Source organism: Nicotiana tabacum, chromosome 6 (genome assembly GCF_000715075.1).
Source record: "Nicotiana tabacum cultivar K326 chromosome 6, ASM71507v2, whole genome shotgun sequence".
Taxonomy (NCBI): domain Eukaryota; kingdom Viridiplantae; phylum Streptophyta; class Magnoliopsida; order Solanales; family Solanaceae; genus Nicotiana; species Nicotiana tabacum.
The window spans coordinates 9960902-10032990 of NC_134085.1; the positions used below are offsets into that span (position 1 = coordinate 9960902).

General features: G+C 38.3%; 3 protein-coding genes across 4 annotated transcripts; all 3 read left to right on the forward strand.

Moving 5' to 3' along the window:
• The first annotated feature begins 17788 nt into the window (after positions 1-17788).
• On the forward strand, positions 17789-20642 carry LOC107760319 (large ribosomal subunit protein eL8z). Its single transcript, XM_016578357.2, has 6 exons — positions 17789-17909; positions 17993-18239; positions 19680-19849; positions 19936-20064; positions 20161-20253; positions 20336-20642. Exons 1-6 carry the CDS (start codon positions 17907-17909, stop codon positions 20465-20467), a joined length of 774 nt encoding a protein of 257 aa, XP_016433843.1. The 5' UTR covers positions 17789-17906; the 3' UTR covers positions 20468-20642.
• A 3202-nt stretch (positions 20643-23844) lies between these two features.
• On the forward strand, positions 23845-39720 carry LOC107760330 (uncharacterized). 2 transcript variants are annotated; one of them, XM_016578373.2, is made up of 4 exons: positions 23845-24291; positions 37355-37980; positions 38211-38726; positions 39349-39720. In XM_016578373.2, the coding sequence occupies exons 1-4, from the start codon at positions 24048-24050 to the stop codon at positions 39505-39507; spliced, it is 1545 nt and encodes a 514-aa protein (XP_016433859.1). In that variant the 5' UTR covers positions 23845-24047; the 3' UTR covers positions 39508-39720. The 2 variants fall into 2 exon arrangements, with proteins under 2 accessions (XP_016433859.1, XP_016433852.1); XM_016578366.2 differs by having other exon boundaries at positions 23882-24291; positions 37346-37980.
• Positions 39721-42289: 2569 nt separating this feature from the next.
• Positions 42290-46273, forward strand: LOC107760310 (GDSL esterase/lipase At1g71691-like). Its single transcript, XM_016578346.2, has 5 exons — positions 42290-42703; positions 43721-43854; positions 44011-44250; positions 44768-45017; positions 45875-46273. The coding sequence occupies exons 1-5, from the start codon at positions 42409-42411 to the stop codon at positions 46093-46095; spliced, it is 1140 nt and encodes a 379-aa protein (XP_016433832.1). The 5' UTR covers positions 42290-42408; the 3' UTR covers positions 46096-46273.
• Positions 46274-72089: the final 25816 nt, after the last annotated feature.

Below are 72089 nucleotides of genomic sequence, written 5' to 3' on the forward strand. Positions count from 1 at the left end.
TAATTAATGGATATTGGTTGAGTTCTTTAAGAGCATATATGTTGCTTATAATTCAACGGATTCGCAGATACGGATCTAGAATTTTTAGTTCATAAACACACTACTAAAAACAAGAGAGAAAAAATATATTAAGCGGGAATTGATCCATATTCCTCTTGGTAAATAATTCACTCATTAACCAAATGCACCATTCAATGTTCTTGGAGCATGGGTACCAACAATTAATATTATACCAATTTTACAAAAATATGTACATAAAATATCTAATTTTGAGGGGAGACCATGGCTTCACTTGTTCCAGAATCTCCCCTATAAATCCGCTCCTAGCTTACTCTTTATTTGTTGCAAAAACTAAAAATTATACTTAGGTTTTACCATGGAAAATCAAACACCGGCTTGATTCCTTCATAGAACTCGAAAATATAAAAATAGTTTATGTCCATTTTATGTCTCCAAGTCTTCCATGAGGCGGTTCTGAGAATAGATATGGAAGTATTGCAAGATGTATATTTATCTTGCTTCTTGAGAGAAATTAAAATTAATAAATTCGTGTGATATTTTTTTAAATTTAGAGATGATACATATGTCTTCTAACTCTAAGTATAGTTGAAGGCTATATTTAGTATAATAAAAATAACCATGTTGTATGTAACAATGGGATATGGGATAGATATAAGTTGGTACTATATAAGTTGTATATAGTTGTATGTAACGAATATAAGTTGGTACTATATTTTTAGGCTTAATCTCTTTGCTCTATCAATTTTCATTGATTTGTTTTCTTTTCTTTCACAGATATACTTTTACCAAGATAAATACAATAAGTTCAAAAACAAAGGGCTTCAAAATTATAATTGGCTGAAAGTCATATTTCCTGACATGTGGTATCAGAGCTTATAAATATAATTCATGTTATAATTCTATAAAAGTATTTGTTTGCGTATTTGAAAGATTTAATCTGAATTTTTTCTTTCTTAATCCTATAGATTTTTAGTACTTTATTGAAAATGAAACCAATATATTACCTTCACCATTGATTTGACTAATAACACAAGTCCTTTTTAATTTAAAGTTTTAAACAATCCATTGAATTTTACTTTTTACTTATACTTTTACCAATAATTTTGACAGTAAGGATATTAAAATTTCTACTACTAAACGTATATTGGTTGAAGAAAATATTTTTATTTATATTTAGGATTAGATATTCTTTTAATTTATTTTTGTGGCTTTACTTGCGCTTTCTGATACTTATTTTGAGAATTTTTTGGAATTTGGATCAGAATCTACATTACATTAGAATTAGTCAAAACATGATAGTTGAGTTTTTTGGGAACATATATGTTGCTTATTATTCATCTACGTCACAGAGATAGATTTGGGATTTTCATGACACAAGTGCACCACTACAAAAAAGAAGGAACAAATATATTAAGTGAGAATTGATCATATTGCTCATGATAAATAATTCAATCTTTAGCCAAGTGCATCATTCCACCTTCTTGTATCATGGGTGACAAAAGTTAATGTTATACAAATTTTAGAAGATATAGTACATAAAATATCTAGTTTTGAGAAAAGACCATGGGTTCGCTTGCTCGATAATATCCCTTATAAATTCGCCCATGGCTTGCTCTTTAGTTGCTGCAAAAACTGAAATTATACTTATGCTTTATCCGTAAAAAATCAAACACCGGTTTTATGCCCTTCAAAGAACTCAAAAATAAAGAATGATTCAAGTCATTCCCAAGAGGGGTAGTTTCAAGTACCTTGGATCGGTTATTCAGGGGATCGGGGAGATTGACGAGGATGTCACACACCGTATAGGGGTGGGGTGGATGAAGTGGAGGTTAGCGTCGGGAGTCTTGTGTGACAAAAAATGCCACTGCTACTAAAAGGTAAGTTTTATAGAGCAGTGGTTAGGCCTGCCATGTTATATGGAACTGAATGTTGGTCGGTAAAGAACTCACACATCCAGAAGATGAAAGTAGCAGAGATGAGGATGTTGAGGTGGATGTGCGGGCATACTAGGATGGATAAGATTAGGAATGAAGATATTCGAGAGAAGGTGGGCGTGGCCCCTATGGAGGACAAGATGCGGGAAGTAAGACTCAGATGGTTCGGGCACATTCAGAGGAGGAGCACTGATGCACCGGTGAGGAGGTGTGAGCGACTGGCTGTAGTGGGCACGCGGAGAGGTAGAGGGCGACCTAAGAAGTATTGGGGAGAGGTGATCAGACAGGACATGGCGCGACTTAGGATTACTGAGGACATGGCCCTTGACAGGGAATTATGGAGGTCGAGCATTAAGGTTGTAGGTTAGGGGAAACTTGTGAATATTTCTACAGCACAATAGAGTGAGACTAGCCAGTTAGGAGTTAGACTAAGAATGTAATTGGTCGTCTATTGATGCAGGGCTTTACCTGCTAGTTTTATTATACCAACCATCTATTTCGTATTTCGTATTCTGTATTTCATATCTCTTATATTGCTGTTATTTTATTATGCATTTTTATGGTACTAATATATCGGCTCCTGTTGCTTTTTTTGAGCCGAGGGTCTCCTGGAAACAGCCTCTCTACCCTTCGGGGTAGGGGTAAGGTCTGCGTACATATTACCCTCCCCAGACTCCACTTGTGGGATTATACTGGGTCGTTGTTGTTGTTGTTGTTGTTATGTCCACTTTATGTAGCCAAGTCTTCCATGGGGCAATTCCGAAAATAGATTGAGATGAACATTTATCTTGCTTTCAAAGATAAATTAAAATTAGCAAATTGATGTGGTATTTTTTAAAAATATAGAGATGGTACATATGTTTTCACAATTCTCAGGACAGTTGAAGGTTATATTTGATATAATGAAAATAACCATGTCATATGCAATGATGGGATATAGAATAGAGCAACAAATGTAAGTTGGTGCTATATTTTTGGGCTTAATCTCTTTACTCTATCTATTTTTGTCACGACCCCATTTTTCCTCTGTAAGGTGTCGCAACGACACCTAGGTAAGCCTAATAATTATACCAAATGACTGAATATAAAGCTGAAACTCAAATCTCAGTATCTAAAATAAGTAGAACTGCAATTTAGAATTATTACAACTCCCAAAACCTGGTAGAAATAAGCTACAAGCTCTAAGAGAAATGCTAAATATCCATATACATCAGAGTCTAATGAAGATAAGGAAAAACAACATTATAAAGGTAGAGGGGGACTCTGAGGTCTGCGGATGCTGGAAGATATACCTTGAAATCTCCACGTACTCATTGCTCACTGAAATCGGGGCTGGTAGGAGGTACATGGATCTGCATAAAAAGATATGCAGAAGAGTAGTATGAGTACACCATAACGGTACCTAGTAAGTTCTAAACCTAACCTCGGTAGAGTAGTGACGAGGTCAGGTCAGAGCTCTACTGGAATAAAAAGGAAACAAGGTAGAATGTACAATAATATAATGAAAAGACTGAGAATTTAATAATAAAAAATTACAGAAAAGGTAACAACGCAACAAATAGAGGTAAACAACAAGGGTGCTCCCGAGGTACTGCCTCGTAGTCCCAAAAGTAAATATATAACAGGGGAGCTCCCGAGGTACCGCCTCGTAGTCCCAAAAGTAAATATATAACAGGGGAACTCTCGAGGTACCGCCTCGTAGTCCTAAAAGTAAATATACAACTCGTAACCAATGGAACAACGAATTTACAGCAAGAAATCCTATAGTTAAAGACTAAATATAAAATCAAGGAAGTAGGAATTTAGCTAAGCATGTTGCACAAATTGCAGGTAAGAATTTAGACACATAGACATGCGATATTAGGCTAGACATGATGACTACACATGCCAAGGCAACTCAGTTGAGGAATTAAAAGAAGACTACTCAGCAAGAATCAAAATTTTCAACATATACCCTGAGTACGCACTCGTCGCCTTGCGTACAAGGCCTCCACGTATTTCAACTACCATAACAGTATCAAAACCTAAGGGGAATTCCCATACACAAGGTTACACAAGTCACTTACCTCAAACCAAGCTCAATCAGTCAATAAGAATGCCTTTCACTCGACTTTCCGAATCCGAACGGCCCAAATCTGGTCAAAAGCAATTACATACTATTAATATAACTATAAGAAACTAGTCTAATTAATGAAATCAAGACTTTAACAAGAAATTAGAAAATCTCCCCAAAAAGTTGACTCGGGCCTATGTATTGGAATCGGGTAAAAGTCATAAATCCGAACACCCGTTTAACTACGAGTTTACCCATACCAAAATTACTCAAATCCGATATCAAAATCTTAATCAAACCTCAAAATTCGACCTAAGAACTTTTTCTCAATTTTCTCCAATTTTCCACCCAATCACTAATTTAATGATGAAACCAAAGTCATAAACATGGAAATTAATCAAAACTAGGTAAGAATCACTTATTTCAAATACCCATGTGAAAATCTATCTAAAAATTGCCTAATTCCGAGCTCTCTAGTCCAAATGGTAAAAAATGACATAAACCCTCGATTTTGGAATTTTAAGTTCTACCCAGGTGCTTCCTTCTTCGAGAACACCAAAAGAGCCTCGCATTCGCGAAGCACAAACTCGACTATCCAGAATAAACCTCTTTCGCGAACGCGATGTCTTAAAAAGCTTGACTTGTGTCCCTCTGACTACGTACATGAAGCATTATGGCCTAGTGCCCAAGCCAGCTTAACCCTTCTACGTGAACGCGAGATCTCCCTCACGATCGCAATGCATACCTACCCCAAACATTCACAAACGTGTTGCCCCCTTCACGAACGCGAAGAACAACTCCTCGCCTTACATGCAGGTATACTTCGAGAACGTGAGACCTCTTTCGTGAATGCATAAGAGGAAACCAGTAACAGCAAACCAACAGTCTTCAACTATAATACCAAGTCAAAAATTGATTAGTTAGCCATTTGAAACTCGCCCAAGGCCCCCGGGACCTCAACCAGAAGGTACCATTAAGTCTCAAAATAGCATACGAACTTAGTCGAGCTCTTAAATCACATCATAAAACATCACAAACACGAATCGCACCTCAATTAAAGCATATTGAAACTAAGAAATTCTAACTTCTACAGACGATGCGGAAACCTATCAAATCATGTCCAATTGACCCCAAATTTTGCACATCAGTCACATTTGACATTATGGACCTACTTCAACTTTCAGAATCGGAATTCAACCCCGATATCAAAAATTCCACTCCCGGTCAAACTTTCTAAAAATCCTCAAATTCCCAACTTTTGCCAAATGATGCCGAAATGACCTACGGACCTCCAAATCAACATCCGGACGCGCTCCTAAGACCAAAATTACTATAATGACCCGACCGGTCATTTTGAGATTTTGCACTTTGCTCGCTAGTTATCAGGCATGAATAGCCCCGTGTAATGTATTATGACTTATGTAAATCGTTGGTTTTGGTTTTCAGGGCGATCGGAATGAATTTGGAAGAGCAGGTCTCAATTTGAAGCTTAAAATTTGAAAGATTTGACCAAGTTTTGACTTGTTAGTAGATGACCTCGGATTGGAATTTTTATGATTTGGTTAGCTCCGTTATGTGATTTGGTAATTAGGAGCATGATCGGAATGCATTTTGGAAGTTCATGGAAGGTTTAGGCTTGAAATTGAGATTTTGGCGTTTTCCAATTGATAGGTGAGATTTTGATATAGGGGTCGGAATGGAATTCTGAAAGTTGCAGTAGTTCTGTTGGGGCATTTGGGATGTGTGTGCAAAATTTCAGGTCATTCGGACGTGGCTGGTATACTTTTTGATCGAAAGCGTAATTCAAAAGATTTTGGAAGCTTCGGCTTGAATCCAATGTGTTTTGGGTGATTCGATGTTGTTTGAGGTGTTTTGAAGATTGGTACAAGTTTGAATGGTGGTAAGTGACTTGTTTGTACTTTTGGTTGAGGTCCCAGAGGCCTCGGGATGATTTCGGACGGTAACCAAAAAGTTTAGAATTTGAGTTGTGCTGCAGATTTTTGCTATTCCTTTCATTTTCGCACCTGCGGATTGGGGACTGCAGGCGCCGGGACCGCAGGTGCAAGGACCACAGAAGCAGTTATGTGGAGCAGGTGCATAGAAGGTGTCGCAGGTGCGGTGTGGTCCCCGCATCTGCGATGACCGCAAAAGCGGAAATGCCTTTTAATGAAATTCCGCAGAAGCGGAGGATTTTGCACAGATGCGGCCCCGTAGATGCGTGATGGGGACCGCAGATGTGGAAGTGCTGGGCAGAGTGTATATAAAGGCTCCTTCGCGAATTTTTGGTTATTCTTCACCATTTTTGACCTGGATTTGAGCTTTGGGCAGTGATTTTCAAGAGGAATCAAGGATCTTCAATGGGGTAAGTTACTTGGGCTTTGTATCTTGTGTTTATGGTGATTATTTCATTATTTAATTATGAAATTAGTGGGAAAATAAGAGAAAGAGTTGGGAAATTAGGGCTTGAAATTGGAGAGTTAAATTGGGGATTTGAGGGGCCATTTGAGGTCCGATTTTGATGATCTTAATGTGTATAGACTCGTGAGAGGATGAGGATTCTATTGATGTAATTTTTATTGGATTCCGAGATGTGGGTTTGGGGGGCGGGTTTGAGTAATTTCGGGACTTTTGATGTAAATTGAATATTTTCAAGTGGGCTTTATTCCCTTAGCATATTTTAATGATTATGTACTAATTTTGGTTAGATTTGGAGCATTTAGAGGCCGATTTGAGAGGAAGGGGCATCGCATGCTAGAGTTTGGACCGGATAGAGGTAAGTAATGATTGTAAATGCTGTCCTGAGGGTTTGAAACCCCAGACTTCACATCGTTGCGCTACTTTGAGGTGACACACATGTTAAACGATGAGCGTGGAGTCGTGCACCATTGGGGATTGCGACTTGGTCCGTCTCGTATGACTGTTAAGTCGCATATTTGATTTGAAATCTTATGATATTCCATATTTTAGAGATTTATATTATATTTTGGGTTGTATGCCATGCTTGGGGCCTTGTGCCGACCTGTTGAAACCCTTAGGTGCATGTTCACTATTTATCCTCACTCTATTTGTTTTGAAAGCATATCCTTAGTCATGTTTTACCTGTTTATTGTTTAAATGTGGTTTTATCACTTTACTTCTTAAAAATGTGAAAACTATTTGGGCTGAGTTCCCTGTTTTACTGATGGTCGTGAGGTTGATGATTGAGATAGACCGAGGGTCTGATTGTGAGATTGATAACCGAGATAGACCGAGGGTTTGATTGTGAGGTTAATGACTGAGATAGGCCGAGGGCCTGATTGTGAGAATTATATATTTATGGATCGGGTTGCACGCCGCAGTGATATAGCGCTTGGGCTGTAGGAGCCCCTCCGGAGTCTGCACACCCCTAGTGAGAGCAGTCGACTATATATATGGATCGGGCTACACGCCACAACGATATATGAATCGGGATGCACGCTGTAGCGGTTACTATATGGTACCTATTGAGTGTGAGTGCTGATTGGTAAGAGTTGAGTCATGAGTGACTGAAAGGCTTGCCCGAGGGGCTATAAATATATATGTACATGAGTGATGCTTTGCCTGAGGGGCCAGTTTATGAACTTACTATTTTTTTCCACTCCTCTTTAAAGTGAGTTTCTATTGAACATGTTGATTTAATTACTACTTTCGCTCATCATTAGACCGAGCCTCTATTGAAAATGTTGGACAAATGTTTTAAATAACTTCCATTTAAATTGATGTTTTAAGTCATGAAATGGTTGTAAATTTCTATTATGACGAGGGGATGTATACGAACTATGTTGTGCCTGAGGGGCCGATTATGATTTTCATCACTTTCACTATATATATATTTCATTAAACCTCTATGGGAAAGGTTAGAAAGATATTTTCCAAAGTATTTTACTGAAAATGGAAGTTTAACGATGTGATTTGATGTGTATCCTGTTGTTTTTGGAAACATGCGGTACCCTCTGTGGTGCCATGATGTGGTATACGTGATTTCTTGCTGCTCAAACTTTATTTACTTTTATTACTTACTGGGTTGGAGTACTCACATTACTCACTGCACCTCATGTGCAGATTCAGGTATTTCGGAACCCGGTAGAGGGTGTTGATTGCTTAGAGGCAGAGTCATTGGAGTTAGCAAGGTGGTTGCACGGCGTTCGCAGCACTACATTCCTTCCTCTTATTTTCTTTACTTTATTTAGTACATTTTTAGACTCTTGTTGTATTTAGACCTTAGTAGATGCTCATGACTAGTGATACCCTGATGTCGGGCTTGTATGTTATTTCTGCACTGTTCCTTTAGACTTATATTATGAAACATTTGTTTAATTAAAGGCTTAAAAATGACTCTTAATGATTAAAGGGTTAATATGGGTATTGTGTCGGCTGGTCGTATCTTCACGAGAGGCGTCATCACGACCATGTCTGAGTTTAGGGTCGTGACAATCACCATACGGGAAACATCGATTTTTAATCTTATTATGACTTGGTCTTTCGGAAGAGCAATTAATTCAATCAGAATATCTATTGAAACCGATGGAACTTCATTCTGAAGTCATCTTCACATAGAACAACTACGGTCAAATCTTACAACTCAAACTTCAAACTTAGGGACTCTATGTCTCATTCCACTCTGAAACTCTCCCGAACCCACCACCAAGCACCCAGAAAAATCAAGTAAGCATAAAATGAAACATATGGAGCAATAAACAGGGGATCAGGGCTCATACTCTCAAAACGATTGGCCAGGTCGTTACAATTTTCGTTGATTTGTTTTCTTTTCTTTTACAGTTTCACTTTTAGAAAGATAAATACAATAAGTTCAAAAGCAAAAGGCTTCAAAACTATGATTTGCTCAAAGTCATATTTCCTGACATGTGGTATCGGAGCTTACAAATATAACTCATGTTATAATTCTATAAAAATATTTGTTTGCGTATTCGACAGATTTAGATATTCTTTTAATTTATTTTTATGGCTTTATTTTCTTTCTGATGCTTATTTTGTGAATTTTATGGTATTTAGATAAGAATCTACATTACATTACAATTAGTTAAAGGATGTTGGTTGAGTTCTTTAGAAGCATATATGTTACTTATAATTTAACTATTTTGCAGAATCGGATCTAGGCTTTTCTTATATTACTAAAAAAGGAAAAAAAATAAATTAATTAAGAATTGATCCATATTCCTATTGGTAAATAACTCAACCATTAACCAAGTGCACCATTCAATCTTCTTGGAGAATGAGTGTCAATGGTTAATAGTATACCAATTTTAGAAAAAATGTACATAAAATATCTAGTTTGGAGAAGATACCATGGGTTCACTTGCTTTATAATCTCCCCTATAAATCTGTCCTTGGCTTGCTCTTTATTTGCTACAAAAATTGAAAATTATACTTAAGCTTTATCTGTGAAAAATCAAACACCGACTTGATGCCTTCACAAAACTTGAAAACAAAAAAAATAATTTTTGTTCATTCTATGTCGCCAAGTCTTCCATTGAGCAATTCTGAGAATAGATTGGGAAGCATTGCAGGATGAACATTTATCTTGCTCTAAAGAGAAATTGAAATTAGTAAATTCGTATGGTATTTTTTTAAATTTAGAGATGATACCCATGGTTTCAGAAATATCAGGACAGTTAAAGGCTATATTTGGTCTAATTAAAATAACCATGTCATATGTGGCGATGAATATATGACAGAGTAGCGAATATAAGTTGGTACTGTATTTTTGGGCTTAAAGTCTTTTTTTAAATCAATTTTCGTTGATTTATTTTCTTTTCTTTCATAATTTCACATTTACAAAGATAAATGCAATTAGTTAAAAAACAAAGAGGTTCCAAAATATGATTTGCTGAAAGTCATATTTCGTAACATGTGATATCAGAGCTTATAAATAACTCATATTATAATTCTATAAATATATTTGTTTGCGTATTTAAAAGATTTAGTCTGAATTTTTTCTTTCTAAATAATATAGATTTTTAATACTTTATTGCAAATAAAACCAATATATTCCTTTCATTGGTGATGTAAACTAATGAGACAAGCCCTAATTAAAGTTGTAAACAACCTTTTGCATTTATTTTTTTATTTGTACTTTTACCAGTTTTTTTTGTAATAAAGATGGTAAAATTACTACCACTATACATATATTGCTTGAATAGAATATTTTATTAGTATTTAGGTTAGATATTCTTTTAATTTTTTTGTGTGGCTTTACTTGCTTTCTAATACTTATTTTGAGAATTTTCTGGTATTTGGATCAGAATATACATTACATTAGAATTAGTTAAAGGATGTTGGTTGAGTTCTTTGAGAGCAATATGTTGCTTATAATTCAATTGCTTCGAAGAGACGAATCAAGAGGTTTAGTACATGGGTAAACTACTAAAATAAAGGAGGAAAAATGTATTAAAGGGGAAATGATCCCTATTTCTCTTGATAAATAACTCAACCTTTAATCAAGTGCACCATTCAACCTTTTTAGAGCATGGATGTCAACAGTTAATATTATACCAATTTTAGAAAATATATATACATAAATCTAATTTTGAGGAGAGACCATTTGTTCTCAATGTATTTTTCTCTCTTGTAGTACTCTTTTTTAGATATATGGCATAACTATAGTTGTTAATGAAATACATAGTATAACTACAATAGATAATTAATTTAAAGTACAGTTACTGTCGGTAAATACCTCTTAGATGTTATCTACACCATGCATAAATGAGTCAGGGCAAAGCGATCGGACCAGACGAGATTCCGGTTGAATTTTGGAGGTATGTGGGTAAAGCAAGCTTGGAGTGGCTGACTGTGATGACTCGGCCAGTCGTCTCATGAGCTACCACTCCATTATCCCTATTTCTGCTTCTTTATGCTTTGTTATCCGTGTTATGTGGTATCGGGTTGGTCGGATCGAATTCGGAATGATTTTGGTAAGGTTTGAGACACTTAGTCTCTTTTGAGGAAACTTGAGTTGGAAAAGTCAGTCGAACATTGAATTCTGTGTTAGAGGGCTTAGATTGTGAGTTTCGGTGGTTCGGTTAGCTTGGGAATGTGATTTGGAACTTAGGAGTGTGATCGGAATGGGTTTTGGAAGTCCAGAGTATATTTAGGTTTGATTTGGCGAAGTTGATATTTTGGCGATTTCCGGTTGGTAGGCAAGATTTTGATATTGGGGTCGGAATGGAATTCTGAGAGTTGCAGTAGTTCCGTTGTGTCATTTGGAATGTGTGTGCAAAATTTCAGGTCATTCGGACGTGGTTTAGTTGAGTTTTTGATCAAAAGCGAAATTCGGAAGATTTTAGAAAGTTTGGCTTGAATCCGATGTGTTTTGGGTGATTTGATGTTGTTTGAGGTGTTTTGATGATTGAAACAAGTTCGAATAAGGTATTAGGATATGTTTGTGCTTTTGGTTGAGGTCCCGGGTGCCTCGTGATGATTTCAGATGGTTGACGGGAAGTTTGGATTGTTGTTGCAGCTGCTGAATTGCTGCTTCTGGTATTTTCGCACCTGCGGATTGGGGACTGCAGGTGCGGCGTCGCACATGCGGTAGATCAATCGCAGAAGCGAAAAAGGGTCAGGTGAGCAAAGACCGCAAAAGCGGTAAGGTGACCGCATCTGCGATATTGCAGATGCGGAAGTGTGGTCGCAGATGCGATTTAGGCTGGATAAGTGATTTCCGCAGAAACGGAGGATTTAACCGCAAATGCGGTACCGCAGAAACGGAGGAAAAGTTATTTCATTTCGCGAATTTGAGCTATTTCACCATTTTTTTTACCTCGGCTTGAGAGCTTTTTGAGCGATTTGAGAGAGGGATTTCAAGAGAACTTCATTGAGGAAAGGAATTTGGACCTAAAACTCGTTCCTATGCTATTATTTGATGGATTAGAGCTAGAAATTATGGAAATCAAAAGTTAAAATTGGGAAAACTAGGGCTTGGAAAGTTAGGCCTTTAATTGTGGATTTGAAGGACCATATGGCGTCGGATTTGAAAACGTTTGATATGTATGAACTCGTGGGGAGATAAGGAATATATTGAGGTAAAAATTATTGAATTCCGAGATGGGCCCGGGGGTCGGGTTTTGGTAATTTCGGGATTTGTGTTGTATTTTGGATTATTTTCGCTTGGGCTTCGTTCTCTTAGCATATTTTGATGTTCTCATTCTGATTTTGGATAGATTCGATGCGAGTGGAGGCCGATTCGAGGGGCAAACGCGTCGCGAGTTAGAGATTTGACCGGTTCGAGGTGAGTAATGATTGTAAATAATGTTCTAAGGGTTTGAAATCCCGGATTGCACATCGTAGTGCTATATTGAGGTGAGGCACATGCTTGATGACGAGCGTGGGGTCGTGCACTATTGGGGATTGTGACTTGGTTCGTCCCGACTGATGATTTTACCGCGTATTTGACTGAAATCTATTTGTCATCATCATTATTTGGGCTGAATGTCATATTTGGGCCTTGTGCCAACTATTTGAACCTTTCCGGGATTTGTATTGATATTTCTTCACTGTTTTAACTTTATACTTGAACTCAATCATGTTATTTTCCATTGTTTTTATACTCAGCCATGTTTACTCTAATTTAAGACTTAAATGATATTTTTAAACGATGTTTGGGCTGAGAAACACTGTTTTACTATTGCTTGAGGGGCTTGTGAGGATTTTTGACTGAGTAAGGCCGAGGGCCTATGTTGTGAGGAAACACTGATACTGATTTGAGGCCAAGGGCCTGAGATATATATGTCATGAGGTGGCTTGATTGATATGAGGCTGAGGCCCTAGTTTGATGCCACGAGATGGTTTGTTATTGTGCTTGGGTCGTAAGGGGCCCTCCGGGAGTCTGCACACCCCCAGTGAGTGCAGGTACCCATTGTGATGTGATATTAAGCTCGAGGGGCTGGTATTGTTCTATGTGATTGCCCGAGGGACTAGTACTATTCTGAGATGTTGCTTGAGGGGCGGATTTGTTGATATTGTGCCCAAGGGGTGAACCTTTATGTGTTTATTTTTCATAATTACTTGTCAATTACCTGCTTAATTGTTGAAAAAGGCTTTTCAGGAAGTAAATTTTGATACAAAGGATTTTGCCTATATTTCACTGAATCACTGATTTTTAAATGGTTTTACTGCTTTATTATAGAATGTTTTGTGCTTTACGTGATTTGTTGCTTTCAGTCTTTATTTACATTTGTTACCCACTGAGTTGGAGTACTCATTTTACTCCCTGCACCCCTGTGTACAGATTCAAGCATTGTTGATCCTGCCAATGCGAGTTGAAAGCTCCCGGCAGACATTCAGAGTTCACGAGGTAGCTGCTTGACGTCCACAAACCCGTGTTTCTCCCTCTTTATCATTTCTATCTCTTATTAGACATTCGTAATAGATCGTAGACTTTTTAGACTTGTATTAGGTTTTATAGATGCTCATGACTTGTGACACCCCCGTTAGGGCTGTATTGGGTTGTACTTCCGCATTTTTATCGATATTATCTGCTACTTCGTATTATTAATCATGTCTTAGACTGTTTTACTATTGTTTTAACTGTTAAACATCGAATTGAGAATAGTTGGCTGGCCTTATCTTTACGAGAGGTGTCATCGCAACCGGGTCCGGGTTAGGGCCGTGACACTGACTGAGCTGTTTAATGTTATTTTCAAGACAAAGAGGATGCTATATGAAATAGAGGTGGAGTACGATGATTCCGTTGTACAAAAACAAATGGGACATCTAGAATTATAACAACTATAGGGGTATAAAGTTAATAAGCCATACCATGAAAGTTTGGGAAAGGGTGGTGGAAGGGAGGGTAAGTAGGGCAGTGTCTATATCAGAAAACCAGTTCGGTTTCATGCCTGTTCGCTCTACTACAGAAGCTATCCATCTTATTAGGAGGTTGGTGGAACAGTACAGAGATAGGAAGAACGATCTGCACATGGTGTTCATTGATCTTGAGAAGGCGTATGACAAGATCCCTAGGGACGTTCTTTGGAGATGCCTGGAGGTAAAGGGTGTGTCAGTAGCTTATATTAGGGCGATAAAGGATTTATATGATGGATCTAAGACCCGGGTTAGGACTATAAGAGGTGATTCAGAGCCCTTTCCAGTAGTTATGGGGTTACACCAAGGATCTGCGCTCAACTCATTCTTATTTCCCCTAGTAATGGACGCATTGACACACCATATTCAAGGGGAGGTGCCATGGTGTATGTTGTTCGCTGATAATATAGTTCTGATTAATGAGACGAGAGGCGGTATTAATGAAAAACTGGAGGTATAGAGGCAGGTCCTGGAGTCTAAAGGTTTCAAGTTGAGTAGGACCAAGACGGAATATTTGGAGTGCAAATTCAGCGACGTGTCGGGGAAGCGGACGGAGAGGTGATGCTTGACTCGGAAGTCATCCCTAAGAGAGAGAGTTTCAGGTACTATGGTCTATTATCCAAGGAGATGAGGAGGTCGACAGAGATGTCACGCATCGTATCGGGGTGGGATGGGTGAAATGGAGGTTAGCGTATGGAGTCCTGTGTGACAAGAAGGTTCCACTAAAACTTAAAGATAAATTCTATAGAGCGGTGATTAGACCGGCCATGTTGTATGGGGCAGAGTGTTGGCCAGTCAAGAATTCTTATATCCAGAAGATGAAAGTAGCCGAAATGATGATGTTGAGATGGATGTGCGGGCACACTAGGCTGGATAAGATTAGGAATGAAGATATTCGGAAGAAGGTGGGTGTGGCTCCCATGGAGGACAAGATGCGGGAAATGAGACTTAGATGGTTAGTCCATGTGCGGAGGAGGAGCCCAGATGCCCCCGTTAGGAGGTGTGAACGGTTGGCTTTGACAGGTACAAAGAGAGGTAGAGTGCGGCCTAAGAAATATTGGGGCGAGGTGATAAGGCAAGACATGTCGCAACTTCAGATTTCCGAGGACATGGCCCTAGATAGGGAGGCATGGAGGTCGAGCATTAGGGTTGTAGGTTAGGGGATGGTTGAGTGTTTTTCTTCGTTGTTCTAGCTAATCTGACAGTGTTTTATGTAGGACTGTTATTGGTTATTGTTCCATTACACTTTCTATTTTTTGTTTATTATTATTATTATTTTTTTTACTTTTATTTTATATATTTTTCCAATTTTTATTATTTCCATAGTTATTGCCCTTCCTACTTATTTGTTGTCACTTACGGTGCTGATCTTATTTGTATGTTTTCTGTTGTTGTTACAGATCTTTTGTTTTTTAGCCGAGGGTCTCCCGGAAACAGCCTCTCTACCCTCATGGGTAGGGGTAAGGTTTGCGTACACTCTACCCTCCCCAGACCCCACTAGTGGAATTATTACTGGGTTGTTGTTGTTGTACTATCAATGAGACAAAGGGCTTCATCCTTAATAAAAGGGAAATTTTTGTTCCTATACCATAGGGGAAACTATATTACCAAATATGTTCATAATTTGCATATTACCCGCCATGCTAATAGTATTTCTACAAAATATAGACAATTCATTAAATAAGAAATCATTGTAGCTGTAGGCTTCCTTATTTAGGCGCACTAATATTGTGGAATTAAATATTCTTCCAGATATTTTACAATGCAAATCATGCATTAATATTTCTTTTCTCTGTATATTTTCATACGTTGTTTGTTTGGATTGGAATTTTCATACGTTGTTTGATTGGAATTTGTTTTTACAGAGAAAGGAATTTTCATACGTTGTTTGTTTGGATTGGATGTTGTTGCAAAGAATTGGGAATTCTCTCTACTCCTCTCTCAATCTCTCAATCTCAAATTTCAGTAATATAAAGCAAAGGAAAGAGAGCAACAATTCAACCATTGACAGCCATTAAAAAGCTTTAAAGCTTTGAATTCGAATTTGGGTTTTCAAAAATCATTATTTGTTTGGATTGAGTGTTGTTGAAAGTAATTGGGAATATGGTTTGGAGTTTATATCTCAATTTTAAGGGGTTTTGGTGAAGATTAGACTTTGTTTTGGCTGAATTTCAGATTGAAACTCGAAGAAGAAGAAGACATGATATACATTATATAGCATAAATTGTAGAAAAATTGTAGACTGTTGTTTATTTATTTTTCTTTTATTCATTTAACTATTGTATGAAAGTTGAACAACATTGTATAAAAATTATATTTAAGTGGTATTATATTGTAGTTGTGTATACATGGAGACGAAAAAGGAAAACAAAAACTTAGGATCATATCCGCTATGTATAACTGTTCGCGATTTCAATATGGAATTGAGTATCACCAATGAGAACACAGTTGTAGGTTAAATTCTGGTTTTATATCAATGTCCTACAATTTATCTACAAAATAAACTACATGTCAGAGTAAAATGTATATATCAGTATGGATTTTCACAATATCTACAAAATTTCTACATTTATTCTACAATAAAACAACATATCATTTGAAAAATTAATATGAAATACAGAATTTCAATATTTCTACAAATTATCTACAAAATTTCTACAACTGTTCATAACAGAATTTATTTTTATTTTCATGCAGGTTCGTTTGGAACACTAAAGTTACTTGATATGCCAACATCTCCCGTTATAGAGGATTATGAAAGTATAATAATAACAGATAGTATACCAAGTTTTATTGAAGTAGGACAAGTATACCAAGACAAGTAAATTTCATACAACTAATTACACATAGTAAAAACAATTTTCATACAATTAATTATATATTATACAACTTATCTACAATTTTCTACAGCTTTCACACATTATTTCCACCCAGTTAAATACAACTACAATAAGATACAACTTAAATACAAATTTTATACAATATGTCTTTTGTATATTTTGTAGCTGATTTATACATAGTAAAAACAAATTTCATAAAACTAATTATATATTATACAACTTATATATAAATTATCTACAATTTGCGTACATTATTTCTACTCAGTTATATACAACTAAAATATAATACCACTTAAATACAATTTTTATACAATGTTGTTCAGCTTTCATACAACAGTTAAATGAATAAAATAAACAACAGTCTACAAGTTTTCTACAATTTTTCTACATTTTTTTGCAATATAATGTATGTTATGTCTTCTTCTTCGAGTTTCAATCTGAAATTCAGCCAAAACCAAGTCTAATCTTCACCAAAACCCCTCAAAATTGAGATATAAACTCCAAACCATATTCTCAATTATTTTCAACAACACCCAATCCAAACAAATAATGATTTTCGAAAATCCAAATTCGAATTCAAAGCTTCAAAGCTTTTTAATGGCTGTCAATGGTGGAATTGCTGCTCTCTTTTTTATATTACTGAAATTTTGGATTGAGAGATAAAGAGTGACGTAGAGAGAATTCTCAATTCTTTGCAACAACATCCAATCCAAACAAACAAATGTCTTTTGAAAACCCAAATTCGAATTCAAAACTTCAAAGCTTTTTAATGGTTGTCAGTGGTGGAGGGGTTACAAATTTTCGCTGGTTTTAGAAGAGAAAATTGTGGGTGATTGAAGAGGAATCGTGGGGTGTGATTTGATACGTGAGTGATGTGGTGGGATTTGGAGAGAGAAACTTGGGGGAGTGGGAATATACGATTGAGTAAAATTAGGAGACTAATTAATACTATTAAAATCCTAAAATAGTACATAAATAGTAATTAGATATATAGAAGGTAATTATATTAAAAGTTAAGCATGAAGGGTAATATAGTTTACGTAGGAATGGAAAAATTACTTAATAAAATGTGGGCTTGGGGCCCAAATTATTCTACAGCCCAATAACATTCCTTGTTTCATGGCCCAATCAGCCCAGACCTTAAACCCTATATACTCCATTGTTCCCTAATGTTGTAGCTCTTCTCATCCTCCTCCGCTCGCCTCGCCGTCTGAAAGGAAAATGGTAAACCCAAATCCATTGTTACGTTCTTCTCAGTGATTTGCTGCTTGAATATTTCAATATATAATTTTTTTTGTTGGTTGTAGGCTCCAAAGAAGGGCGTAGCAGTAGCAGCAAAGAAGAAGCCAGTTGCGAAAGTGGTTAACCCATTGTTCGAGAAGCGGCCGAAGCAGTTCGGAATCGGTGGTGCATTGCCGCCGAAGAAGGACCTAACCCGGTTCGTGAAATGGCCTCAGGTGGTCAGGATTCAAAGGAAAAGGAGGATCCTTAAGCAGAGGTTGAAGGTTCCCCCTGCTCTCAATCAGTTCTCTAAAACCCTCGACAAAAATCTCGGTGAGTGGAACCACTAATTTCTTCTGGTTTTATAACCCTAATTTGTGATGGTAATTTGTTTTTTCTGTGTTGTGGAAATGGTCTTTTGATTAGCAAAGTGTTTAGCTGAATCATGAAGTAGATTAATATAATGAAGTAAGATGTTTCTGGCGGAAAATAACAATGTTCCCTTGTGGTTGGTTGATGAGTCTGAAAATATATTCTGGTAAACATTTGCTCCGTTGCAATTTGTGCTGGATGTTTGACTAGGCACATAGTTTAAAAAAGATAGTCTTGTGAAACTTGTAATCTAAAATAAGCTATAGATATTTATGTCGCTATAGATCATGTTAAGAAAAAAATAGAAAGTTTAGTTAGATTGTGTTTCTACATATAGAAATGTGTCATTCTTTTTGGATAGACTAAAAAGGAAATACTGTCACATGAATTGGGACTGAGGGAGTATTAAAGATTGATCATAATTTCAACAAGTCGAAAGTGTTTTGCATTGAAAATGTGATGAATTTTTTTGTGTTGTATGTATAACTCAATTCGTAAAATAACAATGCAATTAATAAAGAAATCAGTGAACTTATCCCCATCTTCTTCATGGTTAAGAAATGTCAAATGTCTGGCTATTTCAACTATAGGTTAATTACAGTGGGATGAAGTGACTATCTACTTAAATTATGTTGATTATTGGGTGTATGCTCCTAGCTTCTGAGGCCGTTCCTCAATTTTGTCAGTGTACTGAATTGGGAGATGGTGAAAAACATGAACTTTTGTCAGGCGGATAATGTTGAGAACTTGAAAAGGCCAATTGTTTGCATTTTCCACTGTCTTTTGAATAGACACATGGATCTGTTTTTATCCGTAAAAAATGCTTATTCCGAGTTCCCTCCTGTTATTTGGGATTCAATAACTTTTTTATTCTCCCAAAAAGCAGTATTCTGTTTTCTTTATTTTTGAAGTCACGACATTGGCATAAAGTAGTATCACTATTACTCATTGTTGTACCTGATCAATAATGTATCTGAGTTTTTCTATCTTGAAAAGTACGATACTTTTGGACCAGCTGGATTGTTACTTTATGTTTTTTGGGACATTGAGACCAGATTCTTGACAGTTTAGATGTAGTCGAAGTAGGATACCTCACTGGCATTTTATTCTTTCTTTAGGCAAGTTGATTGATATGTAATGTTCCCGTGGTTCCTAGCTCCTACATTGCAAGCTTCACTACTTATCTTTCCACTTCTTTTGCAGTCTGGTTACTAGTATTTAAGCTTATTATCCTCGATCTTAATTTTAGGAGCCGAATTTGAGCTATCCTTTTTAATAAGGCCCCACTTTTGTTCTATTGTACTTGGTCCAAGCTTTGGTGATAAAAAAAAATACTTGGTGCAAGCAGTTTCATGGCAACTGAGCTGAACTTTTGCTTTTGCTCTTATTTTGAGTATGCAGCTACAAACCTATTCAAGATGCTTCTGAAGTACAGGCCCGAGGACAAGGCTGCAAAGAAGGAGCGCCTTGTCAAAAGAGCTCAAGCCGAGGCAGAAGGCAAAACTCCTGAAACCAAGAAACCTATTATTGTAAAGTATGGTCTTAAGCACATCACCTACCTTATCGAGCAGGTTTGTTTTAGTCTAACAAATCCTTTAATCCTTTTTGGAGTTTAATTTTTCATAAAAATGACTTTTTGCTATTAATGGCCTTGCAGAATAAAGCACAGTTAGTGGTGATTGCACATGATGTTGACCCAATAGAATTGGTCGTCTGGCTCCCAGCATTGTGCAGAAAGATGGAAATTCCATATTGTATTGTGAAGGGAAAAGCACGTTTAGGATCGGTAAGCAACTTCTGGTTTACATTCTATAAAGAAAGAGCGTAATCAAGTCTACTTTCTTTAAAAGATTAGATACTGATCATTCTGTTTGATTTCCAGATTGTGCATAAGAAAACTGCGTCAGCGTTATGCTTGACAACTGTGAAGAATGAAGACAAGATGGAGTTCAGTAGAATTTTGGAGGCAATTAAGGTATTTTAAAGCGTGTTTAGCTGGTGATCTTTACACTTTTATTTTCTTTCGATTTGATCTGATGCTCATTTTACTTTTTCAGGCCAACTTCAACGATAAGTACGAGGAGAACAGAAAGAAATGGGGTGGTGGTGTCATGGGCTCCAAATCACAAGCCAGAACCAAGGCTAAAGAGAGAGTTCTTGCCAAGGAAGCTGCTCAGAGAATGAACTAGAGTTTTCTGGTTCGAAGTTAGATATCTTACTTGCCAGAACCAAGTCTTTTATCTTTGCCTTCTTCCGCAGATTATATCTTTATGCAAGAAACTTTGAAACCATATCATTTTTTGGACTAGATGCCTCATTTGAGTTGGTTATGTATGAGCAGTGAAATGTCAAGTCTTTCATTAACTATGCTTGTTTTCTCTTATGATGCTATTTCCTTTGTTCTCCTTGTTCAGCTCAAGCATCTTCTTCTCTTGTTAGCATTATGAAAAAAAATGTTCCATTTTGATTGGTCAAAATGATATTGTTAATATCTAGGTGGAAAGTAAACATAGCAATTACTCCCCACGTATAATGATGTGAGAATCTAGATAGATTTTTCTTTTGGTTTGCCATGGTTTTCTTGTTGGCAAATTGTGGTCTTTCTTTATACTATATAAACTCTTATAGTGCTGTTTCTGATTCATTTGCTGCGATTTTATTGTCAGGTTTGTTATTACATAATAAATGTATATAAATATGTTTAGATAACTTATAAACTACTTGTTCTCTTTCTCTAGAAACTGTTAAGAAAGAGGTTGAAACAAGATGAAAAAAGCTAGTCGATCCATCCTTTCGAAATGAAATGCCGATAGGAGCTAGAAATTGCATGAAGAACACTGCAACTTCGTATCAATCAAAGTGACAACAAAAAGAATTTCATGGCTCTCATCAGCTCGTGTCGTGAGGTGTTGTGTTAAGTTTTATAATGAAGTAAAATAACATTGCTCGTGTCGTGAGGTGTTGTGTTAAGTTTTATAATGAAGTAAAATAACATTGACGTCAAGTCATCATGCCCCTTATGTCTTGGATGACACGCGTGCTACAATGATCGCGATAATGGATTGCATAACCGAGTTCAGGTCCCTTAAACTCACCACCTCCTTCCGATGGATCAATCAAATAGATTGTTTGTGCACCCTACAATTTAATTTGTTTCATTTTATAGTTTACTTTACTAATTTTTAGTTCTCAATCAAGTTGTAGGATACTATAACTAGCAATTTTTCCAAATAAAACAGGAGCAAGTCTGCAGTAGGAATTATAGGTGCCAAATTGCCTTATTACTTTTAAGGAAGCGACCAAATTTCGTTATCCTGGATTTTCTGCATAGTTTTCACTCTTATGTTGAAGAAAGCAAGGACCAAGAGGTAAATATTATTTTAGTTTTAGGGGTATGACGAAGACAAAAAAAATGTAGACCTGCACCAACATACCATAACTTTAAAAATAAAATTTATTAAGAAATTATGAAAAGCGAAACATAACATAACTGTGGTATGAATATCATTTTCTCCTCACTTAACCCATCAACATCGTTGGATAAGATATCGTCATTGTTTGGGAAAAGCAACAAAAAATGTCTAATTTGTCTATATGCTAGTCGAAATTAAATAGCTTTGTCTTTGGTTTAAACTTTTGTCTAATTTAACCCCATCATTATGCTCTCGTCTTTGCTCTTGACCCCTAACAGAACCTAACCTTTAAAATAATTTTAAACATTAGTCAAAAGTCATGAATAATATATGGACTTTTTTCTCGAGTGAATTTGAGCCTTTTCCAAAAAAAAAAAGGAACAGTAGGATATATTTGCCTAAATAATCTATCATATAGGTAGTACCTATGTACTTACAACATTAGGTAAAACTGATTTTTCATTAATGAGATTGACAGTAGATAGACAATTCGACAGTCTAATTCCTCGATATTTTGCAAAAGATAAAATTCCACTTTTGTTCTTTGAGTTATTTTAATTTTATAATTACCATATATCGATAATCTTTACCATAGAAACATCCTGCCTTAAGTAGCCCAAAATTAGTGTAAAATGTCCAATATCTAATGTTCTCCATCTGCTAATTCGTAAAAATGTCAAATAATAAAAAATAGGTAAATATCAATTTTCAATTTTCTCCCAGCTAAATAATTTTGTTGTTGCATTGTGTATGTATTTATACATTCCAAGAAAATAAGCAAAACCTATTGTAAATCAAGAAAGGTGAAATGCAATACAGATAAATTAGGCATATTTTTAGTAGAAATGTTCAAGTGATCTTTTGAAAGCTCAAACCATTACCTGTTTCATCATTTAATTACTAATATGTTACGTTAAACTTAAATTTATATTGTTACACTTTATATTTGACGATAATATAATTCTAAAATTAGTTAAAATATAACATATTTCCTACCAAGGGCATATCTAGCTTTATACTAATATTTATCTGAATCCAATACTTTTGATGCGTACCATAATATATGTATAAAAATTCATCAGAATTGTAATAAATAGCTGATATAACTTTAAAATTATAATGGGTTCGAAGCTAAAAAAAAATTAAAGATTAAATCCATATACTTTAAATCCTGAATCCGCATATGTTTACTACATGAAAGAACTAAGTGGGCGTTTGGACATAAGAATTGTAAAATTCCAAAACATGGTGAAAATTTTTGTCAAGTGAAAATGGTATTTGAAATTTAGCTAGCGTTTGGCCATAGATTCCCAAATTTATTTTGAAAAATCTGATTTGGGTGAAGTTTGGTTTGAAGATGAAAATGTGTTTGGACATTAGTTTTCAAAACATATTTCACTTTTTTTTTTTGAAAAAACATGAAATATGACTTATACCACAAGTTCTAAAAACTATCACAAATACCCAACAGTACCTTCATTATCATTCTCACAAACCATAGTCCTAAACATGAATAAGTTTGGTACAATTCTTTTTTTAATGAACTACATAATACACTATCAGATGACCGAAAAAACGAAGCAACATTATTACAAAATAATAAATGGTGGGCTATTTTATAAAATACAAAAGTTTGGGGCAATTTTAAAAAAAATTAATAGTAATATTTTGGGCCAGAGCTGGTTTTGAGATTTGGGTTTTGGGAATATGACAAAATATGGATAAAATCTATGGCCAAACATGTATTTGCCAAAAAAATCCCAAATATATTTTGGCAAAATCTATGGCCAAATGGGTTCTTAGAGTTGTGTTTGGACATTAACATAATTTTGGATTGTTTTTAAAGTTTTGTGAGTGAAAATTTTGAAAAATAGCTTTTTTGAATTTTTCAAATTTGCGAAAATTTCTAAAATGCATCTTCTTAGTGAAAATTGAAAAATTTATGAACAAACCCTGATTTCGAAAAAAAAACTTTTTGTAAAAAATGAAAAAATTTCTTATGTCCAAACGGCTCTAAATATACACATTTGAAAGTTGAAGATAAAATATATTGAATCATATATCACAAATATTAAAATCAGAATTTATCAATAAATTAAAGTGTACGGAGTATGTGATAATTAAAGTCGTGAGGGGCATAACGTAAAATAGCTTAACAATACATAGTTTTCCTCTAAATTGGAATTTTCTATCGAACTCTTAGCTTGGACGGCAAAATCAGTAGTGACTCAAAAGGGAAGTCTATTTTGTTCGTCGATCATCAATCACTGAAAATGAGAATGAAAATGAAAATGAAACAACACTTAGCATAATAAATTCATAGTTCTTGCTGTTTTTGATCTGACAATACAATCTCATGGGTTTTTTCTATTCAACTTTACTTTTTACTCTGCTCCTTCATATTTGTGATGCAGCAGCGTCCTTAACAATCCAAGATTCCTATGTTTCTGCAATTGGTGACCCTGGTATGAGAAACCCAAATGCCAGATTTGCATTGGAAGCTTGGAATTTCTGCAATGAAGTTGGAAATGAAGCTCCCCTTATGGGTAGCCCCAGACTTGCTGACTGTGCTGATCTTCACTGTTCTCCTTCTCTCACAGGTTTACACTAGCTACTTATTTACTGTTATATCATTTTGTTGACCTGATAACTACAAATGTCATACTATCTAAAGTTTATAAGTTTTTAAATAGAGGGGTCGGGGGAAGGGCAACACCCTAGGCATGTGACTTAAATAGTCTACCCTAATGCAAGCATTAGTGACTGCTTTCAGGCTCGAACCCGTGACATATAGGTCACACGGGGACAACTTTACCGTTGCTCCAAGGTTACGATGTAGTTAATATAATTCTATAATTTTTTAAATAACTGTAGTGTGCACGGTGAAATCTGGGAGGCCGATTTCTCCTCGACAAAATGCCTCGAAGGGTGATCCCGGAAGCCCGGGATCTCGAGCCAGTCACTTCCCTCAAGATCGGCCGGTACCCTGCCAAGGATAATATCGACCGCAGCCCCGTCAAACGCATAAATCTTCCGAGGAAGGCACCCGGGCTCGATCAGGTCTATTCAAGCGGCTCGATATCAGCCCGCGCGTTCATCGTAAAGCTAGCGGGTTGTCCCATCCCATTTCTTTTATCACGCAACGTATCTTGTACTAAGTTTGGGCTTCCTCCTTTCTATAAAAGGGGAGTCGCTAACATCCTGTAAAGGCAGAGCTCCAACCATTCTACTCAAGTACAATAATATCTTCTCTCTCTTTCTCCTCTGTAACTCGCTTGCCCTCACTGGCTCGAGGCCATTTAGCTTTTATTGCCTTCTTTCTTGTTCTTTGTTTATCGCTTGGTATTGGCTATATAGAGCTTTTCTTGATCATAACTTAATTGTTATCCCATTCCCGATTGCCCCCGATAGCTCGAGCTCGACTTAGACATTGACCCCGAGGTCCCCATCGACCAGTCCTACATCCGGGCAACATGCCCCTCGGTTTGATTACTGCCTCGTTTTAAGCTTGCATCTCATCGTTAAACTTCACATTCTCAACATCAACTGCTCTAACAACTAGCTCGAGAATAGATCACGTATTTTTAGAATCCCATTTACAAATTTAATTGTTGTTACCATTTTCACAGTAAACATTTTGGCGCCCACCGTGGGGCTAAAAATAATAGTGATTATTTTCTTGCTGGTTTCAGTGCACAAACGCACATTATCTCTCACACTTTTTCTTGTCCAAGACCCTTTGATTTCAGGTCGAAATGTTTGGCTCGGTAAACAGAGTCGAGAACGACAACCTCGAAAACCACGGGAAAAATGGCGTGGCTGTCCCGGCCAGTGTTATTAAAAGCGCTCGCTTTAAGCGCTGAATCGACGCGAGGCGCTGGGCTATCGCTTTTCTGCCCCAAAAGCGACTCACATTTAAAAAGCACACGCTTTAACCGCTTAAGTGAGAAGCGCCTCGATTGAAAAAGCGCAAAAAAGTGTGCTTAAGCGATGTGAAGGCATCTACTAGGGTTTTTTTAAAATTTTTTGTCAAATAAACTATCTGTTAACAAATAAACATACGCTCTTCTGCTGCTCCAACTACCGCTTCTTCTCCAGTTCTCTGTAAGTTTCTTCTTCTCTCTTCTTCTTCTGTTCGGCTCCTTTTTTCTCTGTTTCTTCTGTTCTTCTTCTCTTCTTCTTCTTCTTCTTCTTCTCGACTCCTTTTTTCTCTTTTTCTTTCTATTTTTTTCACTTTCTATTGCTCTGTTCTACACATCTAATTTATGTCTGTTCTTCTGCCCTATTTTTCTCTTCTTCTTTCAATTTTTTTCACTTTTTTAAGTGCTGATTTTGTGTCCTAAAACGATGCTCTATTTTCTGGTTTATTGCTTTGTTTTTGTGCCCTAAAACTATGCTCTGTTTTCTGGTTTCTCTATTTTTGTGCCCTAAACTATGCTCTGTTTTCTGTTTTTGTGATTTTGTTTTGCATTTGCTTAATATGTTATGACTTTTAAGGATTATTCACTATCTAGTTTTAGTATCTATTATTTGCTTCTTGATTCAAGAATTGAAACATTTGCTTAATATGTTATTTTTAATGAGTTCTTAGCCATTTATCTATGCTTATTTTTTTTTATTTATTTATGTGTTAAATTGCACTTCACATGAAAAAAGCGCGCGCTTCGCTTCTCGCTTTGGTGAAGCGAGGCCTCGTCACTTTTTTGCGCTTAACGCTTTCCAAAACACTGGTCCCGGCTGCTGGAGCACCACCACAGAATCCCGATTCTAGCGGACGCGGATTCACAGGACACACAACAAGTCGACGAAACTTCTCACACCGACAGGAGCATACGGCACAACGACCAACAAGAAGCTCAAAAAACCCCGGCCCGAAAAGAACAGGAAGTTAGTCTTCATGTTATTTTTGAAATGTTGCAGGCACAACAACTGGCCATTGCCCAGTTGCGAAGCCATCCGAAGACTCTCAGCACAGCGGCACCAGAGACAGCTTCCCCCGCTGAGCAAGTACCCGAAAGGTCAAGCAATAACGGGTTAGTGGCTGACCCTGCCATAGTGAAGATGCTCGAGGACCTCACCAAAAGGATCGAATCAGGTGAGAAAATGATTGCAGCCGACGATAAAAAGGTCGAGACCTACAACTCTAGGGTAGATCAGATCCCGGGAGTACCCCCGATCCTGAAAGGTTTGGATTCGAAGAAGTTCATACAGAGGCCGTTCCCCGAGGAAGCGGCCCCAAAGCCCATTCCTAAAAAGTTCAGAATGCCGGAACTCCCTAAGTACAACGGTACCACCGACCCCAACAAACACGTTAATGCCTATACATGCGCAGTAAAAGGCAACGATATAAAGAATGACGAGATCGAGTCCGTATTGCTGAAAAAATTCGGAGAAACGCTTTCGGAGGGGGCCATGATGTGGTATCACAACTTGGCTCCCAACTCCATAGATTCATTCGCCATGTTAGCAGACTCCTTCGTAAAAGCACATGCTGGAGCCATCAAGGTAGCAACGAGGAAGTCTGATGTTTTCAAAATCAAGCAAAGAGAGAACGAGACGCTGCGGGAATTCATGTCCTGCTTCCAGATGGAACAGATGGAGCTACCGCCAGTCTCCGACAACTGGGCAGTTCAGGCCTTCACCCAAGGCCTGAACGAACGAAGCTCGGTGGCTTCAAAACAGCTGAAGCAGAACCTGATCGAATATCCGGCCGTGACCTGGTCGAACGTCCACAACCGATACCAGTCAAAGATCAGGGCCGAGGATGACCAACTGGGAGCCCCTTCGGGCTCAGTGTACCCAAACAGACTCCTGGTAAAAGAATCGAAACCAAACAAAGAAAGGTACCAGCCATACCTCGAAGACAAAAGGAACGCCCCAAGGCGCAACCTACCTGGCAATGATCGGAGGATAGATCGAGGACAGGACCCTCGAGGGCTTGTCAACAGAACCAGGTTTGATCGAAACATCGCACCAACAAACGCGCCCCATTTATCGGAATACAACTTCAGCGTCGATGTATCAGACATCGTGTTCGCTATCAGCAAAATCAGAGACGCCAAGTGGCCCAAACCGATACAATCAGACACTTTGCAGAGAAATTACAACTTAGTGTGCGATTTCCACAGCACGCACGGTCACATGACCGAGGATTACCACCAACTACGAGAAGAAGTGGCTCGACTGCTCAACAAAGGACACCTTCGGGAATTCCTCAGCGATCGGGCCAAAAATCAGTTCCGGAGGTAACCAAGAAAATCGAGGTAAACAAGCCGCAACACGTCATCCATATGATCATGGGGGGCGCCGATGCCCCGCAGGAACCCGTAATGAGAAGAAAAAAATATCCATCACCAGAGAAAAACGGACTCGGGGATATATCCCCGAAGACGCCCTCACGTTCAGCGAAGAGGACACCGAGGCCCTGTCTCAACCCCATAACGACGCCCTGGTAATCTCCTTTCTTGTGAATTCTTTTCAGATAAAACGTGTACTCGTGGATCCAGGTAGCTCGACCAATATTATCAGGTCGAGGGTGATAGAACAGCTCGGATTGCTCGAACAAATTGTGCCCGCCACTCGAGTCCTCAATGGATTCAACATGGCGAGCGAAACGACGAAAGGAGAAATCGTCCTTCCGGTTACCGTGGCCGGCACAACCCAAGACACCAAATTCCATGTCATCGAGGGAGATATGAGGTATAACTCCTTATTTGGGCGGTCATGGATACACTGTACGAGAGCAGTACCATCCGCCCTCCACCAGGTGATAAAATTCCCGACAAAGGACGAGATCAAAACCGTTTACGGGGAACAACATGCGGCAAGGGAAATGTTCGCTATACACGACGTGGTACCAACGCTCATGCCTCCGCCCCCAAATAAAACAACGGGCAAATCGGGTCTCGCCCCCGGTCGAGCTTGACAAAACAAAGTAGAGATCCATGCCGCATCTCCGCCCCCGGGCAGTTATAATGGACCGATCCCAAGGCATCACCAGCATATCTCATTTCAAGGTACGGTTATTCCCTTTTTTCTTTTACTTCGAATTTGGAATTAACCTTCGTGCAGGCACCCAATCGGAGCTGCCAGAACGCTAGTGCTATCGCAAGACCTCAAGGCTCCAAAGGCACACCCGTTGCACTCTTTTCCTTCGCCGAGTTTTTATCCCAGAAGAAGGGTTTTTACCGGCAATGTTTTTAACAAGGCAACGTATGCGAGCCGCCTAAGAGGGAACTCTGCAAAAATATTCAAGACTTTCCCTGCGGCTGACTTTTGAATAAGCGAGGGGCATTCCCCCCAGAAAGCTGCCCGCTCGTAGGAGTTTTGAAAAACGCCAAATGGGGTTCTTATAGGAAAACAATGTATCGGACCGAACGACCGATATCATCAGGCCCCGTCGGCAAAAGCATGTACTATTGTATCGAGCAATCAAAAAATACCTTTTTGTCAAAAAAGGGAGAGGGAACTCCTTCTTAGAGTAGGGTAACAAATTCTTTCACCAGAAACGTCCCGAAAACTCGGGAACGGACGCCAGCAGTTCAAACGCTCCGACGGCCTCCGGATCGAAGCTCTGAAATCACAAAAAAACTTCAGGCAAGGCAAATCTCCGAGCGATCGACTTCGACCCGATATAGGTCGACTCAACACAACAATATATATTACGACAATGGATCGAAAAATATCTTTCAGCATCTCATTCTCCAAACGAGGATATCGCAGTGTATTCCCGGCAGGAACCCCTTCACCGGATGCATCCCGAAACGCTCGGAGACTTAACGTCAACAATTTGGCACCCGCATGACCCCAGGGTCGGAACTCCGGGCTCACAAAGCCCTAACAAGGTAACTCCGAGCTCACAAATGACGGCCTTCGAGCCCAAGCAAACTCAATAACTCGGAGACTATCGCTAATCGCCATGCACTAGGAAACCCGAAACTGTAAGACCCCGAGCGAGCAGACTCGGTGTAACCAGATCTATTCTACAAAGCAACACAAACTGTAAGATCTCAATAGGCATGTCAAACTGTAAGACCTCAATAGGCATGACAAACTGTAAGACCTCAACAGGCATGACAAACTGTAAGACCCCAACATGCATGAAATTCAAAATCCCGAAGTTTAGGCTATACGTCGCATTTGTAAGAGTCCCGAAAAGGCATACCCTCGGTGTAGACGCCTAAACTATCACTCGGGATAAAAAATGGCTTCGTCAAAACACATATGACTACGGTCAAAACGGCTGATACAACCAAATTAACGCGACTCGGGATGCCCGACCGTCGCTAAATAAAATCGCAGGCCACTACTTCGAATATACTTCGGAAAGAACCGGTTAAAACAGGCTTCCCTCAACAGGCAAAAACGAGCTTCGACCATGTCAGCTCCAAATCACAAAGCTTCGACCTACTCAGCCTACGAGCTATGAACCTTCCGAGGTGCTCAAAACATCGCCGATAACGACTTGAAATCGAGGTTCTTCCAGAACCGACGACGGGTCAGGCAACACTATTTCAAAAGACCTTAACGAGCGGAAAACAAAACCTACAAAAAGCCCACGTGCAAAACAGCGTAAGAGCCATTGTCGCCAGCCAAACGAGCCTCCGGGCCGCACCCTAAAAGGTCTTTACAACCAAACAGCGTAAGAGTCATTGTCGCCAACTTGAAAATTGACAACTTGAGGATTAAAATGAGCTCGAATCGTAACCCGATTCGGAGACCGGATCCAAAATAGTTAACTATGCAAACATCCAGGCCACATATTAAAAGCTCTCAACGGCCAAAACAGTGTAAGAGGCACTATCGTCGGTCTGAAAATCGAAAGTACTTAAGGGTCAATTAAAGCTCGAGTCGCAACTCGACTCGGAGACTGGACCCGAAATAAGTAAACTGCAATATGCCTAAGGGCACGGCATAAATGCCACTGTCGCCAGCCGAGTGAGCCTCCGAGCCACGCGCCTGTAAGGTCACTTCGACCCGAAACACAAAAGGCCATTGTCGGCCATGCAGGCAGGAAAGAACTTAAGGGTCAATTAAAGCTCGAATCGCAACGCGACTCGGAGACTGGACCCAAAATAGCTGAAACAACGAAATACCCAAGGGCAAGAAACGAGAACAATCACTGTCTGCCCGAACGGGCACAAAAGATTGAAGGTCGGGCAAGCTCGAGTCAAGGCCTGACTCGGAGACTGAGCCTAAAACAGCTGGGCAAAACATAGAGGCCCCAACGCCTGCTTGCGTCAAGGGTCGCACTTAAAAGCCTCCGGGCCTGCCTGATCAGCTCCAGACCTACGAGGATCCCGCCAAAACACGGAAGCCAGCCCGCCTGGTCAAAAGCAATACGGGAAGAGATACAAAGAAGGTAAAACTTTAAAATTTCCCTCATTTTATATATGCATAAAAGGTGCGCTCTCCGTCTACAAGCATGCTCTATAAACAACAAATACAAAATGGCTCTACCCCAAAGGGTTACGGCCTACCAGCCCCAGCCTCGCTCTCTGAGGCATCGACAATAAGCAACCGAGCATCACGCTCGACCACCTTCGCTCAAGCAAATCCTTTTAGAAGGATGGAACCCTTGGCGCGGGTCTCTTCAAGCGCCTGTCCCAAAGATCTATGACGAACGTATCCCTCGAAGGCCCACTCCAACCCGGCTCGATTATCGGCGACGAGTCGCCACTCCTTCATCATCCTCGGTCCAGCTTAGTACTATACCAGTACGAACACCGGTTATTCTCAATCCGGACTTTTGAGGAATCAAGCTACAACTTCACAATCATGTCCACTCAGATCGAAGCTCAAGCCTGCATTTGATACTTTAGGCATTCCTAGCTCGATCGGCTCCGCCTCTAAGGTACTCCTAAGCCTTCGCTTTTTTTTTTTTGCAGCTAAAAAATAAGCAAAGCCTAAACTCAAAGGTCGAAAAGGCGAAACGCCTACCACAAGAAGGCTCCTGCCTCATCAAAAGACTTCTGTAATGCGAGCTCTGATATGTCCCGAACCGCCAGTACACCGACTCGACCCCTCCTTCCCCTCGCCAAGAAGCCTAAGAGGCCTATCCTCATCCAGGGCCCCCCGAAGTATAGCCCCTTGACGGAGCAACTCAAAGCCTGGGTCTGTCGGAGTCTTACGGAGGGAAAATTCGATAAGAAAGGAAAGACCTGAGATACGGAGGAATCATGCTGTAACTTACCACGAAGTGAAATCGGCAAACCTACTCGGCGACCGAGCACCCTCCTGGTGGCCCAACCCTTGTTGGCCCAAAGGAACCGCTGCTCCGGAACCAAGGACTCCAGGAACGCCAGGCTCGAATGATGCACTCTCCTCAGAAGCATAGGCCCGTCTCGCCCCGATAAAAGCTCCTTCATGATTATGAAGCGCACATCTCATTTATCGCCGTACGCGGCCTCTGCCGTTCCCCGAATAAACAACCGCTAAGGGCATGACCCACCGGCACCATGAAAACAACAAACCCCGAGGACCCCCGGGAAGCGGAAGCAGCCTCACGATTACATGCGAGAAGGGCGGGAATGATCCAACACCAACCAAAAGCACCAACCATCGGCACCGCCTCCGGTTTTGAGGTAATGCTCAACCCCGAAGACCTCCGTCATAGCAAGACAGTGCTCCAGCAGGCCAACAATGCCTTCACCAACACAAGAGTGGCGTACAGCTTCAAAAGACCTCCGCCAAAGAAGGCTAGTTTATGAAGAAATGGGCGTCTCTAACAAATACCCGTGTGAAACAGGTTCCGAATAATGACCAGGGTGGCCCGAAGCACGGCCAGGCCTCCATTCAGAGATCGCCTCCAGGAAGTCACCGGCGTCCCGAGACCGCGAGTCCTCAGGCAAGTCTCTTCTCGAAGGCTATTATGAGGCCCAAAGATATTATCCACGCTTTCACGCAGAGAAAGGGTCCCGACGGCCCGAGGTTATTGGCCTAATTCGTGTCCAGTTCGAGAAATCACGAAGGACCCCACGCGAAGCCGTTTCATCAACCAAAGGCCGGGAAGAATACTCGCGCCCAAGGCCAGTACCACAGGTGACAAAACAAGATCATGCATTCGAAGCTGCCAAAAATATAAAGAGATACAGCAAGTGTCGAAGGAAGGAATCAAGAAAATATTTTTGTATTTATACAAGTGTTCGCTTACAACGACCCTCGGGGGGTCCTTACATATGATTACATTACATATGATTACAAAAAGCCCACAGGGGATCCTTACGTAAAAATAAAGAAGTACAAATGATATGCATACAGCAAGAGCCTAGGGACTTAGCCTATTCATGCTGCGTCTCCGTCATCATCCTATCAGGCATGTGACCTCAAATACAATATCTTCCAAGTCCGATCCCCTCGGGGACTTCATCCTAATCCTCCCAGAATGGCATCTTCAAAAGGGAGGGTATGGAAAAGGAAGGCGGGGGAGAAGAGCAAAATGACGAAGTAGAAGCCGGAAGAACGCAAGAAGTGGTTGGGTGAAAAATTTGGCTAGTACGAACTCCGGTAGTACTGCCATTTTGAAGCCACTTCTTGAGACGTTGCCTCGGCCCGGAAGGCAATAGCCGGCAGAGACTGCCGATGCACCCTCCGGGAATCTAAAAGGGGTGTAACACGCCGAGCCGAGGGAGGAGGATGAGCAGCGATGTATAATCCGAGCCCCCTCTTGAGCAGCAGTGCATAATCCAAAGTATCCCCGGGGTCAGGAGGAAATCGGTCCTCTGCCTCATCATCCCGGGCCAACGGTGACTGCAACAACAACAACAACACCACAGCGGCACAACTTCACCCAACCAAAAGAGGATCGAGAGTTGGCCAAGGTGCACATGGCGTAATATTTTGAGACTACGGGCCTCAAACATGACGAGATGGCAAGCAGGAAAGGAAGAAAAAATGGGTATCAAAGTAAGTTTGAATAAAAAGCCAACCATGAAAAGCCCCATTTATAGGGAGGGCAAAGTAACCGACGACACCATTGCCGCCCTCGAAAAGCGTAACAGCAGGTGCAATTAATGTGTTCATAGAAGCTGAACCGATAGCAACGAAGATCGAAGAGTCGCGACATTTCGGGTGATCCTGGAGAAGCGGAAAGGCGAAGCGCCTCGACACCTGTAAAAAGAGGGCTGTGCCGTTAGCGCGACGTCGTTATGGGAGATCGAGAAGTGGGGTGTCAAAATCATTTCTTATCACTTCCCTCTAAGAAACGCGGAGACTATCTGTGCACGGTGAAATCTGGGAGGCCGATTTCTCCTCGACAAAATGCCTCGAAGGGTGATCCCGGAAGCCCGGGATCTCGAGCCAGTCACTTCCCTCAAGATCGGCCAGTACCCTGCCAAGGATAATGTCGACCAAAGCCCCGACAAATGCAGAAATCTTTAGAGGAATGCACCCGGGGTTAATCAGGTCTATTCAAGCGGCTCGATATCAGCCCGCGCGTGCATCGTAAAGCTAGCGGGTTGTCCCATCCCATTTCTTTTATCACGCAACGTATCATGTACTAAGTTTGGGCTTCCTCCTTTCTATAAAAGGGGAGTCGCTAACACCCTATAAAGGCAGAGCTCCAACCATTCTACTCAAGTGCAATAATATCTTCTCTCTCTTTCTCCTTTCTAACTTGCTTGCCCTCACTGGCTCGAGGCCATTTAGCTTTTATTGCCTTCTTAGTTGTTCTTTGTTTATCGCTTGGTATTAGCTATATAGAGCTTTTCTTGATCATAACTTAATTGTTATCACATTCCCGATTGCCCCCGATAGCTCGAGCTCGACTTAGACATTGACCCCGAGGTCCCCATCGACCAGTCCTACATCCGGGCAACAGGCCCCTAGGTTTGATTACTGCCTCGTTTTAAGCTTGCATCTCATCATTAAACTTCACATTCTCAGCATCAACTGCTCTAACAACTAGCTCGAGAATAGATCACGTATTTTTAGAATCCCATTTACAAATTTAATTGTTGTTACCATTTTCACGATAAACATGTAGTGTCTTAGTCAACTTACCACCTCAACTATTCATCAAGTACTTGCTACATCCTATATTGAGTAATTGTGTCCACTGTGAGTCTTTCTTAGGATTTTAACTCTAGTCTCCCGTCGCGTTTATCCACTCATTGACCGAATGACCGTTAAGTCTGGGTGCTTAAATATTGTAGTAGAGAATCTGGGTTAGACTCTCATGCCCACCCATCAACAAAGATTTCTTCATGTGCTTGGTCCAGTAAAAAGAATCAAAGTGTCGCTTCCTTGGCAATTTAAGTTTTTAGACGGGAGAGTTCACAAAATTTAATAATTTACTGATATCTCCGAGGTAAATATGAGAAATCAGAAACTCGGAAACATAGAAGAAAGCATGTATAGAGTTATCTGGTGCATGCTGCTAGTGGGAGGTAGGAGGTACCCAATACTCTGTGGAATTGGTCAACGTGCGCGCAAGCTAGCCCAGACACCTCCACTATACAAAAAAAGGGGGGGAGGGGGGAGGGGGGAGCATGTATCTATAGGTATGGAGTTGCATTTGGGAAAATAGTATAACTTGATATTTGATATTATTAGTAGTTATTTTTTTGTAGCTCCTAAGCACCCTTGAAAAAAAATGAGTTGATTGAAGCATCTTGATGTTGATTCATATGATAGTAGAAAAGTCCTAATCAATGTTTAGAAGATCTTGCTGTGTTGTCTTTGAAGTGGTGGAGAAACGTAATATATCATGCATAAGGCGTGTGAGTCTATAATTTATTGATTACCTGGTAAACCATGGGAATATGTTTGAAAGCAAAATCTTGAATTTGTAGTGTACTCTAAACGAAATGCATTCAGCATTTTTCATGAACTTGTATGAGGTTGATGTTGTATTACGTCATGAAGTTGGTCTTAATTTACTAGATTGGTAGCATGGCTGATACAGAAGTTGATATCTAAGTTGGTTTAATGGTAATTTCTGATGTTGTCAGACATATATCTGAATATAGTTGATGGAGTTGAGGGTTTTTGTAGTTAATACTTAGACACATAGTATTTCTTTAATATCAAGACTACCATTTGTATGGAAGAAAAACTGACTTTACTAAATCTTGACTGTTACTTGAATAGTTCGTTTGTTTACAAGGTTACACATTGCCTGCTGATAGCTATGACTATGCGTTTCTTCATCATTGTGTTTCAAGTACTGTGGAATTTCCAAACTTGTCAAAGGTACTACTTAGTTGGCTTATAGATAGGTGAATTTGTTGATCAGTCTAGCAGAAACTCGATCTGCTCTAGAGCCAGATGAAAAAGGACCAAGGAAATATCAACCTTTGGACCAGTAATTTGTAGCAAGACGGACCATTTATTCCTGGGAATCTCCGACTAAAATGTTCCCCTTCTTTGTTTTCGCACTGTTTATTCTGCATGAGCCATGAGGTCGAATCCAGTGCCAGAAATTATTGAGGAAAAGAACTAGCCAATATTTGATTTTTTCTCTTGTTGTGGCATCTTATAGTAAAACAAAGTCTGATGTTATTTTATCCAAACTTGAATGAGCATTGTACTGCAGCTTTAAGTTGTCATTCATCAGCGCTCAAGAAGCTTTCATAGTTGTCCATTCACTGTCCCAAGCTATTACTAGTTGTCATAGCTTCACTGTTGCCATCACTGTGGTTGAAAATAGGGATGACAATGGGGCGGGGCGAGGCGGGGCGGGGTGGGTTTGAACCTATGCGGTTGCGGGGCGGTTTTGGGCCTGTGCGGTTGCGGGGCGGGTTGACTTTTACAAAAAAAAATTGCGGTTGCGGGTTCAAATCCTGACACAAAATTAAGAAAGAGATGAATCTATTCTACACAAACCTATGGTTGTATTAATGTAAAATATCTCAATTACAATGTCTTCTTCTGTCTTCACTGCTGGTGATTAAATTACAGCTTTGCAAGTGATTGAATTCTGTCTTCACAAAATTCTTTGTAATTCATTTACATTAATTATTTTCTGTTTTTTTTTTTTTTTTGTGTTAAACTCCTAATAGCTCAAAAGCATATTTTTCAACAAGACACAACTGAAGCAACCAAAATGTCTTAGTCTTAAATGTTACCCAGATTTGAAATCCCAAAAGAAACATTCCATTTGAAAAATACCAAAGAAAAAGGAAAATAAATTAGTTTAATGAAAGTAAATATAATTAACTAAATTAAAAAGCTTGAGCAGAGAATTCAAAGTAAAAAAAAAATAAAAAAATAAAAAACGGAGCGGGGCGGGTGGATGTTGGTGCAGTTGTGGGGCGGGTGGATGCAAGTGAACATGCTATGCGGGGCGGGGCGGGTTGAAATTTTGTGGGTTAAAACCCCGCACCCGCCCCATTGCCACGTGAGTCTTGAAAAGAACTGAACCTGATTTAGTTTTCCTTATAAACTAACCATCATTGCTACTATGTTCGAGCTTAACAGTCTAATTTTTTTTTGAAGCATATATCCTTCTCTGTTCTTCCCTTTCTTTTCCTAAGGTAGTTCTTTTGTTATATACAATCTGATTCTCAAGGTGAAGAAAAAGCAGAAAGATTTGGAATGAATATTGTTTGATGAACTCATTTACATGAATCATTGACTTAATTGCCTTGTGTAAATGCTAGTATAGACCAACTTTATGATCCGCCCACTCTTACTGGGTTTGGTTTTTATGGTGAGGTGACCAAGATATTCCGGGCGGTCCACTTCTTCGGAAACGAAGCACTTGTAAAGTACACCATAAAGTGACAGAAGTAGACAATAGATTAGGAGTTGGAGATAGATTTCCAGATGGGAATTATAAAGCTTACACGGATCCTGATCTTTATGCTGCGGAAAAGGAGCGGTATCTTGGTTCACTTTGTGAAGGGCATGATTCCACTGAGCCATGGTATCATTGGATGATAATGCTCAAAAATGGAAATTTTGACAAGAACACGACTCTTTGTCCCGAAAATGGTCGGAAAGTTTCTAAGATAGTGACTGGTAGAAATTTTCCATGTTTTGGAGAGGGCTGCATGAATCAGCCACTTGTCTACCATAACTACTCAAGGATAGTCTACGGGAAGCATGCATCTTTGATTGGAGGTTTCTATGGAACATATGACCTTGACGCCAATTTAACTGCCGGTCTAGATGGAAAATCTTTTTTCTCTGTTTCATGGCAAAAGAATTTAAGCACAGGTAGTTGGATTGTCTCAAACAAATTGACGACATCATTCAAGTATCCATGGCTTATGTTGTATCTAAGAGCAGATGCAGCAGAAGGGTTTAATGGAGGATATCACTATAGTGGCCGTGGAATAATGAGAAAGGTTTGTGAGTACAGCTTTGTTCCCTATGGAAGTTCTTATTCTATAAATGTAGGATTTTAGTGATATGAAACTTGCGCACCAAGTGTATATAGTGAATTTGATCATCATCACGGGATGACTCTTAAAGACTGGGTATCAGTGTCGTGATGTGATTTTTTCTCACTTTCAGAAAGGATAAAGAGCTGTAAGTTCATATCTAAGCAAATTCTTTTTTTCTTTTTCCCTTGCAGCTTCCAGAGTCACCCAACTTCAAGGTAAAGTTGACACTTGAAGTTAGACAAGGAGGAGGCTCCAATAGCCAGTTTTATCTTCTCGACATTGGAAGCTGTTGGAAAAATAATGGAGATCCATGTGATGGAGATGTTTTAACAGATGTGACGAGATACAGTGAGATGATTATCAATCCAGCAACCTCGAGTTGGTGTCGTCCTGATAACCTTGTGTCCTGTCCACCCTACCACGTTAGCCCTAATGGGGAGATAATATACAGAAATGATACTTCTCGGTTCCCTTACTCTGCTTATCATCTCTATTGTGCTCCTGGAAATGCAAATTATTTAGAGAAACCATATGATATATGTGACCCGTACAGCAATCCACAAGCTCAAGAATTGGTGCAAATACTGCCACATCCTGAGTGGGCTGTGCACGGTTATCCTTCAAAAAAAGGAGAGGGCTGGATTGGGGATGCTAGGAGTTGGGAGCTTGATGTAGGAGCTTTATCTAATCGGTTATACTTTTACCAGGTAATCTTAATTCTTGCATAATCTGGTTTGTGGATTTTGCGGAAAGGGGTGTTCTTTTCCTTTTCTTTTCTTTGTGGTGTTGTTGCTGAGTCCAATGCTTTCACTTAGGTGCTCTGGAATCAATTGCTTGTGTTGCTCATTTTCCTATTATTTTGGGGCTCCAACAATTTCCTTCTTTGATTTTCTTTGTGGGAAACTAGGAATCTAAGATGCAAGCATAAAAGGTTTTCCATGATCAACACGGTTCTACTGTACCTTAATTTTTCAGAAACCTGTTAGCTTATTACTTCCTTTTTAGTATCTCAGTCTATGTAGTGTGAAAACTACAGGGGCGTGTGACAGATGTATTGCTTGATAACAAGAAAGTATGTTGATTCAGATTTAAAATTTATTTAAGATTTAGTATTTTTTTAATTTAGTACTTGTGAGCTAATTAGTCAACCCTGCCTCTAGTTTCGTGTTTGCTTACCTTTATGGGCAAGTCAGTTTTGCTTAAAATGGTCCGTGGAGTATATCTGTATACGTATAGATTAATGGCAGATATATCACTGGTGCAGTTTGTAGATAATCAATTTTAGATATACAGACAGGCGACTGATACCTTCTAATCTTACGTACACAGGATCCAGGAACCAAACCGGCAAAGCGTGTGTGGTCTTCACTTAATGTTGGTACAGAAATATATGTTAGCAGCCAAGGGGCTACTGCTGAATGGACTGTAAGTGATTTTGATGTATTGATTCCTGAGGGTGGTAAAGGCGGTGTTAGGGCAGTTCTGTAACTCCTGTTGTATGTTCCTTGTTCACTGAGATTAGTTTCACTTCTAACAATTCGTTTCTTTGCTTGTTTGTATATAGACACACATACATGTATTTCTTTTTTTGGCTTTCTTTATGTCCTATTACAGTAGCAGAAGTGTTAGCGCGAATAAGTATACCATTGTTGATTCCTTACAGCCTCTGGTGACTCATTAATATACGTTAGAGATTTTTAATACTTGTCTCATATATGACATGCAGAACAACCAGTGCTTTAATATATGTCGCTTTCTTTTCTTGTTTATATACTTGCAAGTTGCAACCATGGACTTTGAGAAGCATCAGCACGACAGCACTGCCTTTCTGAAAGACTTAAACAGGGGAAGATGCCGTGAATGTCATTATTCTCATACTCTGGTGTTGTTCTCATGTACTGAAGTAGTGAAGTTAGGTGCAACACAGCTGAGTTGCTTTGCCAATTTAGATGGTGCTTCAGTACATGCACCAAGGTGCTAATGCATGTAGCTCATTATAAAACTGTTCTGACCAAAAAATAGTTAAAACTGGAAAAGGAATGACGCATGTTCTTTAGAATAGTGGCTACACTAGGAATATAGAAGGTTAACTTAAGAACACCAGTAACCAAACCTGAATCGGAAATTTAAATTGATTATTCAACTATTTATACAATATTTACTTCATATATTTCACTTAACTGTAGTTTTGTCAGTTCATTTTTCCATATAATTGTTTTTGTGTTTATAGTTATTCCTCCTTGCATTACATGTAGTTATATTAATTCTTTTTTCATTTGCACCTTTCTTCATTTAAGTCCACTTGCGAGCTTGTGCTTAAAAAAGCGCACTTGGTGTTTTCCTAACAGTGATTTTTTCAAGTTTCAAGTCTACATTTTGATGGTCTAACAGGCACTATGTAATTTTGTTTCCTTGTTACTGTTTTCGTCTTCAATTTTCTTTTATTTTGTCAGTCAAGTATGACTCCTCTATTGAGAATTGGGATACCCAGATTTCTATGTTGTGGAACCATAACACATACTGGAAGACCAAGTTAGATACTGCAAGAATTCTGAGGTAATTTATCTTGAGATAAAGAACAATCAATATGAAGAGAAATTATATTAAGTTAATTCACCTAGTCATATATTTACCTTATATATTTAATTAAACGTTTAAATGAAGAAAAAAATGTTATTTTGTAAAACAAATAAAAGGTAAACCTATATTTTTTCTAAATGGGGAGATAGTTCAGGAAACAGAAATTTTTGTGCTCACAAGCTATCATCACTTATCAGCCAGAATTACTCGAGTATTTTGCCTATAGCAAGTTTAAAGTTCGAATAGTATACTCTTTGGTTAATGTATAAATGAATAATAAGTCATAAATTACTAAAATATTTCACATCACTTGACATTATAACGAGCATCAAGTTTATGCTAAACTCGGTCGGTGGTTCACTCATGATATTAAAATCTTGGATCCGTCTCTGATCTCTTTGTAGTTTTCATTTATGGGATCATACTGAGTATGTTATTATTGTTGTTGTAACTCCGATCGTGACTCTGCTCCCGACTAAATGCAGCAACGATTCCCATGGGGATAAACCAAAAGGAGTCGAGTCAAAAAAAGACCAGTAGAAGTAGCAATAAATACAAAGCAAGCTGCGCTCTCTCAACTGTCCCAACAGTACCAACCACACCAGAAATAATCTTTCTGCATGCATGCATGCATGCATATAGAGATAAAACAAACTGAAAATTAAACAAAAAGTCTGGCCATGCATTGCCTCCTTGGGAAATGTAATTTTTTCTGCCTAAAGACATCTTCATGCGCTTATTCAGCTGCCAATGGAGCTAATTAAATGAAAGGAAACAGCTGCTGCTGCCCAAAGGAACCAATGGTTTTGTTCTTTTTTGTGTGTGTGTGTAGAAACAGTGTAGTGACAGCTCTATAAGAATACATATATTACTATTTTCACTATAGCCGTTACTGTACAGTAGTAGCTCATTTACTCACCTAACTCTGTCTCAGTTTTTGTGGCGCTGACTTTTTTCGTCTTTAATTGTATTCGAGTTTCTAGGTTTTGAAAATTTTCAAGAATATGTTCAGAATTGGTATAATGAGAAAGTCAAATCTGAGGTCAAATTAGGGCAAAACAATATCGATTGTGGAAGTGACTTAAGTTTTTTTTAAAAAGGCTGATCGGTCCACGAAACATCATGTGTTCACATAGGGTTCAGGGAAGGGTGCACCTAAGGCGGTGTTATGTAGGCACTCTCCGTACCTTAATGCAAGTATTAGTGACTTCAGTATTATTTTGTACAATTTAATCTACAAATTATTCCTTCTAACAAAAGGTTTTTTCAAATTATTTCAAGTTGAAATACTCTTCAAATTGTTGAAACATTTCACCTTAGAAGACAGATAAAAAGGATGGGAATAATCAGCGGACTAATATATTTATGGCAAAAACGCGGCATATATGTCTTTGATTCTCAAAATTTCCAAATATATATATATATATATTTCTGTATGTTATATACAAAAAATATACAAATTTTATATACTTTTGAGGCTACCGAATGTAAAATAGTTTCGACCGGCAGGCTAAAAATGATTATCGTCCAAAAAGGATGGGAATGATCAGAAGAATAATATATTTATGGCAAAAACGCGGCCTATATGTCTTTGAATTTCAAAATTTCCAAAAAGAATTCCAGTATATTCACTTATTTAATTACTGCAAACAGCAGCTTACAGGTGAAAGCATTCACTCCTCTCCAACCACCGCTATCTTCCTTCTTTATATTAAACCCTCTCATAATTCCCTTCATTTCTCATCATAAACTTGTCAAGAAAAGGAAAAAAAACAAAAAGAATATAACACACCTACTAGTTTAGGAAAAATGGCTAATAATGAGCTTATAAGGATATTTTCTTGTACATTATTTGTGGTGTTTGTGTTGGTGAATAGTGCAATATGTCAAGAAGTGGATGATGCATTGGCACCAGAAGCTGGTGGTGGAAGAGGAAGGGCATTGGTTCCAGCCATGTTTATATTTGGAGATTCTTTAATAGACAATGGCAATAATAACAACTTGCCCTCTTTTGCAAAGGCCAACTATTTTCCTTATGGAATTGATTTTGATGGTGGCCCTACTGGTCGTTTCTCCAATGGTTACACTATGGTTGATGAAATTGGTAATTAAATTAAACTTGCATGCTTTTTTAACATTTAGGTTGTCTACATAACACCCTTTGGGGTGCGGCTCTTTCTTAGACTTTTCGTGAACGCATGATGCCTTGCACACCGGGCTGCCATTTTTTTAAAGCAGCAAATCATTTCTACTACGGCTGCCTTCTTTTTAGCAACAAATCATTATTTTCTACTCTTATTGCAGTGAATTTAATTTCATTTCTGCATACCTTCTTGATTCTTGTTTACGTATGTTAACTGTTAAGTATCCTACTCTTAATTACTGCAGGGAATTTTTACTGTTTATATATAGAGATGTTATTTTGCATGAGATGAGAATTATGCAGTGTGTTTTGGCTTGATTTCTAGTTATTCATTAAGGTAGTAAGTTTAGATCCACATGTGTGTTAAGCTAAAGATTAGAAGGGTTTATATTCAGCCAATTCAAATGATGATTTTATCGTGACAACAGGTTATATATTACTTAACTTGTTATTAATTTTCATTGTATTTTGTAATTAGAGGTGGACATAGAATTTTAATACGATGTGGGCATCACTATTCTTTATAGCAGTGCCCGCCTAAAGGTTTTTAGTGTTCGGAGTGCCAAGTTATTTATTATAGTTATAATTTTTAAGGTATAGATACTAAGATACATACATATATATGATTTTTACGGAAGCTTAACGGGTCCGGTGACCCCTCATATATTGTTACGAGTAGGTCGGCCTCTGATTGTAATTGAAAGAATCTTTCCATATAATACCCTTTTAACCTATATTTAACTTCATCAATATAGCCAAACAGAAGTTATTAGAATGGCTTGATAGATATACTGTACTCATTACTGCCTTGAGGGAATATAACTAAGTAATATAATAATAATAATAATAATAATAATAATAATAATAATAATAATAATAATAATAATGATCATGGGAATATAATTAAGTAATATAATAATAGTTGAGGAAGAAAATCACTCAGAAAATTATACTAATCTTTTGCATGTACATGCACAGCTGAATTGCTAGGACTACCACTCATTCCAGCATACACAGAAGCTTCAGCAGATACTTCAGGAGATAAAATGCCCTACGGAGTGAACTATGCTTCTGCTGCTGCTGGGATTCTTGATATTACTGGCAGAAACTTTGTAAGTTCTTAATTATTGCATTTCCTAATTAATATACTCATATTTATTTCGATACGATGACAATGCTGCAGTTGTTATTGATCAAGAAGGAAATCCGACAAGGAACTTAAATTAATAATTATTTGAGTTTTGTTAATTTTGGATATTATATTCCAGGTTGGGAGAATTCCATTCAATCAGCAAATCAAGAACTTTGAGAACACACTTGATCAAATCACAGATAATCTTGGTGCACCAGATGTAGCACAAGCATTAGCCAAATGCATGTTCTTTGTTGGAATGGGAAGCAATGACTACCTCAACAATTACCTAATGCCTAATTATGACACTAAGAATCGATATAATCCTCAGCAATATGCCAGTCTCTTGGTTCAACAATATAGCCAACAGCTTACTGTAAGATATATATTTCTTCCTCTCTTTATTTTTTATCCTTTAAGGGGAGCTTTGGAGACAACAATAAAGTTGTCTCCATTTGACCTATATAGGTTATGGGTACGAGCCATAGAAGCAGCTATTAGTACTTGTATTAGGGTAAGTTGTCTACATCACACCCCTCGGAAAATTGGTCAGTATGCGTGAATGCAGGGTGCTTCGTGTACCGGACTGGCCTGTCCTTTTTTTAAAATTCTTTTTGTCTTCATGAATACCTCGGTGCAATGATAAAATTGTCTTCATGTGACCAATAGGTCATGATTTCGAGCAACGAAAGCAGCCACTTATGTTTGCATTAGGGTAGACTGTCTAAATCATACACCTTGGGGTAATGACTCTTCCCCGAACTTTATGTGAATATGGGATGCTTTGTGCACCCGGCTGCCCTGCCTTTTTTTAATGCTTTTTTTTCTTCATGAATACCTTCTTTTACTATCTAATTAATGTTATTATATTATTTATTTATTTTAAATTGCAGAGATTGTATAATTTGGGAGCAAGAAAATTTGTGATTGGTGGAGTAGGACTAATGGGTTGTATTCCAAGTATTCTTGCACAGGGTAATGGTAATGTGTGCTCAGAGGAAGTGAATCAGCTTGTTTTGCCATTCAGTAACAATGTTAAGTCAATGCTTAGCAACTTAAATGCCAATCTTCCTGGTTCAAAATTCATCTACGTTGACATTAAGAATATGTTCCAAGATCTACTTGCCAATTACAGACGATATGGTAAGAAAATATTTTACAACTTTCTTATCTAATTATTTCTTCTTATGATATTTAACTCATGAGAAGCCCTTTGGAGTAACATGAATATTTTAAAAAATAAATAGAAAAATAACACTATATAACCTCTTTCAAAATAATAGTAAAAAAATATACTCTATATTTTTATTATATATATACATTCTGTATTTTATATACAAAAATTATACACTTTTTTCGGCTTTTTGGCGTGGAGTAGAAGTGATAATACCCCATTAAAATTTATATAACTTGCTTGTAATTGGACCGGAACGGTTTTTCTATTCGTTTGTTCTCAATGATCATCCATGCAAATGAAAATCTTAGCATATTCTTTTTTCAATTTTAGACAAGCTAATTTTTTATATATCATGTGGACCCATATTCTCTAATAAAATTTATTCTTATCAATTAATGAAGTTAAAAAATTTATACACGTGATGTATTGTCACGAAAGGGATAGAACAGACAAATAAGACATGCTCCCTTTATTTCAATTTGTTTGAATTTTTTTGGGAGTATGAGGGTCAAATTGACTATTTTTTAGTGTGAATTAAGACATAGATTTTAAGTTTTTTGAAATAAATTTTATATATATAGAAACTATATAATAAGTATAATAAGTCATAAAAGAGGTGAAAAGTAAATATATTTCTAAATTAAAAATGGACAAGGAAAGACACCTTCCCCTTTCCTTTTTTTCTTTCGTCTATTATTGCAACAGTTAATCATTTATTCTTTAATTTCATTTTTTGTGTTTTCTCTCATTTCTTTCCATGAACATAAAGATTTTTCAAAATATTAACAAAAATCTTCTCTTTTTTTTTCTAATGATGTTGCAGGATTTAGCGTGATTGACAGAGGGTGTTGTGGAATAGGAAGAAACAGAGGGCAAATAACATGTTTACCATTGCAAACACCATGTCCAAACAGAGATCAATACATATTTTGGGATGCATTTCACCCAACTGAAGCAGTGAATATTTTATTTGGAAGGAGAGCTTTTAGTGGTGGTCCTGATGTTGTTTATCCTATCAACATTCAGCAGCTTGCTGCTCTTTAATTTAAGCTTAATTTCCATATATTTTGTCTGTGTGTGTGTGTATTTTGCTATATTTAGTTGAGAAAATATTCTGACTGTGAAGAACTGGAAATTGCAGCAAAACCTGAGGCAGATTCTCTTGTACTAAACTACTAATGGGATGTGTTAGGATTGGAAAATATCTTTTTTTGTCTCTGCACATTTAAATGCTCAGTCTTTGCTGCCTATTACCAACAACACCCCCCAGGGCCTCAAATCACACAGGGCGGAGCCAGCATGTTATCTACGGGTTCGGCGGAATCCTTTGGTTCACACCTTGTATTTGGCTTACAAAGATTCATTGCATGTACAAATTATTAATTTAGAACTCAATAACTTAAAAAGATTAGAATCTCAAACCCATAAACTTCAAATCCTCACTTCGCCTCTAAACACACACAACCACCCGTGGCAGACCCAGAATTTTATACAAGCGGGTTCAATGTGAGATCGCGATGGTCAATTGTATAAGTGCACCAATAAACACCATTTGCGCAATGCTCTTTTTTTTTTCCATCACATGACTTCAAAATGAAGTCAAATATATTTTTTTTTAAAGTTCGAGAATTTTTTTTTTAACAGTCTATTTACTTTAAATGTTTGAAATTTATCTATATAAATTACCAAATTTATCTTAGAAAATTTAGCAATTTTAACCAAAAAGTGTTTAACCAACGTAAAAATCGTATTATAATTCTAAGAAATATAACTACAAAGTTACAAACAAAACACGGCAAACAAGCTTTTTAAACTAAACTAATTAATCCAAAATGATTAAAGAAAAAAGATATTGTACGCCAAAATAAAATTTTGAGTATAACACAAATTAGCAATTTTAATATAATCTAAACTAAATTAAATTAAAAGATTACAAGTAATTTCAATAAAGCACTCTCATTCTTGTAGCAATACTTATGAAAAAGAGAACCCAAATTCACTTTGTGAAAAGCTTTAAATTTTTTTGAACTAAAATGAAGTTTAATAAGAATAGCAAGGAATCATAAGAAGAAGTAGAAAAACAAGGACAAGAAAAAGAACAACAAAGCAACAATAAGCAAAATAATATACTCCTACGATTATAATAGAAGCGATGAATTGGACAATGAATTCAAATGTGTGTTCAACATATATGTTTAGGAGCAAAGCTAAAAAGAAATGATGCTTCAATCCAGCATTTTAGTGGGGGTTCGAAGTGGCAACCTAGACTTACTTAGAACCCGCTTGACCGTTGCTTTGCAACTTATGTTTGTGTCAAATGGGTTCAAGTCTTAGTATTTTGCCTTTTATGTGTTGTTTTGCTGAAATTCATAAGTAAAAATAATGAATTTTTTCGATTGAACCCCTTTCGTACAAGGTGGGTTCGCCTCTGACAATTACACTCCACCAGTTCCCACTGCTCACCTGAAGAAAATTAAAAATAACTCTACTAAGTATCTTAGAATATTCCAAAAAGAAAAAGTAAAAAAAAACTTCATTATGCAGTTCAGGACACGATTAATTAAGATGATGATAAGTGACAACACCACAAATATTTACCCCATTCGTCACTAGGACAACTTTCTCTGATTAATTGAGGATGTTCGAGAACGTAGCACACGTTTGTACATCCTTTATTACTAGTCTGCTAGTGAGAAGCATAGAGAAAATGAAGTTGATCATGTCAATCAGTATTTTGGTGTACCTTAAACTTAGTTACCCGAGCTAGGCGGGCAAAGTAACCCGATACATATTAACCGAGGAGTGCACAAACTGATTCAGACATCACCGTTATAACCGAGTATTCGAAACAATAACAAAGATTGCAAGCAAAACAATGTACAAAGTTTATTGTTAGCAACACTTGCATTCTATTTAGCAGCAGAGAGCTCTAACAACAATAGAAAACTCCAATAACTTCCGTCTATCAAAGATCACTGAACAACATCCCTTCGGAGGTTTCATATGGTAATATCTATTTGACTCGACCTCTTTTGCTTCACGAAAAGGACAAGAGGAATAAAACAAAATGGACTCACCATCAGGGGCGGAGCTAGAGTGTCGGGAACGGGTTCGGTCGAACCCAGTAGCTTTAGTTCGAATCTTGTATATGTCTGTTACACGATTGCAAGAGCTTAGCTAACTCGTGGATCATAGAGTTGATTCAGGAGTGATTCGAAAAACCAACTGTAAGACGAGTGCAGAGAAGAGAGGAAGAAGAAGAAGTGAGTGTTGAAGTTTGGCAAAATGCCAAAGTCCCACATTGGTTGGGAGTTAAGTTTGGAGGGGATTTTTCCCCTATAAAAGAAGGCCTAATGTTTAGGATTGAAACACACCTCTCATTTGCCTTCTCATCTGTTTAAGGCATTTGTATCTTCTCTCTTTAGTATTATTTCACTTGTATTTTTGGAGTGGAATAAAATATTTGGTTGTGTCCGAGGAGTAGGCAAAATTAGCCGAACCTCGTAAATTCTGGTGTTCCCTTTATTGTTGTTTTATTGTCTTATTTATTATTTGGTGGTTGTCATAATTTTTGGTATAGTAGTTGTGACTTATTCACACTATATACATTTGGTTTCCGCAACAATTGGTATCAGAGCCAAGGTACTGTCTAAGTATGCTCTGTGGTTGCAGCATAGTCTGATCTTCCACATCAGAAAAGATTTATCTTGGTAACTGAGTCAAGGTTCTGTCTGAGTATGCTCTGTGGTTGCAGCTTAGTCTGATCTTCCACACCAGAAAGGAAATAATCTTGATTTGTGTCGTCAGCTATTAAATAATATTTGTGTCAAAGATGGGAGACAATAAACAAGAAGAATCTACATCAAGTGTCAACAATACGTCATCATTGGCATCTTCGCTTATGACAAGAATTGTGTCAAATGCGAAATTTGCGGTCGAAATATTTGACGGGTCCGAACATTTTGGGATGTGGCAAGGCGAGGTTCTAGATGTCCTTTTTCAACAAGGGCTAGATCTGGCCATTGAAGAAAAGAAACCAGATGTTATTGGAGAAGAAGATTGGAGAATTATCAACCGTGTTGCTTGCGGTACCATTCGATCCTACCTTGCTAGAGAGCAGAAATATCCATACACAAAGGAAACTTCTGCAAGTAAATTATGGAAAGCACTGGAGGATAAATTTTTGAAGAAAAACAGTCAAAATAAATTGTACATGAAGAAGAGACTGTTTCACTTCACCTATGTTCCTGGTACCACGATGAATGAACATATCACCAGTTTCAATAAGTTGGTTACAGATTTGCAAAATATGGATACAACTTATGATGATGGTGACTTGGCCTTGATGTTGTTGGCGTCACTTCCTGATGAGTACGAGCACCTTGAAACTACTCTACTCCATGGAAATGACGAAGTTTCTCTCAGAGAAGTTTGTTCGGCTTTGTACAGCTATGAACAAAGAAAGCGAGAAAAACATAAGGGTGGAGAAGGAGAAGCACTATTTGTGAGGGGTCGTCCTCAAAATCAAACGAGGACAAAGAAGGGAAGATCCAAGTCAAGATCCAGACCCAGCAAAGATGAATGTGCCTTTTGTCGAGAAAAAGGGCACTGGAAGAAAGACTGTCCGAAGTTGAAGAATAAGGCCAAACATAACAATGGAAAGGCCATTATGGATTCAAATGTAGCTGATTGTGATGATTCAGACTTCTCATTAGTTACAACAGAGTCATCAACATCATCAGACATATGGTTGATGGACTCGGCTTGTAGCTATCATATGTGTCCCAACAGGGACTGGTTCATGGAATTTCAAGAAGGAGAATATGGAGTCATCCACACAGCGGATAACAGCCCTCTTACCTCATATGGCATTGGTTCAATACGATTAAGGAACCATGATGGAATGATCAGAACATTGATAGATGTTCGATATGTACCGGATTTGAAGAAGAATCTCATCTCTGTGGGAGCCCTAGAATCAAAAGGGTTCAAAATCATTGCAGAAAATGGAGTGATGAGAGTATGCTCCGGTGCACTAGTGGTAATGAAGGCTAATCGGAAGAATAATAATATGTACCGCTATCGTGGCAGTACAGTTATTGGGACAGCGACAGTAACATCCAGTGACGACAAAGAGGCAGAAGCAACCAAGCTATGGCACATGCGCTTGGGACATGCTGGAGGAAAATCCTTGAAAACTCTATCAGATCAAGGATTATTAAAAGGAGTAAAGGCTTGCAACTTGGAGTTTTGTGAGCATTGTGTTAAAGGGAAACAGACAAGGGTTAAATTTGGTACAGCGATCCATAATACTAAAGGCATTTTGGATTATGTACACTCTGATGTTTGGGGTCCTTCCAAAACACCTTCATTGAGTGGGAAGCACTATTTTGTAACCTTTGTTGATGATTTTTCCCGAAGAGTATGGGTGTATACAATGAAGAGCAAAGATGAAGTGTTGGGAATTTTTCTCAAATGGAAGACGATGGTGGAAAATCAGACAGGCAGGAGAATCAAGTGTATTCGCACAGACAATGGAGGTGAATACAAAAATGATCATTTCAATAAGGTCTGTGAAAATGATGGCATCATCCGACACTTCACTGTTAGACATACACCACAACAGAATGGAGTGGCAGAACGTATGAACCGGACCTTGCTGGAGAAGGTACGGTGTATGTTGTCCAATGCTGGCTTGGGCAAAGAATTTTGGGCTGAGGCAATTACATATGCATGCCACCTCATTAATCGTCTACCATCTGCTGCTATTGATGGCAAAACACCATTTGAAAAATGGTACGGAAAACCTGCTGTAGATTATAACTCTTTGCACGTGTTTGGCTCAACTACATATTATCATGTGACGGAGTCAAAATTGGATCCAAGGGCAAAGAAGGCTATTTTTATGGGAATTACTTCTGGAGTCAAAGGATATCGCTTATGGTGTCCTATGACAAAGAAAGTAATATTCAGCAGAGATGTTACCTTTGATGAATTTGCTATGGTAAATAAGGTAACAGAAGATACCAAACAAAATGAAGGTGCTTCTAAGCAGGTGGAGTTTGAGGGAAAATTTATTTTTCCTACACAAGAAGCAGAGGAGGAAACAAATGAAGATTACCCTCTGGAAGGAGAGCCAGTAGAGGAGATTCCAACTCAGGAATCTCAACAACAACTTGAATCAATAGCAACCAGCAGGCCAAAAAGAACAATAACGAAACCTGTTCGTCTCATAGAGACGGTTGCTTGTGCAACCTCAATTGTAGCTGATGATGTTCCTACTACTTATAAAGACGCTGTCCAAAGTTCAGAAGAAGATAAGTGGAGGATTTCCATGAATGATGAAATACAGTCCCTTCATCAGAATCATACATGGAGATTGGCCAATCTCCCGAAGGGAAAGAAAGCAATTGGGTGCAAATGGGTATTTGCAAAGAAAGAAGGATTTCCTAACCAATTAGATGTTCGCTACAAAGCAAGATTGGTGGCCAAAGGATATGCTCAAAAGGAGGGAATTGATTACAATGAAGTGTTTTCTCCAGTTGTAAAACATTCCTCCATTAGAATTATGTTGGCTTTGGTAGCACAATTGGATTTGGAACTAGTTCAGATGGATGTAAAAACTGCGTTTTTACATGGAAACTTGGAGGAGGAAATCTACATGACTCAGCCAGAAGGATTCAAAGTTGCTGGAAAAGAAAATATGGTGTGCAAACTTGAAAAATCGTTGTACGGATTGAAACAATCTTCTAGACAATGGTACAAGCGATTTGACGAGTTTATGTTGCGGCAAGGGTACAAGAGAAGCAAATACGATCATTGTGTGTATTTGCACAAGCTTAAAGATGGTTCCTTTGTATATCTTCTCCTATATGTTGATGATATGTTGATAGCTTCCAAGAATTTGGAAGAAATTGATAAGTTGAAGATTCAACTGAAGAAGGAGTTCGAGATGAAGGATTTGGGTGAGGCAAAGAAAATTCTTGGCATGGAGATAATTAGAGATAGACGTTCAAAGAAACTCTGTTTATCTCAAAAGGAATATTTGAAGAGAGCACTTCAACGTTTTGGCATAGATGACAAGACTAAGCCAGTTAGTACTCCACTTGCTTCCCATTTTAAGCTAAGTACTACTATGTCGCCAATGGATGAAGCTGAACGAGAGTATATGTCAAAGGTACCATACGCAAATGTTGTTGGTAGCTTGATGTATGCAATGGTTTGCACAAGGCCTGACATTTCACAAGCTGTTGGAGTTATTAGCAGATATATGCACAATCCAGGGAAGGAGCATTGGCAAGCTGTGAAGTGGATTCTACGGTATATTCATAATACTGTAGATGTCGGGTTAGTTTTTGAGCAGGAAGACAATCAGTCTGTAGTTGGATATTGTGACTCAGATTTTGCGGGTGATATGGACAAACGAAGATCAACTACTGGTTATGTGTTTACTTTTGCAAAGGCACCAGTTAGTTGGAAGTCTACTTTGCAGTCAACAGTTGCTTTGTCTACAACAGAGGCAGAGTACATGGCTATTACAGATGCTGTGAAAGAGGCAATTTGGCTTCAAGGATTGCTAAAGGAGCTTGGTGTTGAACAAAAAGGTATCACAATTTTTTGTGATAGTCAAAGTGCTATTCAATTAGCGAAGAACCAAGTTTATCATGCAAGGACGAAGCACATTGATGTTCGGTATCATTTCGTACGAGAAATCATAGAAGAAGGTGGAGTCACGGTGAAGAAAATTCATACTACAGAGAATCCTGCTGATATGCTGACAAAGGTGGTGACTGCGGTCAAGTTTCAACATTGTTTGGATTTGATCAACATTGTTGAACACTGAAGATTGAAGATGAAGACACAACCAAAATTTGTTATTGAGAGAGAATTGAAAATGTGGAATTTTGCCAAGGTGGAGATTTGTTGAAGTTTGGCAAAATGCCAAAGTCCCACATTGGTTGGGAGTTAAGTTTGGAGGGGATTTTTCCCCTATAAAAGAAGGCCTAATGTTTAGGATTGAAACACACCTCTCATTTGCCTTCTCATCTGTTTAAGGCATTTGTATCTTCTCTCTTTAGTATTATTTCACTTGTATTTTTGGAGTGGAATAAAATATTTGGTTGTGTCCGAGGAGTAGGCAAAATTAGCCGAACCTCGTAAATTCTGGTGTTCCCTTTATTGTTGTTTTATTGTCTTATTTATTATTTGGTGGCTGTCATAATTTTTGGTATAGTAGTTGTGACTTATTCACACTATATACATTTGGCTTCCGCAACAGTGAGGATAAGTAGAATCGGAATTGTATTATTATTCATATCTGTAATTTGTGTAATACACTATATTTATATCTATTACATTGAATGAAAAACCAAGAGCTTCCCTAATAGATTCCTTCAGCTAACAAATTCCTCCAACTAACGGAAGTTAGTTATTATAACAAACTCCAACTAACTCTAACTATTTTTTGAATTCCTAACTAATTTCCCTTTCTAATAATATTATATCAGTACTTCCCTCCAATAGAAGATCCTTGTCCACAAGGATCGAATGAGGGAAACCTTGTCTGCAATACAGTAACCAACTCCCATGTAGCTGCATCAGCAGGCAGTCCCTGCCTTTTAATCAAAACCCGTGCCACAGCTTTGTTGCCGCCTTTGATCATTCTTCTTTGAAAAACAAACTCAGGGTCAGGGCAATAAGGACTTGCTAGGTCAATGACAGGAGGATAAGAAATTTGGGAGGGAACTTGATAATATTTTTTTAACATGGAAACATGAACTGTGGGGTGGATCCTTACACCAGTAGGTAAAAAAAGAGTATAGGCAACTGGACCAATTCTTTTGATAATCTGAAAGGGCACATAATACTTGGCTAGCTTGTGAGATGAATGATGTGAAATTGTTACTTACTTATAGGGTTGAACCTTTAAATAAACCCAGTCTCCTACTGCAAATTGTCTGTCACTTCTATGAGAGTCTGCCTGTTGCTTCATTCTGAGTTGTGCCCTTCTCAAATGATGCTTGAACAGCTAGATTTTCAGTTCCCTATTTATTAGTGTGTTGTCTACTTTAGCAGAAGCTGATTTCCCTGGAAGATAGGCCAAATGTAATGGTGGGGGTCTACCATACAAAGCCTTATAGGGAGTAGTTTGTATAGCTGAGTGGAAGGAAGTATTGTACCAGTATTCAGCCATAGGCAAGCATGAATACCAATTAGTAATCCTTATTGTAGTAGCACCATAAATATGTCTCAAAGCTCCTGTTCAACAGCTCAGTTTGGCCATCAGACTGAGAATGATATGCTGAAGAAGTGTGCAATTGTACCCCTTGTAGGTGAAGAGTTCTTGCTAGAAAGAACTCAAGAAAACAACATCTCTGTCACTAGTGATGGCATCAGGCATCCCATGTAGTTTTACCGCTGTATCTAAGAAAATTTGGCAACAAATTAGGCAGTGTAGGGATGCTTTAATGGGATAAAATGGCCATACTTGCTCAACCTGTCAACTACCACCAAAATTACTTCACATCCGTTTGAATTATGTAATACATCAATAAAGTCAATGCTAATATGTGACCATACCACATCTGTAATAGGCAATGGATGTAACAGACCTGGGTATGCAACTAGATTTGATTTATTCCGTTGGCAAATGTCACACTTCTAGAAAAACTCCTTCACCTCTTTCCTCATATTCTTCCAATTGAACAATGCCACCAACCTTTTCAATGTAGCTTCTACTCCTGAATGACCTCCTTGAGGACCAGCATGCCATGTTGTTATGATTGCTTTCCTTAGTTCTGGTACATTGCCAACCACCAGTTTCCCTTTCCTTCTTAGCTGACCATATATCCAGAGAATTGCTTATGCTTGGTGGGATTAACATGAAGCTGCTCGATCAACTGTTGAAGCTCTTGGTCTGAGTTCCAGTTATCACTAATAGCTTGAAGTAGATCATTATTGTGAGGTGACAATGTGAGTGCTAATAATTCTGCTCCATTTACTCGTGAAAGGGCATCAACCACTTTGTTTTCAACTCTTTTTTTGTATTCTATAGTGTAATCTAAAGGCATCAACTTAGTTAACCACAACAGCTGAGAATTGGTGTGAAGTTACTGCTCTATAAGAAACTTTAGAGCCTTTCGATCAGTTTTTATCACAAACCTTTGTCTCAACAATTAGTGCGACCATTTAGAGATAGCATGCACAATAGCCAGTAATTCTCTATCATAAATAGATAATGCAACATGTCTAGTTGATAGAGCCTTATTGATAAAGGCTATAGGATACCCTTCTTGCATAAGCATTGATCCTTTCCATAGCCACTTACATCAGTCTCAACAGTGAATGTTTTGGTAGCATAAGGTAAAGCCATAACAAGTGCATTAGTTAGAGCTTTCTTCAGTTCTGCAAAGGCTACATCAGTTGCAGGTGACCGCTTGAAGTTATTCTTCTTAGTGAGTTCAGTTAAAGGCTTACAAATGACCCCAAAGCCTTTAATAAATCTCCTGTAGTAGCCTTCCAAACCTAGAAATCCTCTTAACTGTTTGAGTGTTGTTTGGGTAGGCCAGTTCTGCACAAATTCTATCTTATGAGGGTCAGTAGATACACCTTCTGCTGTAATGAAGTGTTCTAGGTATTCAATCTTATGGACTCCAAAGAAACTATTGCTCTTTTTGGCTAAGAGCTGGCATTTGTTCATCTCCACAAATATAGCTCTTAAGTGCACCAGATGATCATCCATGTTGCTGTTGTAGATAAGTATATCATCAAAGAAAACCAACACCCAATTTCTAAGAAACATCTGAAAGATGGAATTCATCAGTCCTTGAAAGGTAGCATGAGCATATGAAAGGCCAAATGACATCACTAGATATTCAAAATATCTAGAATGAGTCCTAAATGCAGTTTTAGGTACATCCTTCTTTGCCATCCTAAGTTGATGATAACCAGATCTTAGGTCAATCTTAAAAAAGACCTTTGACCCTCCTAATTCATCAAGCAGGTCTTCCACAATAGGGACTGGAAACTTCTTCTTGACTGTGTTTATTTAGGTCCCTATAATCCACACATAGCCTCCAGGTTCCATCCTTTTTCTCTACTAGAACCACTAGAGATGCAAAGGGATTATAGCTGGGTTGAATGATCCCTTGATCTGGCATCTGTTGTACCAACCCCTCAATGATATCCTTCTTATCTGAGGGATATCTATAGGGTCGTTTGTTCACAGGTTCAGTACCAGCTTGCAACACAATCCTGTGATCAAACACACCTCTAGAAGGTGGTAATTTAGTAGGTTCCTCAAACAAACTGGAATACTCAGATAACAGTTGCATTTCGTCCTTAGATTTTAATGCATGCCACTGTTCTTTAGTATTTCTCATTGGTACTTGATCATGCCCAACTATGCCTTATAAAAATGACTAAGTGGTTGTTATAAATATAATCCGATTTACAAGTCCGGAGTCGAATCCCACAGAGAACTAAGACTTAGCTACAGTTATTCAATATCGCAAAGAAACACAAGTTCAAATAATTTCCTAGTTATAAAGATTTGATTTTTATTTCTACTTGTTAACTAACAAATATTATAAAGCAGGAAAATTATCAACTAACAAGGATGAAATTCGAGACAAGCCTAAGGAGGTCTAGAGTTATGACTTCCCCAATTGTCGGAATTCTTCCCGCTGTGTCTTCTATAATTTTGCCTAAGTATTCTCTATCGATCATGATTACTTCGGGTGTCATAATTCTCTTCCGAGCAACTACCACAATTTACTAGACATATTCTTCAGAACTACGCTAGTTGACACTAGTTTAACGCTCACTAAGATCGCACCAAGGTTTCGTTATTCCTAATCTCACCTTTAAACCCATTGTATTGATTCCTCACATACGTCAGGAGTGATGTTGTTCAACAACTACCTAAATATATACCATTTTCCAAGCAATACATACTAAATAGGCACAGTCAATTGATGGCTATTCAATCAACAACAATAAACATGTAGTTGAACAAGTAGAGAAATCCAATGACTCAATTATATAAAAATATAACAAGAATTTATCCTACAAAAGGTTCTATCAAAACTCTAGATAACAAATTAGCTATTCATAATAGTATGCAAAACTACAATACTAGAATTCATAACCAATAATGAAAATAGGAAGAACGAAGTGAAAAACTCGTAGAAAAATTCTCCGCCTTGCTCCTAGTGTGTTCTTGCCTCCTTAGGTCGAATCCCTGCTCAAAAACTATATATAATGACTATTTATATGTATAGGGAAAAATCTATATAAAACAATCAAGTCCAAAATAAAAAAGGAGACAAAATAGTCTTTAAAACCCGGGACACGCGCGACAGGCCTTGCGGCGCCGCTCTAACGCGAGCAAATTGGCTCGCGTCGCCTGCTGCTTTGCTGCATTGTTTCTCATTTTTTATTTCTGCCTAACTTTTGCTATTATTTTCCTTTGCTTTCCAATTTTGCTCAGTTGGATCATTTAAATACTTTTGTCTTAAATCGTCACCCAATCATGACATCATAATATTTTTCATCATCAAATAATCACGAGCCATTTTTGTAGTGCATAAAATATACATAAAATTTCTATTTTGCTTCCAATTTCATTTTCAACGTATCTACACATAAAATAATTTCAATTAAGCACAAATATAGTATAACTTAGCATGAAAGAACCTAAATGTAAGATAAGTAATGCACTAAAAATATATAATAGCCAAACATCACTACCCCACAATTAAATGTTGCTCGTCCTCGAGTCAACCAACACTTTACACTATCTTTGAGCACTTTGTTTTTATACAATTAAGGCACACTACACAAATGACTATGGTCTATAGCAACAATTAAACTCTAGCATATGCAATCACGTACACTTCAAGTTTCTTATGCCATACTTCACAAAATATTCACAACAAAGACAACATGCTCCTAACAATCCTAGCCTCAAAAACCAACTCAATGTCACAATGCATTCACGGCTTGAACACCCAACATCCTAGAGAAGTCTAATAACGTTACCTATCCCTCATGAAACCATATGCCCTCACAACAAGAACAAAAGAGTAAGTTGAATCCACACATTCGAATCTCATGATCAAATATAATTTAAGGACTTACAAATATCAAAGAAAAGCTCTCACTCTCACAAAAGAAGTCACATGCATGCAATTGGCACCATAGGCTTGCCCTTAATGTAAATCTCTACTAATATAGGCTCACTCGATCTAAAATCAATTAGGACTTTTTATGGTTGTAATGTGGGCTAAGGAATGGGAATGATATATTTAGGAATAGTGGTTAACCCTCCTAAGCACTTTAACACATCACATAATCAACTGTAAGTGTAAATTCTTCAATCGCAATTTTAATTTCACTACTAAAATCATCCCAACAATGTTCCCTCTTTCTTTAAGCACTACATTAATTCGTACCCACTAGCAAGAACAAGACAACAATATATTCATCTATATATTTTTTTCTCTTTTGAAATTTCCACTAGTGGTATATTCTTTTACAAAACAAGTACACCTTTCTTCTTTTCGTTGGTTCCACTTAAAAGCCACCCCACACTTAGTCCTTTCTTACTTCCTTTAGCGCTCATCTCACAATTAAAGTGCTTTAAGAGGTAAAAGTATCAAAACAATGTCAATTAAGAACAAAAAATATATGGGCTTGTAATGTGGGTGCCAAATAAAAGTCTATAGGCTCAAAAGGGTTAACTAGGGATAAATTTTATTTATGGTAAACAATAAGCTCAAAAAGATCAAAGAAAGCCTAAAATCATTTTTCAAATCAAGCATCACCTAAAATTTTGCTTCGACTCAGATACCGGGCAAGTTCTAGACTCAATCACAATGACATGGACTGACTCACTTCATACGCAACACATGACTCACTAAAGATGGTCTCGTTCTAACTCTCAAGCAATGCAAGTATTCACGAAGCCACGAGATATTAAGTATTAAGCACAAAGTGAACAATCGTCAAGAGAATGAGACATAGGCATCAATAACATGCTATCCAATTCATCAAAGCATCATAAATTTTAACATATAGGGAAGATACTACATATGCCAAAGCCTAAATACGTTACTATCAAACAAGTCAAAGGCACCTAGGAATCTCATCTTTCTTCATCCATTTATTTCCTAAATTCTAATATACTCTAAAAATAAAAAAAATATAAAAGGAAAAACTACTACCCGGTTCAAACCACATCGCATGGAAAAGAATCGAGGCACAAAGAAAATCCACGGGGGATTATTACTACCTAAAGGAAACTAAAAGACATATTTTTTTATTTTTGATTAGACGTTAACCCCTCAAGAAATTATCTAGGATATCCATCGTCGGAAAAAGTCCAATCTTTTTTTTTATTTTTCTAAAAAAAATTATTCAATTAAAATAACACAACTAAAATAGCATAAAAAGTCACACAGACAATCTCTTCACCCCATACTTAAAATTTTGCATTGCCCTCAACGCACACCATAACTAATAAGAGGGTGAAAGAAACTCCTTCGTAGGCCGAAGCACTAGCAGCTCATGGGGTACTCAGACTTCTCTTAGGCCTGTTCCTTCGTGCGGGTACCTCACACTTAGTTCCAACCATCAAGTTTGTTGTTGCATCCTTCCAATAGCTTTTCTTTCCATGCTCCTAGAAAATCAAAAATCGATACTACAAAAATAATACAATTAAAAAAATTAAAAAAAAATAAAAAGAAAGCAGTAAAGCTGGATTGCCTCGCAACAAACGCTTGATTTAACGTCGCGGCACGATGTGAATCACTTTCTGCCCCCACTTCGAACTTATGAATTGGACCCCCAGTTTTGATTCTACTCTATGATCATGCTCTTGGGGCGATACAAATTGTTGCGAGCCAAAACTCAAATGATTATTTATGCACTTTTTGGCTTTCAACCGAGGAGTGTCACTTTGCCTAGATGACCTTGAAAATTTCAAAATATAGGGCTCAGTTACCTCTTTCTTTAACTCTTGCATTGGCTCATACAGATCAGTTTCCATTTCACCATCTGGGATAATGTAGAGAAGTGTTTGGAATGAGGTCCAAACCGCTCAAATATATGAACTTCAAGAGTGTCAACCTCCTCAACACCAATCACACTAGAGTCAATAAATTTGTATCTTCAACGTCCCTGGTTGATTCTAGTATTACTTCTTCAACATCGGCATTCTCAAATTCTAGTTGGTTAGATTGTTGGTGTTCTACTCTAACCTCGTCTATTAGAACCTCAATTTCTGTATCTACTTCATGCTCTTCTTGGCTATTATCCCAACATTGGCTTGTTTGAGCATTAAATACTTCAACCAATTGGCTCATTTGTGCCTCCAGGTTGCGAATCATAGCATCTTGCCTTTGTATGTGTAGTTGTTTCTCATTATTTTGTTCCACAAGGCATCGTAGCATATCCTTGATCTCTTTCAGGTCATCATCATTGAGTTCTTTGTTCCTATTAACATTATAAGAAAAAGTAGAACCATTATAGTAAGGGGTTGGGAGAGAATAAGAAATATAAGTACAACCATGAAAGTGATCATCTTGACTATCACACATATCACATACATTCCACACATAATATTTAGTTGGTGCACATAACTCGTTCTCAGGAATATTTGGATAATTTTTCCACAGGTGGTTTCCTTCACAATATGTATGAAGATCAATAGTAGAATTACCAATACCTAAACTCCCATAATTTCAAGATGTCATGTTTCTCAAATCAACAAATAAAACAAAAATAAAAAAAATCGAACACAAAAAAATAAAAATAAAAGCTCAAACTTGAAACCTAGCAATATGTGCACCTACATCTATACCGTTAGTTCCTTAGCAACAACGCCAAAATTTGATCACGCCCAACTATGCCTTATAAAAAGGACTAAGCGGTCGTTGCAAATATAATCCGGTTTACAAGTCCGGAGTCGAATCCCACAGAGAACTAAGGCTTAGCTACAGTTTTTTTAATACCGCAAAAAAAACAAGTTCAAATAATTTCCCAGTTATAAGAATTTGATTTTTATTTCTACTAATTAATTAACAAATATTATAAAGCAGTAAAATTATCAACTAACAGGATGAAATTCGAGACAAGCCTAAGGAGGTCTAGAGTTATGACTTTCCCAATTGTCGAAATCCTACTTGATATGCCTTCTATAATTTCGCCTAAGTATTCTCTACTGATCATGGGTACTTGGGGTGTCATAATTCTCTTCCGAGCAACTACCACAATTTACTAGACATATTCTTCCGAACTACGCTAGCTGACACTAGTTTACCGCTCACTAAGATCGCACCAAGGTTTCATTATTCCTAATCCCACCTTAAACCCTTCGTATTGATTCCTCACATACGTCAGGAGTGATGTTGTTCAACAACTACCTAAATATGTACCCTTTTCCAAGCAATACATACTAAATAGGCACAGTCAATTGATGGTCATTCAATCAACAAGAATAAACATGTAGTTGAACAAATAGAGATCCAACGGCTCAATTATATAAAAACATAACAAGAATTTATCCTACAAAAGGTTCTATCAAAACTCTAGGCAACAAATTAGCTATTCATAATAGTATGCAAAACTATAATACTAGAATTCATAACCAATAATGAAAATAGGAAGAATGAAGTAAAAAATTCGTAGAAGAATTCTTCGCCTTGCTCCTAGTGTATTTTTGCCTCCTTAGGTCGAATCCCCATTCAAAAATGATGTTTAATAACTATTTATATATATAAGAAAAAAACCTAGACGAAATAATAAAGTTCAAAACCAAAAAAAAAAAAAAAAGCTTTAACACCCAGAACATGCGAACACCTCGCGACAGACCTCGCGGCGCCTGCTCTAACGCGAGCAAATTGGCTCGCGTCGCCTGTTGCTTTGCTGCGTCATTTCTCATTTTTTATTTCTGCCTAACTTTTGCAATTCTTTTCCTTTGCTTTCCAATTTTGCTCACTTGGATCATTTAAATACTTTTGTCTTCGATCATCACCCAATCATGATATCATAATATTTTCAATCATCAAATAATCACGAGCCATTTTTGTAGTGCATAAAATATACATAAAATCTTTACTTTTCTTTCAATTTCATTTTCAACGTACCTACACATAAAATAAACTTAATTAAGTATAAATATAATATAGTTTAGTATGAAAGCACCTAAATATAAAATAAATAATGCACAAAAAATATGTAATTATAGCCAAAAATAGCTATTTTTTTACAGCTTGATATTCCTTTACACTACCAGTTTGTTTGATCTTTTTGATTTCTTCCATCGGATCATCAAAATCAGCCCCAAATCTCTCGACCAATGCCATGACATACTCATTCCAAGTAGCAGGTTGTAGGTACTGCCGGTACCTTATGAAAGAAAGGTGTCATTGTATTCATTGGCGGAGCCAAAATCTATACAAAGTGGTGTCAAAATCTAAAGAAGAAGCCAAAAAATACAAACTATGCTGCAATAGGGAATGGAACTTGCGACCTTCAGTCACTTTTGACGCCCCTTGATCGTTGCACTAGGAGATTGTCTTGTGTTAAGGGTTGTCAACCCCTTGTATATATTTAATTTTTTTTAAAAAATACCTATCTACACAGTGTTATTTTTCGACGAAGAGGTGTCAGTTGACACCCCTCGAACAAGGGTAGCTCCTCCCCTGATTGTGTTGCTTCACCTTCCAACTGTAACGCGGCTACTTCAACTTTTTCTTCAGCAGCTACCTTTTCCATAGAGAAGAATTGTTCAATTTTGAACAACCACGATCTCAGATCTTCATCATTAAACCGCAAGAACTCCATCTTAGATCACCTAGAAAAATTGAAATGGTGACAATTGTAGCTTATAGGGCTTCTCTTTTGATGAGACCTTCCTTCAAAAGGTTTACCTTTTGATACCCAATTTTTCTCTCATATTTTTTTTATTATATATATATACTTTCAAAATGGTACATATGCATCATCATTTAGCTTATAAGCCTATACAGGCATTTTCATAATTTTTCATAATTTTAAAAGGCTTTAAATCGATTTATTTCTGCATTTTATTATATAAATATTAAGTAATTATCCTTCGAATTATTTTATGATGATTTAATCATCTAAACTTATTATTTACACCAACATGCATATTTTTAAATATTTTATTTCATTTCTCATAATTACATTTGTATTTTTAGGCTAATTGCATATTTTTGCAATAATAGCCTATATTCATATATTATTTATGCAAAAATATATTTTTATATTTTTATAATATTAAGTTATTATTTTTAATCATTTTAGTGCACAAATAATATTTTTGCTATTTATTAATTATTTCTTGTTAAATATTGGGTATTTAAAAACTAGCCTAAATTCCTAATCAATTTCGGACCTAATAACCCAGTTGCCCAATTACCCTGGCCCAAGACCAAACGACCTGTCTAATACCCGGTCAGTACCCATTTTATTTTAACCTGCCCCGTTCGTTTTTTATCCCAGTCGTTGATCTTTCAAGATCAACGGCCCACATCCTTCCCCCCGTTTTTAATTAACCAAACCCCCTAAAACCCTAGCCATTCCCTCCAACCCGCCGCCCTCATATGCTCTCATCTCTCTTCTCTTCTGAAGAACCCTATCCGCCTCCCTCTTAATCCCCTCTCCAAATCCCGTTGATAATGGGATTTTACCATTATTTGCTTACCATATTTGGGTTCCTTTGGTACTAGTTACTCGATTCTGGTAATACTTAGGTATTTACCTAATTTTGGCAAATACCACCTCTATATCAAATGAGAATCGACTCAATCTTGAAGATTTGTGTGATATTTTGTCCATATACACGAGATGAACTGGATCCTTCATACTAGTTGTCTGATTTCGAGTTAAAACCCTAACTAGGGTTTGGAGTTTGATACTTTTTCCTTTTCTGTTGTTTTACTGACTTGCATGTGAGATATTTCCCTTTTCTTCGTCTGTGTTAACTCGATTTCTTTTCTTACCTGTGTTTAATCAATTATTTTCCTTGTTTGTGCATCCGATTTTACTATTATATAAACTCCTCCCCCAATTCCCTTTAGACAGACCTGAATCGAGATAATATCACTTAAAACTTGAAGCTTTGCTTTGTGAATTCCTTTATTATCTTGTTCTTTATTTTGTGGTAGCCGGCTGAAAGCCAAGGCCACAGAGAATCTACTGTTCGAACTCTTCTAGTACAAGCATTGCCCGGGGTCCTCTAAAGCCCTTGGGAACTTTGCCGCATTGCGGTTTCTGGGTTATTGTGGATCTTTTGCTCTTATTTATTGTCCGCTTAACTGGTGAGTTGCTTTGACTTCATAATTTCATCCCTACATTTCTTCGATTTGCATGTGTTTTCAGCTCTGAAATCCTTGGCTCGATATGTTTTCTGGATTCCTTGTGCACGTTATTATGTTAATTCTACCTTGTTCTAAATCTTTTACCATCTGACTTTCCTCCTAATGCTACTAATTATGTGTTTACCCAAGCCTAACTTGGGTAATCTGAGTGCAAGGATGTCTGGATGTTTCCCTAATCATGCTTGTTTGTTTTATTTTTAGCCTCTACAATGAATGCTATTTTGTCACTCAGCATGAACCCAATACCCTATTAGTAATTGATTGAGATCTTAACAGTTACCTCAACCTATTTTTACATGCCCTGCTTGAACCATTTTGTGACATGATTTAGATCTTCTCTAATTGTTTAATCTATTGTGACAGTCCCAGAATACCCATATGTGATATTTGGTATGAGTTTGTCATCTTACATTGTTCTGAGTCATTGCAATGTTTGTTCTACATGTACAATATGTTGCAATTTGTATTAAAACTATTTGCTGCCGACTATGATCTTGCTTCTATGCTAATATGGTTTACAGTCTGTCCTTTGTCCATTTGATACCCTGTTTCTTCCATTGTTTATCACAAAATATGTTTCCCATCATGTCTAAATACTGATTAGCATAACCTTAGGATGTATGTTTAGCTTAATATGAACCTTTTAAGCCTCAATTGGTTTAGTGTCATGACTGTTAATCCTACAAACTTGTTTCTTTCCCCAACTATTTCAATATGTGGCTATCTATATGGTACTTTACTATGTGTTGAAACCCTGCTGAACTAGCTGGCTTGTTTGATTAGTTGCTCTTCATGGCTATGTCTGCTTTAGGTTATAAGTGTGTTTCCCACTTCTGTCCCTCAGCTATTGTCCATTCTCATGCATTGTCAATTATGTTATTCTGAACTCCTTATTATTAGCCGGCTGAAAGCCAAGGCTATCAAGGCTCTTACTACTGACCTCCCTAGTATGAGCATTGCTCGGGGTCCATTGGAGGCCCTTGTGAACTCTGATACACTAGGAGTTGGGGTCCTTTAGTCACTCCCTCTACTGCTGAAACCTACATTGTTCCTGACACTTAACTCTCTCTTCCTATGGTCTACTGAATATGTAAATCGGTTGGTCAGTCTGTGGTTGTGTGATCTAGCTTAATGTTTTCTATGGATTCTGGGTTGTGCTGATTCCTGGGTATACTTACTGAAGGTGGTATCTTATCGGGCCTGCTGAAGGCTTATTGTCAACCATTTTGTAAAATACATTGATTTTATTCATTATTAGGCCTCTAATAACATTTGTATAAACGATTGGGGTGCTAGTAAAAAGGGAAAATGAGTAGAACTTAATATTTGCATGCAAAAATGGATAGATAACATGCCTATAGGACTTGATAATTATTTGCTACATGTGTTGTTTAATTACTATGCGCACTATAGAAACCATGTCATTAGAGAAAAGCACGCGCACATACTATCTGCTAGCAAACACAAGTAGAACATGCTGCAATTATGTTTATTGCTATGTGTTAGTAGAAATCATGCCTATAGGACTCCAATTATTTTATTTGACGTTGTTCACGTAGAAAATATGCTCATAGGATTAAGATATGTACTATTCATTAGATATCATGCCTATAGGGAATAAACGCTAATAACATCCCTTTTAATTTGCACCGTACACTAGAAATCATGTCTATAGGAATTTGATCACTTCATTATTGTCTTTCACTGCTCACTAAAAATCATGCCCATAAGATTAAGTATAACGATAAAAAATGTGAATGCCAAGCATCAAAGGTTAGGGATCCTGCTTATAGGGTATAATTGCTCATTCTGATAGACCTCTAAAAACCCACTTACTACCTGTTCATACCGTTGTCAGCTAGCATGAATAATTTTGTGATTCTCCTAATAGACTTCCCCATCATTCAGCGTGTAGATCACTTAAGATTGCAACATCCGTAAGGTTTAATAACTTGAAACATGCGATTTCGATAATCAGCTTATAGCATGTCACGAACCTGGTTCACCCTCTGTAAACCATCGTAATGGCACCTAGTCTCTACGACTAGGTAAGCCTAACAATGTGGAATATAAACAACAATTGCGGAAGAAATAATTAAAAACCAAATTAGTGAAGTAAAACAGTATTTAAAGTGTCGCTCGGCATACACAATATCAACTCTCGAAAACTAATAACATTTCCCAAAACCCAGAATCTCATGATCACAAGCCTTTGATTGTCTACAAGCATCTAACTTCAGAATATCTAACAAGGAAACGAAAGTACAGAAGGGCTAATACAAAAAGGGAGAGTAGAAAGGGATTCTTCGGTCTGCGGACGCGGCAGATATACCTTGGAGTCTCTACAAGCTCCTCGTCTCATGAATGATAAGTTTGAATGGAGGTACCTGGATCTGCACATGAAAAATATGCGCAGAAAGGGCATGAGTACACCACAGCGGTATTCAGTAAGTACCAAGCCTAACCTCGGTCGGGTAGTGACGAGGAAGATCAGAGCCCTACTGAGGTTAAATAAATTATAAGGTTTAACAGTGTAGAATAAAATAGTATAAATAAGTACAACAGTAAAAGTAACGCACGATATGAAGGACAACAACAACTACTACAGAGGCAAAGTAAGCACATAAGAAATACAGCTCAGCACAAAGATAACAATCGGGGATCTCCCAGGATACCGTCCTGTAGTCCCAAATGTAAATATCCAGTGGATCTCCCGGGATGTCGTCCCGTAGTCCAACTCATAATGCGAGGGGATCTCCCGGAATACCGATCCGTAGTCCCAAATGTAAATACTCAGTATAGGGGGAATCTACCGGGTGCAGTCCCGTAGTTCCAATGTAAATGTGCAAGGGGATCTCCCGGGATACCGTCCCGTAGTCCCAAAGTAAAAGCAACAACAAGAAGAGTACACAGTTCAATTCGAGTTCCATACCAAGGTAAAACAGGTATTTCTAACCTAGCATGCTGCACGTAATCCAAATAAGGCAATTTGAGCAAGTAAGACAATTAAGTCAATTACACGTGCTTTCCTAAGCTAACAACATGCTTAAATTGCAAGTAATATAAACAAGAAAGGAAACATACTAATAATTACTTAATGAAAACCGGATTTTCAACAATTAGCACAAGCACGCACTCGTCATCTCATGTACAAGGCATTACATTTATCAATAATACCTAATCCTAAGGGGAGTTTCCCCCACACAAGGTTAGACAAGCCACTTACCTCAAGCCGACTCAAAATCAACCCGAAACCACGTTCTTGCCACGAGTAATCGACTCCAAATTGCCCAAATCCATTTAATTCAATTGCATAATGTAAATAACACTTCAAGTAACTAATTCTACAATATAAATTCTAAGCTAATACACGAAATTAGGTAAAATGGCCAAAATGCCCCTCGGGCCACGTCTCGGAATTGGGTAAAATTTACATTTTCAGAATCCTCATGCTCTCACGAGTTCATTTATATCAAATTATCCAAATCCAAGGTCAAATTCCCAATCAAAATTCGAATTCTAGGTCTAAGAACTTTCTTCTAATTTTTCCCAAATTTTCACCTCTAATCCGAAATTAAATGGCAAAACTAACAATAGATTAATGGAATACAACTAGAAAGGGTTAAGGAATTGTTACCCAATGATTTCCTCTTCAAATTCCTCCCAAAATCGCCCTCTCCCTAGCTCCAATTTGATTTTTCTAAGTTTTGAACTAAACCCTGATTCTGTCCCTTTTCTGACCAGTGAAACCGCACCTGCTGACCCGCTTTTGCGAAGACCCTGTCACATCTGCGACATTTCATTAAAGGGGTACTTCCACACCAGTGACTGCTCTACCGCAGATGCGGTGCCGCTTCTGCGGTTCCCTGACTCCATCTGTGGTCAATTGCCTTTTGCCTCAAACCGCTTCTACGGTTGCTCGACCACTTCTACGGTCTCGCACCTGCGGTCCCCAAGCCACATGCGCAGTTATGACAGCAGCCTTGAAGCTTCAGCTACAACTCACAACTCTAAACCTTTCCGTCAAACATCCGAAATCATCCCGAGGCCCTCGGGACCTCAACCAAAAGCACGAGCAAGTCCTACACCACTATTCAAACTTATACCAATCCTTAAAACACCTAAAACAACATCGAAACATCGAATTAACCATGGATTCGAGCCTAAGAACTCCAAAAACTCCCAATTTACGCTTTCGATCAAAAAGTCAATCAGACCTCGTCCAAATGACCTGAAATTTCACACACACGTCACATTCAACAATATGAAGCTAACCTAACTTCCGGAATTCCATTTCGACTCTCGGATCAAAATCTCACTATCGAACCGGAAACTTCAAAAATTTCAACTTTCGGCATTTCAAGCCTAAATTAGCTACGGACCTCCAAAACACAATCTGAACACGCCCCTAAACCTGAAATCACCCAACGGAGCTAATGGAACCATCAAAATTCCATTCCGATGCCGTTTTCACACTGTTCCGACTACGGTCAAATTTACAAAACTTAAGCTCTCATTTAGGGACTAAGTGTCCCAAAACTCTCTGAAACTCCAAATAAACCCTCCCGGCAACTGATAATAGCAGAAACAAACACGGGGAAAGCAGTTAATAGGGGATAGGGGCGTAAATTCTTAAAATGATCGGCCGGGTCGTTACATCCTCCCACACTTAAACATTCGTTCGTCCTCGAACGAGTATAGAGACATACCTTAAGTAGTGAAAAGATGAGGGTAACGACTGCGCATATCCTACTCAGTCTCCCAAGTTTCCTCCTCGACCAGCTGACTCCGCCACTGAATCTTTACGGATGCAATGTTCTTTGACCTCAGCTTTCGAACCCGCCTGTCCAATATCGCCACTGGCTCCTCAATATAAGATAGATCCTTGTCCAACTGGACTGAACTGAAATCCAACACGTGTGACGGATAACCGTGATACCTCCGGAGCATCGAAACATGAAATATCAGATGAACTCCTGCCAAGCTGGGGGGGTAAGGCAAGCTCATAAGCAACCTCCCCAACACACCTCAATATCTCAAAATGGCCAATAAACCTCGGACTCAACTTCCCTTTCTTCCCAAATCTCATAACGCCCTTCATAGGCAAAACCCAAAGTAGAACCCGCTCTCCAACCATATAGGAAACATCACGAACCTTCCGGTCTGTGTAACTCTTCTGTCTGGACTGTGCTATACGGAGTCTATCCTGAATCACCTTAACCTTCTCCAAAGCATCCTGCACCAAGTCTGTGCCCAATAATCTAGCCTCACCCGACTCAAACCAACCCACTGGGGATCTCTACCGCCTACCATATAAAGCCTCATACGGTGCCATCTGAATGCTAGACTAATAGTTGTTGTTGTAAGAAAACTCCGGCAGTGGCAAGAACTGATCCCAAGACCCTCTAAACCCAATCACACACGCACGGATTATATCCTCAAGAATCTGAATAGTGCGCTCGGACTATCTATCCGTCTGAGGGTGAAATATTATACTCAACTCCACCTGAGTACCTAACTCATGTTGAACGGCCCTCCAAAATTGTGATGTGAACTGAGTACCTCTATCTGAAATGATGGAAACTGGAATACCATGCAGACGAACAATCTCCCGGTTATAAATCTCTGCTAGACGCTCCGAAGAATAGGTAGTACACACAGGAATAAAGTGCGCGGACTTAGTCAGCCGATCCACAATCACCCAAATAGCATCGAACTTCTTTAAAGTCCGTGGGAGCCAAACTACAAAGTCCATGGTGATCCGCTCCCACTTCCACTCCGGAATCTCTATCTGCTGAAGCAACCCACCCAGTCTCTGGTGCTCATACTTCACTTGCTGACAGTTGAGGCACCTAGCTACAAATCCATCTATATCTTCCTTCATCTGCCTCCACCAATAGTGCTATCTCAAATCCTGATACATCTTCGCGGCACCCGGATGAATGGAATACCACAAACTATGGGCCTCCTCTAGAATCAACTGTCGAAGCCCATCAACATTGGGTACACAAATCCGAATCTACATCCTTAATACCCCGTCATCACCAATAGTCACATCTCTGGCATCACCATGCTGAACCTTATCCTTGAGGACAAGCAAATGAGGGTCATCATACTGACGCTCCCGGATACGATCAAATAAGGAAGACCAAGAAACCACGCAAGCTAGAACTCAACTGGGCTCCGAAAGATCCAATCTTAGAAACTGGCTAGCTAAGGCATGAACATCCATCGCTATAGGCCTCTCCGATACTGGTAAATAAGCCAAACTCCCTGCACGGCGACTCAAAGCATTGTCCACCATATTGGCCTTGCTCGGGTGATACAAAATAGTGATATCATAGTCCTTCAGCAACTCTAACCACCTTCTCTGGCACAAATTAAGGTCCTTTTGCTTGAACATGTGCTGCAAGCTCTGATGATCAGTATAAATCTCGCAAGGCACACCGTATAAATAATGCTGCCAAATCTTCAAGGCATAAACAATAGTAGCTAACTCAAAGTTGTGGACAGGATAATTCTTCTCATGAACCTTCAACTGTCTGGACGGGTAGGCAATCACCCTACCGTCCTGCATCAATACTGCTCCAAGGCCAATCCTCGAGGCATCACTATAGACAGTGTAAGACCCCAAACCTGTAGGCAATATCAAAATTGGGGCTGTAGTAAAAGATGTCTTGAGCTTCTGAAAGCTCGCCTCAAACTCTTCTATCCATTGGAACGGAGCACTCTTCTGCGTTAGCCTGGTTATAGGGCCTGCAATCGATGAAAACCCCTCCACAAAACAACAATAATAACCTGTCAAGCAAAGAAAACTGCGGATCTCTATAGCAGAGGATGATCTGGGCCAACTCTGCACTGCCTCTACTTTCTTCGGATCCACCTGAATACCCTCACTCGATACCACGTGACGAGTGCGTACTTTCCGGTGATGGAGGTACTTTCTGGGCCAACCGAAAAGGGACTCTTCGGTCTGCGGACGTGACATACATACCTCGGAGTCTCTACAAGCGCCTCGTCTCACAAGTGATAAGTCTGAATGGAGGTACTTAGATCTCTACATGAAAAACATATGCAGAAAGGGCATAAGTACACCACAGCGGTACTCAGTAAGTGCCAAGCGTAACCTCGGTCGGGTAGTGACGAGGAAGATCAGGGCCCTACTGAGGTTAAATAAAATATAAGGTTTAATAGTGTTGACTAAAATAGTATAAATAAGTACAATAGTAAAAGTAACGCAGGATATGAAGGAACAACAACAACTACTATAGAGGCAAAGTAAGCACATAAAGAAATACAGCTCAGCACAAAGATAACAACCGAGGATCTCCCAAGATACCGTCCTGTAGTCCCAAATGTAAATATCCAGTGGATCTCTCGGGATACCATCCCGTAGTCCAACTCATAATGAGAGGAGATCTCCCGGAATACCGATCCATAGTCCCAAATGTAAATACTCAGCACAGGGGGAATCTACCAGGTGCAGTCTCGTAATTCCAATGTAAATGTGCAGGGGGATCTCCCGGAATATCATTATGTAGTACCAAAGTAAACATACAGGGGGATCTCCCGAGATACCGTCCCGTAGTCCCAAAGTAAACACACGGCAACAACAAGAAGAGTACACAGTTC

Bases quoted from the DNA above. Each gene is read 5' to 3' on its own strand.
- LOC107760319 (XM_016578357.2), top strand. The intron at 18,240-19,679 runs GTGAGTGGAACC...TTGAGTATGCAG, and splicing joins AACCCTCGACAAAAATCTCG to CTACAAACCTATTCAAGATG. The intron at 20,065-20,160 runs GTAAGCAACTTC...TTTGATTTCCAG, and splicing joins GAAAAGCACGTTTAGGATCG to ATTGTGCATAAGAAAACTGC.
- LOC107760330 (XM_016578366.2), top strand. From the start codon at position 24,048: ATGGGTTTTTTCTATTCAACTTTACTTTTTACTCTGCTCCTTCATATT. The intron at 24,292-37,345 runs GTTTACACTAGC...TTTTATGGTGAG, and splicing joins CTGTTCTCCTTCTCTCACAG to GTGACCAAGATATTCCGGGC. The intron at 37,981-38,210 runs GTTTGTGAGTAC...TTTCCCTTGCAG, and splicing joins GCCGTGGAATAATGAGAAAG to CTTCCAGAGTCACCCAACTT.
- LOC107760310 (XM_016578346.2), top strand. From the start codon at position 42,409: ATGGCTAATAATGAGCTTATAAGGATATTTTCTTGTACATTATTTGTG. The intron at 43,855-44,010 runs GTAAGTTCTTAA...ATTATATTCCAG, and splicing joins ATATTACTGGCAGAAACTTT to GTTGGGAGAATTCCATTCAA. The intron at 44,251-44,767 runs GTAAGATATATA...TTTAAATTGCAG, and splicing joins AATATAGCCAACAGCTTACT to AGATTGTATAATTTGGGAGC.